At 47.3% G+C, this 72,089-nt stretch overlaps 1 protein-coding gene across 1 annotated transcript; it reads left to right on the plus strand.

Annotated features, from left to right (window-relative positions):
• Positions 1–2,617: 2,617 nt before the first annotated feature.
• On the plus strand, positions 2,618–44,237 carry LOC122386438. Its single transcript, XM_043375617.1, has 3 exons — positions 2,618–2,845; positions 39,033–39,242; positions 43,023–44,237. Exons 1-3 carry the CDS (start codon positions 2,674–2,676, stop codon positions 43,262–43,264), a joined length of 624 nt encoding a protein of 207 aa, XP_043231552.1. The 5' UTR covers positions 2,618–2,673; the 3' UTR covers positions 43,265–44,237.
• The last annotated feature ends 27,852 nt before the right edge of the window (positions 44,238–72,089 follow it).

Raw genomic sequence — 72,089 nt, forward strand, 5'->3', positions numbered from 1 at the left:
GTGGGCGCCCACCATGAGCACTCGGCTGGTGAAGCCAAGCGGCACAGGTATCCGCCGGGGGCGGTGGACCGGGTCAACGGAGAGCGATACGAGCTTGACCTCTGGCCGGCCTCCACCTGCCTCGACCCAATTGTCAGCCGCTGGTGCCTGCGTCATATAGCAGTTTCCTTCTACCGCTGGCGTAGGATCGTGCTAGAGCGTACTTTTCATGATACAGGCCATGACCTCACTGCTGGGGTCCTCAAACTGAATGGAATAGTTCGCCGAGCCGCCGCAGCGCATGACGCGATACTTTCAAGAGAGACTATGCGTCCCCAGCCGTCCCCAGCCGGTACGTCCCCAGCCGGTACGTCCCCAGCCGTCCCCAGCCGGTACGTCCCCAGCCGGTACGTCCCCAGCCGGTACGGCCCCAGCCGGTACGTCCCCAGCCGTCCCCAGCCGGAACGTTCCCCATTGATACATAGGTAGTTTGAACAGCTACTTTTTGTTCGTTTTGAAATACATCGTTTTGATATGCAAGATGACATGATTCGGTGTAAAATGTCACGGTCCCTGCAATACACAGTATCACTTCGCTGTAAGTCCGACATAACGCTGTAGGTGTGTCAGATTCTTCTCAATGCCAGAGCGTTTTTCCTAATGCGAGCGGCCAGGAGGCGGGTGTATGACCCCCTGGCGATTGACTTATATGACATCTAGAAACACGATATTTAAAGGGTAGGTACTAGATGGACCAATAAAAATGTCCCTCCTGTTCAACATTGGTAAACCTTGGTGTTAGCGAGCAAATACGTTGGTATTTTTAGGTATTTTCGCAAAGACGGCCGGCGCTCGGAGCGCGGCGGTCGGTCCGCCGCGCCGCGCCGGGCACATATGTGTCATCTGGCCAGGGCTGCGGAGTCGGAGTCGGAGTCGGAGTCGGAGTCGGTCGGAGTCGACAGTTGTGACCGGAGTCGGAGTCGAAGTCGGAGTCGATTTTAGAAACCCGAGCCGGAGTCGGAGTCGGAGTCACCGAAAATCTGTCGACTCCGCAGCCCTGCTAGGTCTGCGGAGTCGGAGTCGGGAGTTGGAGTCGGTCGGAGTCGACAATTCTGCCCGGAGTCGGAGTCGGAGTCGGAGCTGGTTTTTGAAAGCCGGAGTCGGAGTCGGAGTCGGAGTCGCCGAAAATCCATCGACTCCGCAGCCCTGCATCTGGCCCCTGTCCTGGTTCTCAGGCCCACGTGTTGTGCTACCACGAGGGCTGAGACGGGACGGGGGCCCGACAGTCTTCGACGGGACTCCACCGGTGCGCGACGGCCCGGTGTCATACGACGTGGCCGACGCGGCCTTACGTACGACAAGGCCGACGTGGCCATACGAGAACGATTCAGTGAACCGCATTTGTGACCACATATTTTTTGCATTTTAACCGTTTCCATTTCATTCAAGAATAGACTTTTACTTATTTATGTATAAAAGCTTTTCATTCCCCCCCCCTCCCGCTTAACGCTCGTCACCGTTGCCCCCCCCCCCCGCGCCATTTAGTTCCTGTTGGAGATAGAGCTTAGCGCTAAAGACCAAAAAGATTCTTTGGGAAGAGACGAATCCAATGATACCCAGTTTTACCTTCTCAGGTCAGTCATTGACCTTCCAGGTCAGGTCAAACTAAAAAATGTTGCTGTTTTGGGTCACCGTTGGATATCAAGTGCGCTGCTTATCATATACCGATGACGATGCCGTTTTCTGGTGCCAAGCCAGCTAGAACCTCTTTGTCACACTATCCGACCAGGTTTTTGCTGCTGAGGTCATTTCAGGTCAAGTTAGGTCAAGGTCAATTAAATGTGTTTGTATGTCTGTGTGTGTCTGTGTGTATACTGATGTGTGCACCGATTGTTTATGTGTCCATATTACATGAAATCATGATGTGTGAAGCTTTTACCAAAAATGCAGTAAAAAACTTCACGAAAAGTAAATTCAGCCTGCCTAAAACGCAATTATTTTAGATGGCCTAGGCTGACCTTGACCCTGACCTTGACATCTGTACATCGTCGATTATCATGTTCCATGATAGGTGGGAGGTAAGACTGGCAAAAAAAGCCGACAGCAAGGTGCGAAAAGCTCACAAGGCCCATAGCCAACGCAAGATGTTGAGAATTGGTCATATGGGTCATGACATGACCTGAAAAACAAGGTCATATCTCCGAAACCAAAAACCACAGAAACTTCAAGAAAGGATAGAGGAGCAGCTTTACGAAAAATCAGACTTCTAGCTCTAACAATGTTGAGTGCAGAGCAGAAAGACTACCTGGGGGGGGGGGGGGGGGGAAGGTGGTTACCACCACCCCATGTGCGGGCGAGGGTTAATCAATATCCCCTCCCCAACTCCTGACCGGGCGAGGGATGAGATGTAGGTCCGAACCCTCCAACTTGTCGAGACATCCACTGAGATCATAGACTCGCCTCTTCCATCCCTGCACATGTCTGCTCGTCACTATGTTTTGTTTTGACGAGTTGCATGAGTTGTCCCGGGTACTGGGGAAGGGAAGGGGAGGGGTGGGGGGACTGCACATCGACCGGCGGCCCGTGTTGTCCCTGTAACCCTAGTGACCCCCACTGACGTCATCAGTCTGGAACACCGCGCCGCCGACTCACTGAACACGATCGATTCTGCCGACACACCGACTCGCGGTGTTGATGTTCGACGCACTTCCAGACGGGGACAAAGGCCGACGGAGGAGTGGGAGCCGCACGAGCTGCACTGCGTCCACCGGCCGGTTCAGTCGACAGAGCGGGTGGTCCAACAGTGTGTGGACGGTACTGAGCTCTGTCCACCGGAGCCGACCACGGCGGAGGCGGCGAATATCAGGTGAGCAGGACCGACCTGTGTGTGAGGGGGGGGGGTCTGTGTGTCCCTGTGTCTGTTGTTGAGTGTGTTTTGTGCGTCTGTGTCTATAGTCAGACCATAGGTGTTTGTGTAACGGTGTGTATGTGATTCTGTGAGTCTTTGTGTGTCTTCTCTGTGTGCTAGCCCGCGCCCCGCTGGGGGGGGCAGAATCTGCCCCCCCCCCCCTCCCGTTTTTCGCCAATAACTTCTAAACGCGTTACGCCAGCGACGTCAAACTTTCAGTACCTTATCATACATCAATTTGACACGTTTCCTGAAAATTTGAGCGAAATCCGTCGGAAAATTTTTGAGAAATTGACGTTTTAGTGACGTCATGTTCGCCATTTTCGCCTCAAAAACGGCAAAATTTCAAACGCCGCTAACATCTTCATTTTTAAAGGAATCAAGACGTAACAAAAAAGGTTATACGTGATTCTACTTTGTCTATCAAATGGCTATCTCGGTTTTTTTAAAATTTTGGATTTTGGCCAAAAATTTTCCCAAAAAACTGACTTTTTTGGGAAAATATTTATAAAATCCAAAATTTTGAGTTTATCGAAAAAACCGGAATATATGTCAAAGAAGTGGTCCATGTGCACCTACATACCATTTTTTAGAAGAATCGGTTCAAAAATGTGGGAGTTATTCAAAATTTCATGACGTCACGACACACAAATTTTTGGAAAAATGATTTTTTTTTGAAGTTCTAGACCTCGTACGGAAACAAAAATAGCACCATTCGATTCGCCGTGAAAAACTGCATCGGATAGACACCTTTTTAGGCCTTAACAACCAACTTCAAAATTTGACCTCACTTGACCTGACCTTGACCTGACCTCGACCTGATATTCATTCAGAGGTGGTCCACATCACTTATTGAGTGTGCCTATTGAATTCCATGAGTAAAATGACCCATAAAACATGTGTCGCACATGCCCTTTTCTATATTTTGTTTTTGGTGACCTGACCTGACCTGACCTGACCTTGACCTTGACCTTTGAATGACATTGTGTGCAACGAATATTGTCTTGGTAGTCTAAGAACACGTTTTGGGCAATCAGTCTCAGTCCATTCTTCGGCAACTACGGTGCAAGGCCGATACTGTAGAAACTTGCATTTTGTACCCTTGACCTGACCTTGACCTGACCTCTGACCTACTTAAGCAAAAAAATTTGGGCTCTTAAGATCCGCCTTGTTGAGAGCTTTCGATTGCCGTTTTCCCCGTCTTTCTACGACCATCGGTTCGGAAGTTAGACAGGGGGGGCAGAATCTGCCCCCCCCAGCAGGGCGCGTATGGCTGAATAGCCCAGCGGGGCGCGGGCTAGGTAGTAGGTAGTAGGTACCCGTCTGAGTGTTTGGATGTCTGTGCTTACATGCATTAACTAGGGGGAGGGGAGGGCATAGGCGGCGGAACGCTAATCAACGGGGAACCGTGTCCCCTTGATTTCGGCATTTTAACATAGCCCTATGGGCGTTGCATGAAAAGAATGGAACTAAAAGTCGAAAATGCCCCCCCCCTTAATTGAAGGTGTTCCGCGCTACTGCAAGGCGGAAAATGTCCCGCAGTGGCTGTCAGTTGCCCCTGCAGTGACGAGATTTTGCACACCCTGTAGGAGTAAATATAAGGCACTTCAAATATTCTCCAAGCTGTCAAACCCGATGTGAAAGTCAATCAATTTTCTGTTTCATTTTCATATTTTGTCGCTCGTGTTTACACTGTTCTTAGTCTAATGTCGTAGAGAACATCCAGCGGCGTATCCACAATCTTGAGATTACCTTTACCTTAGGGTACCCAGTGGAAACTTTTTAGCCCGCACCCTGGTGGGGGGTATTTTTGCCCCCCCCCCCCACTTCCAGTCGTTTCGCATTATCTCTCAAACTAATGCGCCGATCGCGCGAAAATTTCAGTACCCTCTTGTAAATCGATTTTACACATTGGCCGTTTTCACGACGGAATAGCAGGCATCTATTTAATCCCCATTTGATCCTTAAGTTCCTCAGGAATTTTAGTAGTTCTTTTTAGTAGGTTCCCCAGCTTTCGAATGAATGGTGCGTTAGTTTGCTATTTTTCTATTAAATATCACATCGATTTACTTTATCTAAGGATTTATCACCAATATCAACATAAAGCGTAAGCACAATTATAAAATTATGATATTATTAAATACTAGTACAATAGTTAAAAAAAGATACTGAGTTGCCAGGCTACAAAGAATACATTCATTTATGGCGCACGACAGACATTTAGAAAGCAGCGCCCTGTTTTATTGCACGCTGCTAGCCGCTTCCATTGGGTTTTGCAGGCCGTCGTCATTGGTCGTTACACGTATGATGTCACGCGACTTGTGGCCTGTCACGGCTCTTTAATGATCTCCACTAAATGAATGCAACAATGGCCTTTTAACCCTCGCCGGACCTATTGGTTTTCTACATACGCGCCGGCCGAGGGGGGGGGGGCGGGTACGACCCCCCCCTCGCCGTTTCGCCCCTGGTGGAGCTAGCGCGTCGCGGAAAAAACGAGCGTGTGCGCCGTTACGAGACGCAGAGATTGGTACCCGATTTTAAGGTCCTAGGTCAACCGGTGACCTCTGAGGTCAGGTCAAGCGCCCCAAGGTACGGTTCAGTTTTTGGTGAATAACTTCGCAAAAAATGGCCGCAGAGCGCCGATTTTGGCAGCATCGTGTTCGCCTCGCTCAGGCGCGTCGAATGGTATACTTTTTGTCCGGGTCAGGTCAACTTGGGGTGTTGACCTCAGGTCAAGGTCAGGTCAGCACCCCCAGGTCACGAAGTTGGTCGAAAGAGGTCATGTCGCATATCATTCGATTCGGCAGACCTTCCTGAGTCCATTGGTGGCTTTCTCGACTCGCTAGCTCAATTTGATCATGAGTTATTGACGAAAAACTAATATGACCTTGATGACGTCATAAATGACGTCACGGAAGGTCAACATTGCAAAAGTGACGCATCTAACCTTGCAAGGATTGCATCAAATCACGATTCTGTGTGCTTGATGTAGTTGGAGATCGTTCCCGGCGCCAGAATAGCAGTTTGAATTTTTCCCCATTGACTTATAATGGTGAGGTCACGAAAATGACCTGACCTCATATGACCTTTAGAAAAAATCCGAGATATACAAGTTGTGGGACTCATAATGGATACTAGATCCTGCAAGTTTCATTTCCCTGTGACATCTCCTCTGGCAGTGAGGGCGTTGCGAAGTTGCGACATCTGAAGACCGTGCAGAGGTTCACTTATGACGTCATAGGTCAGTGACCTGACCTGACCTAAAAATGCGGTTGGTGTCAAAAGATCCGGCTTGGATCAAAGGTCAGGTATGCCAAGTTTCAGCTCTCTATCGCCAGCGTGTTCGGAGCTATCGCGAAAAAACCCTATGGGGGGGGGCGGCACCCGCCCCCCCCCCCCCCCTCGGCCGGCGAGGGTTAAGTTGATCTCTGTGGCCATCTGTCTATGGAGCGACCAATATGAAAGTTGGGTGAATTTACCGGGGTTACATGACTATGAGCAAGCAAATGTGTATCAGGAATGGATTTAGGTGGAGAATTGCGCTGGACCATGAGTGCTCGAACGCTCCCAATTCCACGCCGGTTTGGCTTTGGAGCCGAGACAGACGATGCGGGTCAAGGTCACCGCTGGGGTAACGGTGGATTGGGTGCGCCCGAGCACCCGTAACGCGGCACAATTCTCCATCTATGGATTTTCCTATTCGCTCAGCATTGTGATAGGCGTTCGTAATAGCATTTACTCTGCTCATGTACCTATCCCCGGTTATTTAAAAGAAGTTTTTGTGGGGGAATATCACGGCTTTAGGTACTCGGTGGCCCTATTCACGACTTTCAAAGAATGCTCCGATAACTAAACACCGCACAGACCTACTGCATTAGTGAATCTGACAGAATGTCTGTGGAATTACATCCCCCTCACCACACCCCTAAAAACTCATCCAGTGTCCAAAACCACTTTTATCGACTCGCCAAAAAAAAACACACACACACACACACACACATACACACACAAAGCATGGGGCATGTCAGCTCTCAGTTCATTTATTATTGTCTTTACCATGGTTCAATTGCATTGCGCGATTTAAAGCACGTGAGTGCCTATAGTATATATGTAGAAAATAATATCTACAGCAAAACATCCAAAATTACAAAGGCTACAATGCTTAAAAAGTAGGTTCATCAAGGAAGCCCATTTTTACTTGCGTTGTGTTCCCAACCATGCGATTCCAACGCGGGCTATTCGCAACGTCTGTTAATTCGTTAACAACTGACAAGCCGCCACCGCTACCACTTATTCATAGATGGTTGATATCGCAGCTTGGGCGTCAGCAGCGCGGCCCACAACGCGTCGGCGCCAGCGCACGCAGCTGTTGGCACTCGGCAGCCGGTGTTGCGACTTAACGGCCGGCCGGCCCCATGAAGGAGAAGCTCTTGGTGAAGCTTTGTGATCGCCTCATAGCCGCCTTGGATGTCATCTTTCTTGGCAGATCCATCCGTTCAGATGGTACGGTGCAGTCTGGATAAAGGACGAAGTCCAACGCCGCTAACCCCGCGACCGCCACCCCACAACGTGGCCGCAGACCGAACGGGCGTGAGGGCCGTAAGGGCCACCCCGCCATCCGGTAGGTGGCTGAGCAGCCGGGCGCAGCGGCGCCTGGGCGGCGGCCGCGCTGAGATGAAGTCCCAAACCGCCATGTCGCCATCACCGCCATCACCATTGCTGCAGCTGTTCCCAACCGCCTCAATCGCCGCCGTTTTGCCAGCAGTCGCGCCGCGGAATGGCAGAAGCTCCAGAGTAGCCTCCAGCGCCCCTCTCCGCACGTGTGCAGGTGCACTGCGGCCGCCGGGTCCGACGTCCAGGCAGAACATGATATTTCCATGCTGCTCCGACGGTGGGCTGGTCTTGTTTGGGCGTTCCTCCACTGCGACGTCGGTCACGCCTGCCCCGGCCAGGGCGCAGAGGCCGACGTGTCACCATCCGGTTGCAGTCCTCAGTCGGGTCGCAACGTGTACCTCTTCCGCAGCGTGGAGCGCGCTCCCGCTGGGCAGCGATACAGCCAAAAGTAGCATAGCATGCAGGCGGCCAGCGCTGCGCCGGACAGCGGACCCATGCCGAGGGTATGCCGGTCTCGGCCATTAGCGGGGTCGTCGGGGCCGAGGCTGTACATACAGCTGGTGACCGCGTGAGCCGCCAATCGAAGCTCACGGCTTATAAGCTCGACGCGGGCATCACACCCCGTCCCGATGGGAGCTCCACGACGCCGCCGCGAACTCCAGCGCGGCTCGCAGCGCGAAGACCAGTACGGACGGCCGGGGCAAACGGCGTGCGGGAGTCGCAGGCGACGTTCTGCGGACAGAAAGGGTTGGGCATAAGCTGGTCGGCAGGACACTCTTGAGCCGAGCCTTTGATGTAATTACAGATGATCCAGAAGCATGCACAAAAATTCATGAAACACTATTCTCATTTATGTATTTGCTACATATGATATGATATACCAGCTCATGATCAGTGACGCATTCTGGGCAATATGTTCTAAAGTGAAGTAACTGAAGTTACAGCTTAAAAGCTTAAAAAAACAGCTTAAAAAAACACACACACATTCGATAGCTTATGAGAATAACATGCCTTGTGTGCTTAATGCAGGAAAATATTTTTTCACTTTTTTAGAAACAGCAAAAGAGTTGTCAACAACCCATGTCAACTATCTAAACAATTTTTATGGAAACTGCTCTAGCTAGCTTAAAGTTCCACAACGTTTCCGGAGCACCGTACCCAAACTCAGTTCATGTTACAAGAAAAACAGTAATAATGCCTCCTAATTTTGAATGAAATATAGGTATGAGTAATTTGATTTGGAAAGCAACAAATTTCCGCACATCATTTTAGCAAAATTACTATTTTCTTCAGCCATCAGGTTACACAAAACTATAGTAAACTTTATGATCTAGTTTACAAAAAACCAAAGCCCCGATTTTAACAAATGTAGATAAAATTTAAACAATTTTAAAAAATGTATCGTGGAGAAAATGAAAAGTGTAGATTTATAAAGCCGGGATATTTCAATTTCACGGATTAGGCACTTAAAGAAATATCTTCACCTTTCTTTGAGCAACCAGCCTTCACCCAAGTTTTACACGAATGTAGTGAAGCAGACAATGTGGCAACTAAAAATTGTGATGGTTTGAGATAATTATGACGGTAAAAGAAAAAGCAACACAAGGTTCCTTACCCTCGTTTTTTCACATGGGTTCAGATGAGGCTTCAACTGTTGCCGACCTGAGGAGCTATAGGGACTTGAGCTTTCCAAAGCTCAATTTCTAAGGGCACTGAGCAGTGTTTGGCTTTCACACGAATGCGATAGTAAGTTATATGAAGTTGGCAAAGCAAGCAAAGCAAAGCATGATGCCCCGCGCGTCCGCCCGCGACCACGCCCCGCGTCCGACTCCCGACCGCCGCGTGACCCGAGGCGCCCGGCGGTCACGTGACCTACCGGCCGGGACTGCAAACGGCCTTCACCACCATTCTTGTATGACGTCATATCCTACTGAGGTGCTGATTGGTCGGAATTAGATACCTGAAGGTAATTATCTGCCGTAGTTATTTTTGTTTCATTGTTTTGCGTGTTTTCTTATATGAAATGTAATTAAAAAATTTGTCATATTTTAATCACCATTAAAACATAACTGAATAGGTATAAAAGAGAACTCGATATATACTTTCCTTGTTTTTAAGAATTCCGGAATTAGATACCCGAGGGAGCAAAGAGGGAGCAAGTTGCCACGCTGATTTAATACCTCATAGTCGAAAGGTGGGCTACTAGAACCAAAAATTGCTGTGTTTGTAAATAAATAAGTGATTTGAGGGCAAAAAATGCCCAGATTTAAACTTCTAAAATTATTTTGAACATAAAATATTTCAGTTTGAGGGATGTTAAGGCCTCTAAGGGTAGGTACTTTTTAGGTATCAAATAAGTTCCTCTGCGAAAGTTCCGTCGTGAAAACGGCCATTGTGATCTTTTTTCCACATCCTATGATAGGTTGGCCGTAAATGACGTCAGAGTGACGTCATGTTCAGGCATTTCCGACCCAAAAGAGGTTTGGTGAGAAGAGCTGTCAAACCCAAAGTTTTGAAGAAAGATAAAAATGTTAACCTTCGCCCCAGTGGGGGGGGGGGAGGGGGACGTTTTTTGCGTGTCAATAAAAATCCGCGGCGCGTAGCGCCACGCCGCTTGGGGTAGCTTTTTGCACATCAATTTTGGACAATGTGTAAAATGTTTGACTCCAGGTCATGTCAGGTCAGGTCACCAGGTCAAGTTAACTGACCAAGCCTAAAAAAGTTTGCAATCATGTCCAGCCTGCAGTGTTTGTCAGAGAGATTTTAAACTTGGTGGATTGCATGATGTCATAGGTGCCTACAATTTGTATATCTCGGATTTTTTTATATGCGTGACCTAAGGTCAGGTAAGTGGCGTGACCTTGCCATTATAAGTCAATGGAGAAAAACGAAAATGCCTCTAGATCCGTGTGTACGCATAGGAACAGTCCAAATATTTCAGAATCACAATGATTTGGACCACCCGTGACGACCAACGTGTCTTTTTTGCTGATAGCCTCTAGAAAGGTCATCCGAGGTCATTTGAGGCTACAAACAGATTTTTGTCAATAACTCGCGATTGGAAAGAGATAGAATGCTGGGGTTGGCCTCATTGTGTTTGTCTTGTTGAGACGCATTGACTGATGTGCAACAAGACCTTTTCCGGTCAGGTCATGACCTTGACCTGAGGTCAAATTTTGAAGTTGATCTTTCAAGGTCAAATTATAGTTCTTTCGACGCGTCTCGGGGAGAAGAACGCGATTCTGGCAATAGAAATGTCCTAGCTTTTTTAACCCTCGCACGACCAGGCCATTTCTCATAACACGAACGACCAGGGGGGGGGGGGTTGTTACGACCCCCCTGGCGTTTCGAAACGAAAGGTCGTAGAGCTTAGCGGATAAAAACCAACGGATTGCTCTCAACGAGATCTCGCGATTGGTGGTATATTTTTTGGTCCTAGGTCAACATTTGACCTACTTATGACCGGTCAAAGGTCAAATTTTCCGAAAAAAATCAAACTTTTTCAACTTTGCGCAACGATTGCGGCAAAACGGTGAGAGATATTAACTTCAAACCTTCAGCAACGTATTCCCCACTCAATGCTGCATCATATATGGTGTTTTTGGTGTATTTACCCTATAAAAGTAAGAGGCCTATTGCTGATGAGTGATATGGTGTCACATCACCCTCCGGTGTTTGTCCCGATTCGTCGGCTGTTGACCACTGCTCCGCTATAAATACTGTAGGTAACGACTCAGAAAAGTGTATTTCCAACTTCCAACAATCAATTCACAATGTGGATAGCATCAGAAGAAAACCTCGGGACTCGGTACACACTTCGTGAAAATCCGGCCGGAGGCTGTACCTCTTATGACGTCATAACTCTGTGACCTGACCTGACCCGGTCAATTTTTTTGCACCACACGATAGCCAATGCTTGCCCCAACATGCATGGGAAGTTTCATCATGATCCATCAAACAATGTGGGTGTCACCGGCAGAAAACCTAGGGATTCGGCGCACACGTTTGGTAACTGTCGGCCGGAGGCTGTACCTCTTATGACGTCATAACTCCGTGACCTGACATGACCCGATCAATTTTTTTCGGCAAAAGATGCGCAAAGGCTGCCCCAGAGGGTATTGAAAATTTCAGCCCGCTACGACAAGCCGTTTAGCGTGCACTTCGAAAAACCTCAGGGGGGGTTGATACAACCCCCCCCCCTAGGCGTTCTAGGGTTAAGTCAAAAGTGATTGTCGAAAAACACTTTTCGTAGGAACAGCTATTTGTAGAGTTTTTGCTCTCTGGAGGCTAAACCGTTGACCTGAGGTCATTTTTGATAAGAACCTTATCAAAAGAAGAGCTCAAAAGCTATTGATTGCTTTTCCCAGCGTTTTTCTAGCTATCATAGTTCCTGGGATAATGGCATGTTTTCTGAAAAATATAATGACAATTCGCAAATTTTGACCTTTGATGACCTCTGGTGATCCCAATATTGCTTTAAGATGAAAAATGACCAAAAAATACTTTCAAGCATACGCATCGAGAGCTATCGACTGCTTTTTGCCGCGTCTTTCTAGCCCTCTTAGTTTTTGAGTTAGAGATGGGTGGTAACATATGCCCCCCCCCCCTCCCCACTAGGGCGAAGTTGGCTGAGACCGCCACTGGGGCGCGGGTTAAACATGTATTGCACGACACTTTCATATTGTGATCCTCAGTGACCTGACCTCTGTTACCTGACCTGGTATCAGTGACCTCAAATAGCAAAATATGTGTTTCACGAGCAATTCGTGCGCGCCAACGGGGTATGTATGCCCCCCCCCCCACTAGGGCGAAATTGGCTGGCATCGCCACTGGGCCGCAAGTTAAAAAACAAAAAGATATAAAACAAGCACCGGTAAAACACTGCTATCTTTTCTTTTGTATATATATTTTTTTTAACCCCAAAATAAAAAAGTGATTTTTGATATAGACCCCTGAATTAAAAAAAAAACGGATCCTTTTGTTAGCCCACGCCCCGTTGGCGCGCACGAATTGCTCATGAAACACATATTTTGCTATTTGAGGTCACTGATACCATGTCAGATAACAGAGGTCAGGTCACTGAGGATCACAATATGAAAGTGTCTTAAAGTCATTTTTTTCCCAGGAAATTAGTTATGTATAGTCACTTTTCGGATTATTCTCTGGGATAATAATATCTAACTCACAAGTCCATATATTTCGGATGATGTTGCTCACCCTTGGTCACTGGACAAAAATAAAAACAATTACATATATGAAAAACCACACACCAAAAATTATTCCCTAGACGGGTTACATTTTTCAAAAATATATCACTTGCCAAAAAAACTGACACGGTCTTTTAGCTTGCATGTTCCTCTACATAACAAGTAGTGCAACCAATCTTCTATATGGATACCTACTACCTATACTTGTGTCTACAGAGATACATCGGACACTACAGATCAATTTGCACAACCGGGTGTATGTTTAGTTCCTATGGATGACATCTTAGCTCATGTCGACCTATTTCTAAGGGTGAAATCCCATATTGGACTAAGGCCAAATTTTCCTACATCTCTGTTCATGTATGGATCTTTTTCTTTTATTTCTATTGCTTCGCGCACGATTCTCTTTTTCCAAATACTCTCACATGCCAAAGTTTTGCCTTCCATGGGGTGCATGTTTCTACCGCACTGCCTAGTGTGCCGAGCGGGTGCCGACTTTTGTACCCGCCCGTGCTCGATGTCTTTAGCATGCTCGTTGAGCCTGACATCTTTTGGGCGCCCTGTTTCTCCAATGTAAATTTCGCCACATTCACATTGCATTTCATATATCGTACCCTTTTGCTTGGCCTTGGGAATCCTATCTTTCACGTTAACTAGTGACTTTTTTAAAGTTTTTGACGAATGCCCTACAATTACGTTGTGAGCGCGTAGAAAGCGGGAGATGGGCTCGCTTACTCCTTTCACATAAGGCATGGAGACATAACGAGGGCGGTTCGCTGGTCGCGGACGGCTGATCGGACCGGACGGCTGGTCCGACCCCGGCGGCGCTGGCTGACCGGTCCCGGACGGCTGGTCCGACCCCGGCGGCGCTGGCTGACCGGTCCCGTGCGGCTGGTCCGGCCCCGGCGGCGCTGGCTGACCGGTCCCGGATGGCTGGTCCGACCCCGGCGGCGCTCGCTGACTGGTCCCGGACGGCTGGTCCGACCCCGGCGGCGCTGGCTGACTGGTCCTGGACGGCTGGTCCGACCCCGGCGGCGCTGGCTGACTGGTCCCGGGCGGCTGGTTCGATCCCGGCGGCGCTGGCTGACCGTTCCCGGACGGCTGGTCCGGCCCCGGCGGCGCTGGCTGACCGGTCCCGGACGGCTGGTCCGGCCCCGGCGGCGCTGGCTGACCGGTCCTGGACAGCTGGTCCGACCCCGGCGGCGCTGGCTGACCGGTCCTGGACGGCTGGTTCGATCCCGGCGGCGCTGGCTGACCGGTCCCAGTATCGGCCAACCAGCCTCATCCAACCACGCACAATCCATCAAGCGCGGAATAATAAAAAAACATGTACGATCGAGCCCGAAATGTCTGCAGCAATGCATCAGCTCGCCACAAAGAAGAAAAGACACTGCAGGATATATTCGCCTTGAACGGCTACCGAGGTGACTTCATTCGAAGATGTTCGGCTGATCAGCCAGCACCGCCGGAGTCGGACCAGCCGTCTGGGACCGGTCAGCCAGCGCCGCCGGGATCGGACCAGCCGTCCAGGACCGGTCAGCCAGCGCCGCCGGGGTCGGACCAGCTGTCCAGGACCGGTCAGCCAGCGCCGCCGGGGCCGGACCAGCCGTCCGGGACCGGTCAGCCAGCGCCGCCGGGGCCGGACCAGCCGTCCGGGAACGGTCAGCCAGCGCCGCCGGGATCGAACCAGCCGCCCGGGACCAGTCAGCCAGCGCCGCCGGGGTCGGACCAGCCGTCCAGGACCGGTCAGCCAGCGCCGCCGGGGTCGGACCAGCCGTCCGGGACCGGTCAGCCAGCGCCGCCGGGGTCGAACCAGCCGTCCGGTCCGATCAGCCGTCCGCGACCAGCGAACCGCCCTCGTTATGTCACCATGCCTTATGTGAAAGGAGTAAGCGAGCCCATCTCCCGCTTTCTACGCGCTCACAACGTAATTGTAGGGCATTCGTCAAAAACTTTAAAAAAGTCACTAGTTAACGTGAAAGATAGGATTCCCAAGGCCAAGCAAAAGGGTACGATATATGAAATGCAATGTGAATGTGGCGAAATTTACATTGGAGAAACAGGGCGCCCAAAAGATGTCAGGCTCAACGAGCATGCTAAAGACATCGAGCACGGGCGGGTACAAAAGTCGGCACCCGCTCGGCACACTAGGCAGTGCGGTAGAAACATGCACCCCATGGAAGGCAAAACTTTGGCATGTGAGAGTAACTGGAAAAAGAGAATCGTGCGCGAAGCAATAGAAATAAAAGAAAAAGATCCATACATGAACAGAGATGTAGGAAAATTTGGCCTTAGTCCAATATGGGATTTCACCCTTAGAAATAGGTCGACATGAGCTAAGATGTCATCCATAGGAACTAAACATACACCCGGTTGTGCAAATTGATCTGTAGTGTCCGATGTATCTCTGTAGACACAAGTATAGGTAGTAGGTATCCATATAGAAGATTGGTTGCACTACTTGTTATGTAGAGGAACATGCAAGCTAAAAGACCGTGTCAGTTTTTTGGCAAGTGATATATTTTTGAAAAATGTAACCCGTCTAGGGAATAATTTTTGGTGTGTGGTTTTTCATATATGTAATTGTTTTTATTTTTGTCCAGTGACCAAGGGTGAGCAACATCATCCGAAATATATGGACTTGTGAGTTAGATATTATTATCCCAGAGAATAATCCGAAAAGTGACTACCTACATGAAAGTGTCGTGTAATAAATGTTTAATGGTCCATTTTACCTGACAAATGTGATTATGTGGGTTATGCAACCTTTGAGGCCAGTTTTAGGCTACGTTCTGGTGAAGGTCAGGTCAAGTTCAGGTCAAACTAGGTCAAATTTTAAAGTAAATATTTTATAAAATAAGTATTGATTCGATGCAGCTCGTCACGGAAGTCTAATCGTGGTCTTTGTTTTGCGCTACGCGGTCACAATTGCTAAAAATGTGTTTTGGAAATCATGTTTAAATTATAAATTGTCATTTTAATTTAACACGCGCAGTGGAAGGGTTGCGAGTACTACGCCCAGTGGAAGGGGGGGCGGATGTCGCCCCCCCCTAAGATCTCAGCTCCCACTGGAGCTAGAACGACGAAATTTGGAGGGTAGGTGGGGGCTATAAGGAACTCTGTTGTGTGTGAATTTCATGACCCTAGGTCAATAACTTCAAGGTCAAATGAGGTCAAATGTGGTAAAATCTGCCATATTAGCGACTTTTTTGCGTTTACACGCCGATAACTCAAAAAGTTACCGGCCGATTTTTTTTAATCTTTCACTGTACGAAAGAGCAAACATTTGTGAGTATGTATGGTGAATTTCTAGATAATCCAACAATAAATATGGCAGTTAGAAGCCTGCGAAGGGTAAGATGTCGCCGGCTGAAGCGGCATCGGCCGACGCGGGAAACGCGGCAATCACAATTTTGTGTTTACACACTCATAACTCAAGTTGTTACCGGCCGATTTTCAAAATTCTTTGACCATATCATTGCTTGTACATTTCTCAGTCTTCTCACCGAATTTGACGCGAATCTAATATAATCAGCGGTAAGGAGCGCGATGTAAAGACGGAACCGTCCCGCCCCGGCACAGTCTACAATTCAGGCGGCGCGTAACGGCTAGCGCCGGCCGCCGCGCCGCCGCGCCGCCGCGGCGGGCAGGATGTTTGACTTTACACCGCTATTACTAGAAAAGTTGTGAACCGATTTTCTTACTTCTTGCACGAGAAGATCCGCAATTCAATTCTGGACAGGTAGCCGAAATTTCACATTGATATTATGCTTGCGGCGCGAGTTATTGGCGAAAAACAGGAGGGGTGGGCGAAATCCGCCCCCCCTTCCACTGCGCGTGTTAAGAAGTTTTTTTTTTCTGCTATAACCCGCGCCCCACTGGGGTCTGTGTATAACACGCCCTACTGGGGGGGGGGGGGCTATTCATAGCCGCCCCTCCTAACTCCGAAACTACTAGGCCGATCGTCAAAATTCAAACGGCGTCTGATAGCCCCGGAAAAACTGTCGAGCGAAACCAAATTTCATTGACCTCGAGGTCACCGATGACGTCACAGGTCAGGTCAAAGGAAAAATTATTAGCACTTTGGCTTGTTCACATTTTGGGCTCTGGCCGCCGTCTTACAAGTCAGATCAGGCTCATTTTTGGTTTCCACACTCGTGAACAGATGCTCTAGATACCTGGAGGGTACCAAACTTGTACTTTGTTTTTCAGGTCAGGGTCAGGTCATCACAGGTCACGAAAATATTATATCATGCGTCGGTCACGTGACACATGTTTTATGGTCCATTTAGGCCATAGATTTCGAATTTGATGTCGTCTATGTCATTCGAGGTCATTTTGAGTCGAATTTAGCTTAGGTCAGGTCACTTTCAGGTCAAAAAAGGTCAAATTTTGAAGTTGAAATTTTTCAACAAAAAAGGTGTCTATTGGATGCAGTTTGAGCTCAGGAACACGATGGTGCCATTCATATTGGTGTGCGATGCCAAATACGTACTGAAAAATTGATTTGAAAAATTAATAATTGTGAATTTTTTGCAATAATGCGTATATCTTGGCCATTTTTGAAGATATTTAGCTAAAACTTGCTAGAGTTAGTCATAATCATGCTTTCTGTCACATATATTCCGGTTTTTTCGAAAAGTCAAAAACTTTTTGAAAAAATATAAAAAATATAAATTTTGAATATTATTATATAAAATTTTCGAAATTTTCAAAATTTTGAAAATCCGAGATAGCAGTTTGATAGCGCGGTCAATTTTGAGTTCTTTCATGCAAAGAAATTGGATCTAGCTTAAAACTGAGCTCTTGGGAGCGATTGCCGTGGTTCAATGTTTTGCGTCGAAATCGGACGAACATGACGTCACTCTGACGTCATTTCCAGCCGACCTATGGTAGCTACGAAGTTCAAATTTTGACACAAGGTGTCAAATTGATGCAGCCAAAGGTACTGAAAGTTTGGCGTCGATCCGTCAAGCGGTTTGGAAGTTATTGCAGAAAAAACGGGAGGGGGGGGGGCTATAAATAGCACCCCCCAGTGGGGCGCGGGATAACTTAGCTAAAAAGAGAGGTATAAAATTATATCTCAAATTTGGTACGTGGATAGAACTTAGAAGACGACAGGGACTATAATATTTATTTCGTTTTTTATTCGAACTTTGAAAACCTTGTGGAATATTTTTTTGCTATTTTATCCATCCTTTATTCTAAGGGGTCAAAATCCAAATTTTGCAAAAGTATGAGATAACAGGTTTATAGTTCTATTAATTTTGCACCTTTTATTTACAAAAAGAAACTTTCTTTGTGTCTTCAAAACTGTAGGCCTGAAAATTGACATCTCTTACCGCGAAACCTTTTTTTGTCGAAAATTTCAGGACATGACGTCTTTCTTACGTCATTTGTGGCCAGCCTATCATAGCTTTTAGGAACTGTTTGGTCACAATGTGTAAAATTAAGCCCGGAAGTGTCCTGAAAAATTGGTGACGATATCTGACAAAACTGGTGTCTGGGCTCAAGTGGGCTGTATCAACTGGCGTCCGCGCTGTCTGCACTGCGGCCAGTGGCAACCCGCCCTACTGTGATCACGTGATGTTGTGACCGCCGACTGGGTCAGTTCCCTGGCTGGCTGGGTCAGTTGGTGCTTGGCAGGCAGCCAATACAGGTCTCTGGTGGACACGAACTCTACACCCACGATGGCCTAGGAGGCCTATGTTAACCTCACAGGGTTCACGATGGCCCATGCACAGTGATGCAAATGGGGTTCACGAGTGGCCATAAATACCAAAAAGTCAAGTTTACGAAACCCAAAGCGTAGTGCTTGGAGGGGATTTCAAGTTCCTAATGAATACCGAAAACGACTGTTATGGCGATGTGCGTGAAAACAATGTAAATGCTAAAAACAAATTTGTATCAGTTTGCAACAAACACAGCTTAGTGGACATATGAAGGCTTCAAAATTCCACACTGAGAGAATTCACGTGGTTCACACCTACACGAAGTAAAGGTTCCAGATAAGACATGTTCTTTGTAAGCAACCACTTAAGTGCGTGCAGCAATCTTCAGATAAAACCTGGTTATCGAACAGACCATAATATTATATCGATGTGTTTGGAAATCGGAAAATCGTAAAGAGGACCAGGATTATGGAAATTCTTTGACTCACTTCTGAACGACGATGACTATATTGAGACAGTTAATGCTTGTATAGGTAGGTAGAACGTTAGAAGAATATGCATTGCCGATTTACACACGAGAATACCTATCGAATGAGAATAACTATGAAGACATACAAATGCAAATCAACATAGACCTTTTCTATGAAACATTACTTATGATGATCAGGGGAGAAACTATCAAGTACTCAAAAATAAAAGCGAGACAACGGCGTGCAAAGGAAACAGAATTGCTGGAACAAATTGCAGCTTCTCACGCACAATATACATACAAACACATACAAACACGAAGATGCTGAAAAATTGGAAAATTATAAATAAAAACTAGAGGAGTTGCGAAAACCTCTAATAGAAGGGCTTATCGTTAGGTCAAGGACGAAATGGCATGAGGATGGAGAGAAATCCACAAATTTTTTTCTTGGCTTAGAGAAGCGAAATTTTATGATAAAAACATCACCGTGCTCAAAGAGGGAGATGAGGTGTATACCCGAACTAAAATAATACTTTAAAAATTTACAGAGGATATATCGAGGAAATACAGCAATGTTCAAGGCATGCCACAAAATGCCAACAAACTGATAGCAGACAATGTATGATCGTCATTAACCCTCGCCCTGGCAGGGCATTTTTCATAACACGGCCTGGCAGGGGGGGGGGGGTCGATGCGACCCCCCCCTCGCGATTGGCTCCTATGGCACCTAGAAACACCAAATTTGGTAGGTAGGTGGGCCCCCTGGAGTTCTCGCCCCTGTGCAAATTTGGTTGCTCTAGATCAATATTTAGGGGGGTTTTGGGGGGTATAAATGTGAAAATTTCGCTAAAAACAGGCCAAAAGTTTTTCGCTTATAACTTTTGATCTAATTAAGATAGAGCAAAACGAAAAGCACCAGTGAACTCAGCACGTCAATGCGCGTCGAATGATATACTTTTTACCTTGCTTAAGTGTACTTAAAGTTTTTCTTAAATTTTAAGTAAACTTAAATTAATAAATTAAGTTAAAGTTAACCAAATTGCATCATATCGCTTATCATTCGATTCGGCTGATCACCAGGAACACAATGATTTCATTTTTTAAGCTCTAGCGTCATTATGTGCCAAGTTATTGGCAAAAACGTCATTTGACCTCAGTTGACCTCATTTGACCTGACCCATGGATAAGTACTCCAAACAAAGAAGCACCAAGTGACCTGCTGTTAAGTACTGTGGTTTCAAAGCACAAAAGTGATAGAACGAAGCGGATATCTCCAGTATTTTCCGAATTTAGTATTTTCCCATAGGCTTAACATTACGACGTAATGACCTCTAACTGACCTCAGGTCAGTGACCTCAAAAAACCCGAACTACATGTTATACAACTCGGTGACCTTAGCACATCCTGAAAGTTTGAAGGAAATCAGTGCAAAACTGTGAGTTGGACAGGTGCAAAAAGAAAATTGAAATTTGACCATGACCTTGTACCGGTTTTTCTGACCTGGTGACCTGACCCAAGGTCACGCGGACCTGAAATTTTCAGGTCATATGTAAAAAGGTTGCCCCATAGGCTGTGCCAAATTTGGCGGCGGTGCGCGCCGCCGTTTTTACGCTATCTTCGAAAAACCTTAGGGGGGGTCGCATCGACCCCCCCTTCTGCCAGGGCGAGGGTTAAACTCTGACGAACATACCATTCTCGAACAGCCACTATCGTTCAAAGGATTGTCTGAAGCCCTGCAAAATATTAAGAAAGGAAGCTCACCGGGATCAAATGGATAAACTGCGTGTTTTTTTTCAAGCGCTTTTGGAAGAAATTGGGACCTTTATGTTCAGGGCAATCGTTTTTTGTACTCAGCGAAAAAAGTTGTTATCGTCACATAGCGAAGGGATCATAACAATGATACCTTAAGCTGGGAAACCCCATGACAATGTAAAGGGATGGCGACCAATAACACTGCTGAACGTTGATTTTAAAATAATGTCTGCCGCAATAGCGAAAAGGCTACAAAGCGTAGCTCACAAACTAGTTGATCCATGTCAAACAGCCTATATGAAGGGAAGGTTCATCGGAGAAAACACACGTTTAATATATGACTTTATAAACCATTTGTTAGACGAAGGTGACTCCGGGCTTATCATGTCGGCAGATTTTGAGGCGGCATTTTATTCGCTATCATGGGAGTTTGATCTTACGTTAAGTCAATATGGTTTTGGAACGAATTTCAGACAAAGGTAAACACATTATACATGAACACAAATAACTTTTCACGCATACTCCTCAACGGATACTTAGGAGAGAAAATACATTTGAAATGTGGGATTAGGCAGGGTGATCCCGCATCAGGATATTTATTTAACCTTCGCCCCAGTGGGGGGGGGGGGGCATATGTTACCACCCTGTCGCGTTTTTTGCGTGTGAATAAAAAAACGCGGCGCTACGCGCCGCGCCGCTTGGGGTACCTTTTGGTACATCAATTTTGGACAATGTGTGAAATTTTTTGACCCCAGGTCATGTCAGGTCAGGTCACCAGGTCAAGTTACCTGACCAAGCCTAAAAAAGTTTGCAATCCTGTCCAGCCTGCAGTGTTTGTCAGAAAGGTTTTAAACTTGGTGGATTGCATGCTGTTATCGGCGCCTACAATTTATATATCTCGGATTTTTTATATCCGTGACCTAAGGTCAGGTCAGTGGCGTGACCTTTCCATTACAAGTCAATGGAGAAAAATGAAAATGCCTCTAGATCCGTGTGTACGCATAGGAACAGTCCAAATATTTCAGAATCACAATGCTTTAGACCACTCGTGATGACCAAGGTGTCATTTTTGCTGATAGCTTCTGGAAAGGTCATCCGAGGTCATTAGAAGCTACAAACAGTTTTTTGCCAATAACTCGCGATTGGAAAGAGATAGAACGCTGGGAATGGTCTCATTGTGTTTGTCTTGTTGAGACGGATCGACTGATATGCAACATGACCTTTTCCGGTCAGGTCATGACCTTGACCTGAGGTCAAATTTTCAAGTTGACCTTTCAAGGTCAAATTATAGTTCATTCGACGCGTCTTGGCAAGGGGAACACGATTCTGGCAATAGAAATGTCGTGGCTTTTTGGAGTCGAAAGTTATTGTCGAAAAACACTTTTCATAAAAACAGCTATTTTTGGAGTTTTTGCCCTCTGGAGGCTAAACCGTTGACCTGAGGTCAATTTTGATAATGACCTTATCAAAAGAAGAGCTCAAAAGCTATCGATTGCTTTTCAATGCGCTTTTCTAGCTACCATAGTTCCTGAGATAGCGGCATGTTTTCTGAAAAATATAATGACAATTGGCAAATTTTGACCTTTGATGACCTCTGGTGACCCCAATATTGCTCTAAGGTGAAAAATGACCGAAATACTTTCAAACTTACGCATTGAGAGCTATCGACTGCTTTGTACCGCGTCTTTCTAGCCCTCTTAGTTTTTGAGTTAGAGATGGGTGGTAACATATGCCCCCCCCCCCCCCACCAGGGCGAAGTTGGCTGAGACCGCCACTGGGGCGCGGGTTAACCTAGCCGTAAACCTACTATAGTTCGTTTTTCTTAAGTTTGCCCTCACTGTAAACGTCTTTTTGAACATAGCACGAGAATCGCTAGCTGAATTACTGAGAAAACTGAATTACTGAGGTTGGCGCACATTGATTTCACCAGATTTCACAGACGATCAATTGAATCAAATTTGTTTACTATTTCACAGACTCATAGCTCGTATTTGCCCATACCTACAGCTCCACAGTGATAGACGACTTCTCAGGAATTATGTCTGAACTAATTAATAAATTGCACGGCGTTTAACATTAACGTTACATCGTCGGTGTTCAAAACTTATTTTGAAAATATTATTCAAATATCTAATACAATGTGCGCCAACCAGTTTTCTCAGTAATTCAGCTAGCGATGCTCGTGCTGTGTTCAAAAAGACGTTTACAGTGAGGGGCAAACTTAGAAAAACGAGCTATAGCACAACAAATTAACCCGCGCCCAGATAAGGTCTGCCGAGCAACGCGGTCTGATGGGGGGGGGCATTTTGGCCCCCCCCCCCCGCTCAGATCTCGAGAACCACGCAACATAGCGACAAGCGGTAAACGTTGTTGGATAGCCCCACGGGGAACTACCTTGTGACCCAATGTCATTGACCTCGGTCAAACCGATGACGTCACAGGTCAGGTCAAAGGTCGAATTTTCACCGTTTACAGGCATTTTAAGAAATGCGTTGTAAAATCGTGTAAAATGCATTTCATTGAAAATCATCGATGGGGAAATGTTCTTCAAACACATATTTTGCTATTTGAGGTCACTGATACCAGGTCAGGTCACAGAGGTCAGGTCACTGGGGGGTCACAATTTGAAAGTGTCGTGTGATACATGTTTTATGGTCCATTTTACATGACAAATGCGATTATGTGGGTCAGACAGACTTTAGGGCCAGCTTAGGTCACGTTTTGGTCAAGGTCAGGTCAAGTTCAGGTCAAGGTCAGGTCAAATTAGGTCAAATTTCAAAGTTGATATTTTTGCATAAAATGGGTATTGATTCGATGCAGCTCGTCACGGGGAGTTCAATGGTGGTCTCCGTTTTGCGCTACGAGGTCTAGAATCGCTAAAAATTGAGTTCAAAAATTTGACGTTATCAATTTTTAATAGTTTTTTCGCTATAACTTGGCCAAAAAAGAGGTATCGATCTAAAATTTGGTATGTATATCGAAGAGCGCAGGGACTATCACATATATTCCGGTTTTTTTCGAAATTCGAAAAAAATGGGAAATTTTTTGAGTTTTTCTAAAAAAAATCATTTTTTTTTTATTTTTGGGGTTCAAAATCCAAAATTTTCGAAAATCAGAGATAGCAGTTTTGTAGCGCCGTATTTTCTCTACACAACCACATAAAGAACTTTAAAATTGCTTGTTAACTGTAGAATTGGTGAGCGTTTCAAGATGTCATGTTTTTTGCTCATTTTTACTCGAACATGACCTCAGTTTGACCTCAATAACTCCTGACCTGAGGTGACCTGTGACTTGAAATTTTGTGTGAAGGTGTCAAATTGATGTCCGGTAAGGTACCCAAAATTTGGCGGCGCTACGCGCCGCCGTTTTCTCGCTATTTAAGAAAAACCACAGGGGGGCCAAAATGGCCCCCCCATCAGGGCGCGGGTTAAGCGATCTGAACTGATGGAAGGGATTAAAATAAATGCCAACCAAGAGATAGGAATATCCCAGTATGCAGACGACACCATACTTTTTATTCATAATTCTCCAGCGTGCTTAAAAGGAGCTTTGAAGGAATTGAACAATTTTTCGGAACTGTCTGGCTTGCGTTTGAACGTATTTAAGTTATCATACATGCAGATTGGTACTCCAATACCACAATCCAATGCGCATCACCATGGAATTCGAGAAGTGGATTCCATGAGAATTCTAGGAATAACATTTACAAACAACAATAAAAATATAACGAAAATGAATTTGGAGCCGAAAATGCACAGCTTGAAAAAGAAATAGCACAGTGGCGAAGAAGAAATATTTCGCCCATAGATCGTATAACGGTGATCAAGTCACTGCTAATCTGCAAATTGGTCCATATTTTTACATCGCTTCCGAATCCTTCTAAAGAAGAATTAAAACATCTTGAAAACATACTATACAAATTTATGTGGGCCAGTAAACGAGATCCTGTCAAACAGTCAAAAATAATTCAAAATTATTCACAGGGTAGGCTTCGAATGCTAGACTTGCTATCGTTTGCAAAGAGTACGAAAATTTCATGGCTTAAAAGGGTATGCACGACAGACTCCATGTGGGGACAGATTATTACAAATAAAATACCAAACGTTTATAATATCTTGAAGTATGGCAGTAAGAACATAACTAAGATTCGTAAAAATATGAAAAATGAATTTTGGAGAGATGTTTTGGAAGCATTTGCAGCCTTTAGCACGGCATGGAGACAGCGGTCACAAATACTGTATGAAAGTATATGGTTTAGTAATTACACAAAATTTAACCCGACAGTTGCTGGGGTATTTCGCCACCCACCGTTTGCTGGGGGGGGGGGGGGCGTTAAACGCCCCCAGCCGATAAGTCGAGAACCAATAGGCGCAGCGAAACGCACGCGGCGGCAAACGAAAGAACGCGACGAGACGCTTCAGATGAGTACTTTAAAGTTGAATTTTGAGGTCACAGGTTGGGTCAAGGTCAGGTCAAACACCTGTAATCGGGCTTTTAGTAGCATGGACTTCAGGACTTCGCAATGGGCGCCTCTCGTCATTAACTCTGTCAAAACGGTGCACAGTCCATCATATAAGGCCTACAAGAGTGTCAGCTCCATGTAGGGGTCAGTCAAGCATAGGTCAGGGTCAAGGTCAGGTCAACCGGATAGGCAAATATCCCTGAAAATCAAAACTGATATTTGCAGCCTGTGACACATGTTTTATGGGTAATTTGGGTCGTAGAACACGATGGTGACATTCATTTTATCATATGTGTACGTGTTTGGCTCAAAAAGTTCAATTTAAGAAATGCATGTATCATGGTCGTTAAGTAGTCACGAGAAATTGCCAAGATTCAGCTCAAGATTTTGGAAAATGCAGAACGATAATCAATAATCGAAGATAGCCATTTGATTGTTCATGGTGTTGGCAGTCTAATGGCGTTTACGGCATGTCTGTATGTCTATTCTGTGATTTTATATGATTTTTTGAACATATGCCGTTTTTGATCGAAAACTCAGAAATCATGACGTCACTAAAACCTCGATATCTCAAAAATTTTCCGACCGATTTTTTTTGAAACTTTGTCACAATACCTACACTTCAATCGATTTCCTACAGGTACCCAAAATTTGGCGCGCCTGCGGCGCGCCGTTTCTTTCTATGGCCCGGCGAAAAAAGTGGGGGCGTTTAACGCCCCCCCGCAACTCGCGGGTTAACCCTCGCCCATGTAGGGGGGGGGGTTGGTGCAACCCCCCCCCCTGAGGCTTTTCGGAAATAGTGCAAAAACGGCGGCGCGCAGCGACGCCAAATTTTGGGTACCTTATGGGGCAAACCTTGCGCATCTTTTGATAAAAAAAATTGACCGGGTCATGTCAGGTCACGGAGTTATGACGTCACAAAGGGAACAGCCTCCGGCCGGATTTTCACAAACTGAGTGCCAGCGCCCGAGGTTTCCTGCCGGTGGTACGGACATCGGTTGATGGATCGTGATGAAACTTCCCATGCATGTTGGGGCAAGTATTGGCTATCATATGGTATAAGAAACTTGACCGGGTCAGGTCAGGTCACGGAGCTATGACGTCACAAGAGGAACAGCGTCCGGTACTATTTTTGAAAAGCGCCCGAACCACTATTTCGCTAATTCTTGTCACCTCAATGGGAATATGCAGCAATATTAGCTTCTATAGGGAGCAAATGGACCTCCCAAATCCAAAAATACAATCAGATTTCAAAAATTTAAATTTTGATTTTTCGAATTTCTGCCGCCGACTGTGACCTTGCCGACTTCTGGCGCTCCCAACGCGCCATTTTTAGAGCTAGGGAAACGAAATACATACCAAACGATAGAGAATTGATCAAGGAACACGATAGTGAAGATTTCAAGTCGATATCTCCCACCGTTTTGCCGCAATCGCCGCGGAAATTTGAAAAAGTCTATTTTTTCCGAAAATTTGACCTTTGACCGGTCAAAAGTAGGTCAAATGTTGACCTAGGACCAAAAAATATACCACCAATCGCGAGATCTCGGCGAGAGCAATCCGTTGGTTTTTTCCGCTAAGCTCTACGACGCTCCGTTTTCAAACGCCAAGGGGGGGGTCGCACCAACCCCCCCCCTGCATGGGCGAAGGTGGCAGATCGCCGTTTACGGGCGAGGGTTAAACTGTCGGTTGTCAATGCTTGGGAGAGAAAGGGAATACGATTTCTAGCAGATCTGATCGATGAAAACACAGACAAGTTACACACCAAAGAAAGCTTAGAAAACACATATTGTATAAAAATGACATTACTGTGCTACATGGCGTGTCATTTCGCGAACTAGCTACCGGAGTTTAGTGTACCTCCTCACCGACAGATGGCAGGACAACTGCGTGAGAATATACCTGAGAAAAACGTAAAAAAGCAAAACAAATATCACGATCATCATTGCAAGCGTACAATAAACCGTCAAGAAGACCACTTAAACGATTTATAGGTTTAAAATGGCGAGTTCGCTAAAATAAGATCCAGCCAACATGCCACGGGCTCGCCCGGCATTCATTGCATGAACAAGGTGAGAACGGACATCGAACATTTCATCGAACATTGCGGGCACATTTTTGAACGGAATGAATCGAAACTCGGTGACAGTAGTCTTCAATGTATCCACCAAGCGGAGCCAGGGAACATTTTTGATAAACCCAATAGTTTCAGAGATATTCAATGATAACCCAGATTTCGTCGCTCCGTCGGCGGCGTTCCCGATGATTTAACATGGGAAAATGAGAATAACTTGCAAAATGTACACGACGATTGCGGGCACAGTTTTAGAGTCTCGCACATAAAAATGGCATCAATATGTTCCAAATTGATCATAGTTTCCTGTACTCGGGATTATCTTTGATAAACCGTCCCGTTCTGCCGCAATCGCCGGTAATGTGACGAATCCGCCCGAAATCCCTATGGCAGCCGGTGCGCCGGAGCGGCCGGCCGCCGGTCGCTAGTTCGCGAAATGACACGCCATGTGTCAGCCTGATAAGAAGTTTGCCGGATGAAATTAAAAATGCTGTTATAATCAAGGAATATGGGCCTATCATGCCGGCAAGAATGAATATAATACTAAATCACAACAATTTATCACGCTTTACATATGACACCTTGATAGAAAACAAACGTAATGACGCATTGCAAGCAAACCGAAAGCAGCAAGCTAAATGGATGAGAGATGTAGGTTGTTTTGAAACAGGCAGCACCGTCGAGCTAATGAAAGCAACCAAATCAACCTACATAAGAATGTTTCATTACAAATTAATTAATCGAATTATTGCAAGGAACAAGTATTTGCAAATGATAAAAATAAAAGAAAGTGACCTGTGTACGTTTTGCAAAGAGGAAAGTGAAACACTGTCCCATATGTTTTGGTACTGTCCTGTAGTTAAAGTTTTTATCGAAAGTGTACGATGTTTCATGAGTGAATACCGCATCAGGCTAAATACTAATAGCCAATCATGGTTTTTCTTAGCAGATTTAAAGACTTGGGAAGTAATGGTTATCACATTATCAAAAATCGTAATATATAAAGGAGTAATCTATATTACTATTTGAGGAGGGTGCGTCTGTCCGTTACCGAGGCCCCGACTTGGTGGTGCTTTGCGTGGACTACAGGCCAGACCGTTGCACCTAGCCCGGTGAAATTTGCACAACTTATAGATCAAGGATGCGTGACGTGTCTTTGAGGGGTCTCAGCTCGATCGGATTGATAGGGAGCGCGTGGCGCGTGCCCAAAAAGTGCAAAATCGCGTCATAGATTTTACATGTATAAATCGGCGTGCGAATTCGGGCGAAAACGGCCAAATTTGCCCGACACGGGTCCGGTCTCGGTGCCATATCTTGGTGACCAGGGGTCCGACCGGCACCGGGAAAACAGCATCGTGTAGATAATTGAATGGGCAGTTGAATGGTGTGCGATACAGAGGATAGCACGCGCCACGTGCACCAGGGAGGGCACTTTTATTTGGAAAATTGACGTTTTGGACGGATTTTGGAATCTATATTATTTTCAGGTTACCGTCAGATGGAGCGAGTTGAAACAACGCCTATTGGCAAGAGAAATGTACCACCTCTCATGGAAAAATTGTGAAAAGCTGATTGATCCAAATCAAGGTGGTACAAATCACGGGAGAAAATGGTGTTTGTCAATTTTGTGCCACTTTATTAATCACACGGGTTTTGCTCCATGATCTGATATCTCTGGCAATTGAAAATGGCACCGTTGGAAAGAGCATTCCATTCTGTCCAATATTCACTCTTCATTTTTGCATGACGGGCAACATAATATATTAATATACTAAGAAGTACCTATACTAGTGCGAAGCCCGTCTGAAGGAAACACGACCTAGCATTAATCATCTGAAGCACAAGCTTCACCGAGAAATCGCAGTAGAGTTTCAGGCCGCTTTAGCCACGAACAAATGTGAGCAGTTCGCAAAGAAATGGGAGCCGATGAAACATATAGTCTCGGAGCGTCTAGAAAACAGTTAACGTCACATAAACAAGCATCCCCATCACAAGTCACCACAAGTCACAGATACCAATCACAACCAAAGAAAGACACACAGTCCAATGGAACTATTATACAAGAAAATGTACAATATCGCACCTATTCTCCAATCCTTTCCCATGCCCTGTGATGCAGCGGGTGCGTCGGCCGCGGGGGGTGCCGAGCGTCCCGCTGCCACGCTTGAGGTGACACGGTCTGAGCTGCTGCGCGCTGATCCGGAGATCAGGCTGGCCGCCGCCGCCGTCGCGGCCTCCGCCGGGGGCTCCACAGACGACCAACACAGAACTGCCGAGACCATGGAGGACAACGGACGCACCCTCGTGACGGACCGCGAGAAAGCCACAGCCTTCAACCGCACATACGCCACCGTGTCCAAACAGGTGCGGAACCCGAAGGTAGAGCGTGACGCCAAGAGAAGGCTGAAGGCGTCCAACGTCAGGACCTGCCACAAGTGCCGCGGGCAGAGGACGGGCTTCTGCTCACCGTTAACTGAGGAGGAGCTGACGCGCCAGATCTCCCAGGCGCAACTACAGAAGTCCCCGGGCCCAGACGACCTGTGCAATGAACACGTCAAGCACCTGGGTCCGAGAGCGCGTCGGCGCCACGCCCTCCTCAGCCTCATCAACGCATCGTGGCAGACCGGCGTTGTCCCGCGTGAGTGGCTGCGCGCCGTCATCGTGCCCATCCCCAAGTCGGGCAAGGACCCGATGAAAATCGGCAGCTATCGGCCCATCGCGCTCACCTCACACATCGCGAAGCTGGCCGAGCGGGTTATCGCGACCCGACTCACCCACCTCGTCGCGGAACGACAGCTCGTCCCGCCCGAACAAGTCGGGTTCAGAGAGAAGCGCGGGGTTGAGGACGTCATCGCCCGACTCACACAACAAGTTCAGGACGGGTGGCAGAAGAAGCCGTGCCCAACCTCCAAGAAGCAGGTTCCGGATGGCGAGGCGGCCCAGAAGTATGTGCTGGTAGCCTTTGACTTCGCTCGCGCGTACGACAAGGTGGACCACCGTCTCCTGAGAGCCCGCCTCGCAGAACTGGGGATCCCGGCCTGCGCCAACACCTGGGTGTGGCACTTTCTGCGAGATCGGAGAGCCTGTGTGGAGCTGAACGGCACGAGGAGCGAGGAACGGGTGTACCGAGCGGGACTGCCCCAGGGCAGTGTCCTCTCTCCGACCTTGTTTTTGTTGTGGTCGGCCCCACTCGCGTCAGCCCTCAGGCGTCTCCCAGGAGCAACACCGTTCATGTTCGCGGACGACACCTCGGCCCTGTGCTCGGGCAACACCATCGCCGTGGCTCGGGAGCGGGCGCAGCTGGCGGCCACCTCGCTCGTCAGGTGGGCCCGCCGCAGCAAGATGGAGGTCGCGGGCGAGAAGACCCAGCTCCTCGTCCTCTCCCAGAACCCCCGAGACGCCGCCGACTGCCACATCCGCGTGGCGGGCCAGCTGGTGGAAGGGGGAGCCGAGCTGAAGTTACTGGGAGTGACTCTCGACAGGACGCTGGGCTTCGGCGCACACTGTAGGAGCCTCCGCCGGCGCGTCCGACCCAGCACTGCCCAACTACGACGCCTCACCGGCCGCAGCTGGGGACTCCAGGAGCAGCAGTTGCGCGCCGTGGCCAATGGCTACGTGCGCGGCGCGCTAGAACATGCGGCTGCTGCCTGGCTGCCGGCAACGTCAAAAACCAACGTGGAGCTACTGGACCGGGAGATGCGCGCCGCGGCCCGAGTGGTCACGGGCTGTATCCGCTCGGCGCCCCATCACGGCGTCATGGCTGGAGCCGGGATCCTCCCCGTATCGGTCAGGCGCCCAGCGCTGGCGGCGCGCATGATGGCGAAGGCCGCCGCCCTGCCGCCGGAGGACCCCCTGCACCAGCTCGCCATGGATGACCCACCGCGGCGGCTCAAGCTGGTCACCGGCTGGCGGGAGGTGGGCCGAGAAGTCCTGCGGGAGCTGCGGGTAGAACTGCCGGTCGAGCCTCTGCTACCGAAGAGGCCACCGCCGTGGACACCGAGCGGACCCATCACATTCAACGTGGGGATCGGTGCTCTTCCCGCAGGGGCCGCCAACTCGACCAAGAGGGAGGCGGCGCTGCAGCATCTCGCGTCCCTGACACAGTGCGCCATCTGGGCATGGACCGATGGCTCAGCGAGCGGTGGAGTGCTCCGAGGAGGGGCTGGCGTCCTGGTCATCGGAGCGGACGACAGCCGCAGTGAGCTTCGGATCCCGGCGGGCACCCTCTGCTCCAGTTTTAGAGCAGAGATGGTAGCCCTGCAGAAGACCCTGGAGCACATCATCGAGAACGAGAGTGGTACGGATCCGGTCATCATCTGCACGGACTCCATGTCGGCCGTGGCCGCCCTGAGGGAGGGCCCGTCGGCCCAGCGGTCTACCCGAGGAGCGACGGTGTGGCAGCTGTTGCGGGAGGCAACAGCTGGGGACCGACCGGTCACCCTACAGTGGGTATTATTGCTTCCAAATTAAGCTTGATCCTCACTTCGCTCCAGTACTGTAGTGAATACCCTACCGGAGACCGAGTTTTACCGAGATACCCGGCTCGGCGAGCCGTGCGATAGACCAGAGGTTTGACATCCGGGGCCGTGTGTCATCCGGGAGTTTCAAACGCGCGGGTAGGGATGCGGACGTGACCTGTGGTCGGTCAGCGTTCGGCGATTTCGGCCTCGGGCGCCTCTGACGTCAGAGGCATGACCCGGCACTCGGGCGCAGCGCCCGGCGAGAGACGGGCCGCAACCGTGGTGAAGCTGGACGCGCGATCGGAACGGAATTCAGCCAGGACCCGCATCGTAGGTCAAAGGTCAAGGGCACATATGGCCGGCGGGCGAGACCAGCGGCCGAAACAGAAGTCGCTGTGAGGCGAGGGCAGTGATCTGACGCCGGCCCGGGCCTGCACGATGTCTGATAATGTTTTCTGCTCTACTGCGGGGTGCTTTGACTGCGCTAGTTTCAATATTGCGTGTAATAATCATAAGCACGGTATGATTTAAAACAATAATGTCAATATAATCTGAACATATATCATAAATACTTTCAGATAATTATTAACCCGCGCCAAGCAGGTGCTCGGCGCCAACCCCCCCCCCCCCACTAACTCGGCTCCTGCAGGCCACGCCCACGTATGCGACACGTGGTAAGCGGCATTCGAAAAAGCTCAAAAATCTTTCTAAAAAAACGATTGTTTGCTTGCTTCGTGCAATTGAAAAAAATAATGCCTGAGAAGGCACTCTCCTCGGCCAGCGACGCCTAGGACATAAATTGATTCCCTGCTTCAGAAAATGTGAAGAGGTTTAGCGTATAAGTCCGTGTAGCACTCAAGTTGCCAAGCGTGCCAAATATTTTCTCACCCGTAACACGCCCATCCAGCGCTCCCCCACCCGATCATCGGCCTGACCACTGCACTGTGGCGCTCTCATCATCCCTGATTGGATAGAATGTGACCCAGCTATGCGTCACGCTTACGTGCCCGCCATTATCACAGGTCATTCCCGTGTCCCTGCCCCAGGCGCGGACGGACAGTCACAAGGTCCACGGACTGCTTCAGTGTGACACGCACCTCACCGGGACAGCTACCCTGGCGATACGGGAGGAGTTCGGGAGGGTATTCAATGCAGTACTAGAGCCAGGCGCGAATCAAGCTTAATTTGGAAGCAATAGTACCATCCCACTGCGGGATCCCGGGCAACGAGGCCGCCGACACACTGGCGAACGAGGCTGCGGCTCTGGCGCAGGAGGACGTTCCGCTCGACGTGGAGACCATCTACCGAGCAGCGGTCCGTACCGCAAGAGACCGCGCCGCCAGGGAGAGGCCGTCCTACCCGGACCCGGAACACAAGGCCGCGACCGGCTGGTACCGCGAGCTGATGGGCACAGGGTACCCACCGCCAATCTCCAACATGGACAGGACGAGTGCAATCGACGTCCACCAGATCCGAACTGGGCGATGGAGCGGCTCCGCCCAGTTTCTCCACGAGATAGGGAGGAACCCGTCCGTGGACTGCCCACAGTGCCGCAGTCTCGGCTGTATCGCGGCCAGCTGCAGGCTCTGTGGAGAGGAAGCCGACACACCGAGACACATTCTCCTGACATGCCCGGGGATGATGGGAGTCCGCCTCCGGACCCAGGCCATCGGCAACATACTGCCGATCCCAAAGGAGGTTCGGCGCAGCGATGCGGTGGCGGCCCTGGTGGCCGCCTTCAGGGCCCTCCAGAGCCGCTAAGGCTACACCGCGGCTTCGCCGCGGCTGCGGGGACCGACAACAACAACAACAACAGCCGCGGCACCCGACCGCAACGGACGAAAACTTTAGTAGCGCCGGTCAGCCCTGTGCTAGCGCCTTCATTCTTTCACAGTGCGGCTCAGAAATGATTAGGGAATGCTATGGTATGGTGCACTAACGGGCACACACTGTGTAAACTGCTCTAGGTGAAACGAAAGCAAATATCTTTAAATAAAAACTGCGATAGCAACATGATGACAAATAGTTAGAACAACGCCAAACCAAAAGTGATACAGCTTTTTGTGACCCTGCATTAGAAGCAGCAGACCTTGGGAATCATTGCCATGTATAATTTTTGTTATTTGCATGAAATGGACGCACGCTAGCGGCGTTTGAAGTTGCGAGTATCTGACAGTCATTTCACGACATAGAAAATGTCACGACTTCTGACAATCATACACGAGTCCTGTTTTGACAAAAACATGAAAATCATGTTTTTCAGACACCCCAAACATTTGCCTGACTGGCCATATTACCATTTATTAAATTAGGTGAACTTGAAATTTGGGCCTTTTCGGTATTTATGGCCACTCGTGAGCCCCATTTGCATCACTGTGCCGTGAGAGCCCTTGAGTAAGCCTCTGAAGGCCCCCTCCGCTCTCAGGGAACCCACGCCGGTCTTAACCCGCGACCTGGTGGGGGGGCTATTTTTGCCCCCCCCCCCCTCCAGACTTTTCCATATATCTCCAGAACCGCTGCGCCGATCGTCACCAAACTTTCAGTACCCTCCCGGACATCAATTTTACACATTGTGACCAAAAATTTTTTCCAAAGGGTATGATGGGTTGGCCGGAAATGACGTCAGAGTGACGTCATGTTCTGCCGTTTTCGACCAAAAAAAGGGTTTCGTGGGAAGAGCTGTCAGGCCTATAGCTTTGCAAATACAGAAAAACGATAAAGACTTAAAAGGTTTAGAAGCATCAGGGCTACAAAACTGCAATCACGAAATTTTGAAATTTTTTCGATTTTGACCCTAAAAAATCAAAAAATAATTTTTTGGATAAAATAATCAAAAGATCCAAAAAGTTTTTTGAATTTTGCAAAAACCGGAATATATGTTATAGTCCTTACCGCCTTCCCTCCACATACCAAATTTGAGATTAATACCTCTTTTTTTGCCGAAGTTATAGCGAAAAAAACTGTTCAAAATTGATGACGTCAAATTTTCAAACTCAATTTTTAGCAATTCTAGACCCCGTAGCGCAAAACAAAGACCACCATTAGACTCCCCGTGACAAGTTGCATCGAATCAATACCCATTTTATGCAAAACTATCAACTTTAAAATTTGACCATTTTTGGCCTGACCTTGACCTGACCTTGACCTGAACTTCACCAGAAGGTGACCTAAGCCGTCCCTGATAGTCTTATAACCAACACCATAGAGTTGGAAATGAAAAATTGGCCATAAAACATGCACCACACAACCTTAGTAAAATTGGGCTTATGTGACCTCACCTGTGTCCCTTGGTGACCTGACCTGTGACCTGACCTGGTATAGTCAGTGACCTCTAATAGCAACATATCTACTAGGCAACTGACGCTTTTTCGCTGATTCTCGACAAAATGCGTTTTCCTCGGTGTTATAGCGCATTCCCTAGAAGACCCGTGAACGGTGGAACATTTCATCTTTGACCTGACCTGTGACGTCATCGGTGACCCCGAGGTCAATGAAATTTTGTTTTCTTCGACAAATTTGACAGGCCTTTCGAACGCTGTTTGAATTTTGCGGATCCGTCCAGTAGTTTCGGAGATTTCGGGTCGTGTTATAAACAGACCCCACCAGGGCGCGGGTGGGGTCTGACCCCACCCTCGCCGGACCTATTGGTTTTCTACATACGCGCCGGCCGAGGGGGGGGGGCGGGTACGACCCCCCTCGGCCGTTTCGCCCCTGGTGGAGCTAGCGCGTCGCGGAAAAAAAGACCGTGTGCGCCGTTACGAGACGCAGAGATTGGTACCCGATTTTAAGGTCCTAGGTCAACCGGTGACCTCTGAGGTCAGGTCAAGTGCCCCAAGGCACGGTTCCGTTTTTGGTGAATAACTTCGCAAAAAAAACGGCCGCAGCGCCGCGATTTTGGCAGCATCGTGTTCGCCTCGCTCAGGCGCGTCGAATGCTATACTTTTTGTCCGGGTCAGGTCAACTTGGGGTGTTGACCTCAGGTCAAGGTCAGGTCAGCACCCCCAGGTCACGAAGTTGGTCGAAAGAGGTTATGTCGCATATCATTCGATTCGGCAGGTCTTCCTGAGTCCATTGGTGGCTTTCCCCGACTCGCTAGCTCAATTTGATCAAGAGTTATTGACGAAAAACGAATATGACCTTGATGACGTCATAAATGACGTCACACAAGGTCAACATTGCAAAATTGACGCATCTAACCTTGCAAGGAGTGCATCAAATCACGATTCTGTGTGCTTGAGATAGTTGGAGATCGTTCCCGGTGCCAGAATAGCAGTTTTAATTTTCCCCATTAACTTCTAATGGTGAGGTCACGAAAATGACCTGACCTCATATGACCTTTAGGAAAAATCCGAGAAATACAAGTTGTGAGACTCATAATGAATACTAGATCCTGCAAGTTTCATTTCCCTGTGACATCTCCTCTGGCAGTGAGGGCGTTGCGAAGTTGCGACATCTGAAGACCATGCAGAGGTTCACTTATGACGTCATAGGTCAGTGACCTGACCTGACCCGAAAATGCGGTTGGCGTCAAAAGATCCGGCTTGAATCAAAGGTCAGGTATGCCAAGTTTCAGCTTTCTATCGCCAGCGTGTTCGGAGCTATCGCGAAAAAACCCTATGGGGGGGGCGGCACCTGCCCCCCCCCCCCCCCCCCTCGGCCGGCGAGGGTTAACCCGCGCCCCGTAGGGCTACCGGCGGACCCTACCACCAGTAGGAGGGGGCGTAAGATCTCGGAAATTTACAGTCCGATTTTCAAAATTCAAACGGCGTTCGATTGCCCCACCCGAGAACTACCTCGTGATCAAATTTCATTGACCTAGGTCAAACCGATGACGTCACAGGTCAGGTAAAAAATCGGATTTTCACCGTTCACAGGCATTTCAAGAAATGTGTTGTGAAATCGAGTAAATTGGTAATTTATTGAAAACAATCGATGGTACATTGTTCGTCAAACACATACTTCGCTACCTGAGGTCACTGATACCAGGTCAGGTCAAAGAGGTCAGGTCACTGGAGGGGTCACAATATGAAAATGTCGTGTGATACATGTTTTATGGTCCAGTTTACATGACAAATGCGATTATGTGGGTCAGGCAGCCTTTGGGGCCAGCTAAGGTCACGTTTTGGTGAAGGTCAGGTCAAGGTCAGGTCATTAAAGTCAAATTTCAAAATTGATATTTTCCATAAAATGGGTATCGATTCGATGCAGCTCGTCACGGGAAGTCCAATGGTGGTCTTTGTTTAGCCCTACGTGGCCTAGAATTGCCAAAAAATGAGTTTGAAAATTTGACGTCATCATTTATGAACAGTTTTTTCGCTATAACTTGGCCAAAAAACGAGATATCGATCTGAAATTTGGTATGTGGATAGAAGACGGTAATTGCTATCACATATATTCCGTTTGTGTTGAAACTCAATTTTTTTTGGATTTTTAGGCTATTATATCAAAAAATTTCATTTTTGATTTTTTGGAGACAAAACTCAAAAATTTAAAAATCTCAGATTGCAGTTTTGTAGCCCTTTCAATTTTTCACCTTTTATGTCTTGATCATTTTTCTGTATCTTCAAAGCTGTAGTCCTGACAGCTCTTCTCGCGAAGATCTTTTTTCGGTCGAAAATGGCAGAACATGATGTCATTCTGACGTCATTTGTGGCCAACCTATCATAGCCTCTGGAACATTTTTAGTCACAATGTGTAAAATTGATGCCCGGAGGAGTCCTGAAAGTTTGGTGGCGATATCTCCAGGAGTTTAGGAGATATGGACGGAAAAGGACAGGGGGGCGTTTCGGCCCCCCTACCGGGCCCTTGTTAACCCGCGCCCCGTTGGGCTCTGCCGAGCAACGCGCCCTGTTGGGGGGACAATTTGCATCCTCTATGATCTCGAGAACCACGCAACCTAGCGACAAGCGGCAAACGGTGTTGGATAGCCCTATCAGGGAACTACCTTGTGACCCAATTTTATTGACCTAGCTCAAACTGATGACGTCATAGGTCAGGTCAAAGGTCGAATTTTCACCATTTACAGGCATTTCAAGAAATGCGTTGTAAAATCGAGTAAAATGCATTTCATTGAAAATCATCGATAAGGAAATGTTCTTCAAACACATATTTTGCTATTTGAGGTCACTGATACCAGATCAGGTCACAGAGGTCAGGTCACAGGGGGATCACAATATGAAAGTGTCGTGTGATACATGTTTTTTGGTCCATTTTACATGAAAAATGCGATTATGTGGGTCAGGCAGCCTTAAGGGCCAGCTTAGGTCACGTTCTGGTCAAGGTCAGGCCAAGGTCAGGTCTAGTGATGTCAATTACGGAAAATCGGAATACCGATACCAAACCAAATATCAACCAAAACCACGGGAAAATACCGAAACCAAACCAACTTGGGAAAATGAGGGAAATACCAACTTTTTACCGATTTCTTAGCCTGTTATACATAAGTGAGGGTTTATGATACCAACAAAATACCAAACACATTACGATTGAAATACCAAATACAAAGTTGGTATCCGATTGACATCTCTAGTCAGGTCAAATTAGGTCAAATTCAAAGTTGATATTTTTGCATAAAATGGGTATCAAATCGATGCAGCTCGTCACGAAGAGTTCAATGGTGGTCTTTGTTTTTCCCTACGTGATCTAGAATCGCTAAAAATTAAGTTCAAACATTTGACGTCATCAATTTTGAACTGTTTTTTTTTTCGCTATAACTTGGCCAAAAAACGAGATATCGATCTGAAATTTGGTATGTATATAGGAGAGCGCATAAAATATCACATATATTCCGTTTTTCGAAATCCGGATTTTTTTGGATTTTTTTTAATCAATTTTTTGGAATTTGTGTGGGTCAAAAACCCAAAATTCTGAAAATCCGAGAGAGCAGTTTTGTAGCGCCGCTTTTTGTGTACTAGACCATATATAGAACTTTGAAATTGCTTGATAACTGTAGATTTGGTGAGCGTTTCAAGATTGCATGTTTTTTGCTCATTTTTGCTCGAACATGACCTCAGTTTGACCTCAATAACTCCTGACCTTATGTGACCTAAGACTTGAAATTTGGTGTGAAGGTGTCAAATTGATGCCTGGGAAGGTACTGATAATTTGGCGGCCGTTTTTTTTTTGCTATTCAGGAAAAACCACAAGGGGGGCCAAATTGGCCCTCCCCCAACGGGGCGAGGGTAAATTGTGATTTTTTTCCCTATATGTAGAAGACCCATTATCATTTTATTCGTTGACTATTCTGTTACGGAAAGTCACAATAATTTATGAAATTCACATCGTTTTGATTAAATACATATTCACTAAGACACGGAATTATCACAGCATTGTAGCCACAAACAGTTTGCACTTTGTGCTTCCTACACTTGTAAGTGTACCTACACTTATGTTTGAGCTAGGCAAATGCCTGACATTGGTTCAATCACCTTTCCAGCACAAATTACTACTATTCCAAGTCAACTTCGTGGTGCCATGATCAGGGTGGACTCAAAAACCATGATCGTTCCGGCCGGAGGCGGTATCAGCGAGCTGACTGGGCTGCGGATCTCAGGGGAGACTGTGGAGCGGATATCAATCACCGCTGCCGACCTCCCGCGACGGATAGGGTTTCTGCCGGAGGGCCTCAAGTGCCTCAATGTCAGAGGTGAGATACCACGGATCGATACATGTAATGCCGGTATAATGGACAATGCATATGGATATACAAATGGACAGGGAGACGGCAAATGGACGAACCGTTCGAATTCAGCCAACATCTTACAGCCTTGTTTGTGTTATATGGTATTATTAGAGTGATGCAATGTATGCATTTGCATATAGTGTGAGCATCAATTGCATGCATGAAATATTATTGTAGCAATTATTGTAATTTGAAATAGTTGGATTGCAACCACTATGAACCATATATTTATGTAGTTTACCAACCTGATCCGTTACTATACAGGGTGTCCCGAAATTGATGCGAGGTTGTTTTATCCTCAATAACTTATCAAGTGCTCGAATTTATTTCACGGCTTATGTGTTATCGTAATCCCCATTCAGTTGCATACACGGCCTATTGCACTCTAGCGTGTCACGTTTCAGGTTGTCAAGAGTCTCTCCTTTGAAACAACGCCATGCCGTTTATATCTTCTGAAACAGCCTCTTCTCTGAACTAGCCCTGGAAGCTTGCTGAGCTCTTTTCTGACGATTGTCCAGATAATTTGAATCGGGGACAGGTCCAGACTGTTGGCAGACCATGTCCCCATCTCCCAGAGGCCTGGGAGCCTCGCTCGGCACCAGTCCTGGGTCTTCCTGGCGTGATAAGCTGGAGTCCTTTCTTGCTGGAAAATGGCCCTGGACACGTCCGACAAAAGTTTGACTCTGGTTTTTGAACCATTTACCTTTTCCCTCAGCATCTTTGTGGCATCAGTCTTCTTCAGCACCTCGCTGACATAGTAATAAGCAGTCACGATCTGTTCCCGAGGCACCTCGTGAAGCTCAGAGCGCCTCTGTAGCTCACCATGCTCCAAAAGAGATTCTTCAGCAGACGTTTCACCGTCTCGACAGCGGACTCCTCGGAGCTGCCGTTGGCCCACATTTCGATCGTTCTGGCAGTTAGGGGCTTAGAGACCACAAAGGACACCTTGTCACTGAAAAGGACGCATCTCCAGTCCTGAATGGTCCAGTTTTTGTGGGTTTTGGCGAAATCCAGCTGCCTGCACTTCTGGACCACGGTAGGCCAAGTCTGCATCCTGAAGCTGAGCAGCTTCAGCTTCAAGATAGTCTTCAAATACTGATGGAGGGTCGATTTGGATGCTGGGATATACATCTCATTCAGTTTTCTTGTCAGCTGTGTTGAATGGTGCTTTTTAACCCTATTCCTGGCGGGCTCCGCCGGGACAAGAAACTGGCGGGGGGGGGGGGCCGATTCGGCCCCCCCTGAGATCTCGAGAACGAAGCAAGATAGCGACAAACGGTAAACGGCATCGGATACGCACGGTCAAGATCTACAATTTTTACAAAGGTCATTTTCAGGTCAGGTCAAAGATGACGTCACAGGGGTCGAAAAGTCAAAATGGCGGCGCTAGATATGGAGAGTTTTTCTCGAATAACATTCGAATTAGTCAAGATAGGAACAAACTAAGGGCATCATCGTGATCCTCTCGTCAATCCGCATCGAATGATATATATGTTGACCTCGCAAGGTCAAGGTCAAAGGTTGACCTCAGGTCACGTGACCTCGAGGTCATCATGTATATCATTCGATGCGTCTTGACAAGCTGAACACAATGAGACCATCCACGCGTCTGTATCTTGTTCCTGTACGGAGTTATTGGCCAAAAACCTTTGGTGACCTTTGATGACGTCACATGACCTCACAGCTGCTCAACAGCAAAACAGACCTCAAGGTAGTGAAGGTTGATCGTATATGAAATCATGTATGGTATATGGGGCCATTCCGACCCGTTTTAGTGGTAAAAACAGGGAGTTGATTTTTCCCCCATTGACTTATAATGGGGAGGTCGCGAAACTGACCTGACCTTAGGTCACCGATATCAAAATTCCGAGATATACAAATTGCACATACTGGTACCCTAACTAAAGCCTGAAGAGAAGAAATTGATCGGTCAAAAACTCTAGCTCTGGCGTGATTGCAAACTTTTCTGAGGTAGGGTCACCAAACCGCCTCTGGTGACCTTAACTGAGGTCAGATCCACCCAAAATTTTCAGACATGTTGCGTAGAAGCCTTATAGGAAAAGTCAGAAAAATTGAGCTTCCTAGCTCAACGCGTTTGGGAGAAATAACCAAAAAACCTCAGGGGGGGGCTCCTGTGGCCCCCCCGCCAGGAATAGGGTTAAACCTCGCCGGCACATGCCATTTTGCGTCCTTCGACGGCACAAGGGGGGGGGGGTTGGTACGAACCCCCCCCCCTCGCGTTTGGCCCCTGATCGAGCTAGAGCTTCGCAGAAAAACGAGCGTGTTGCCCGTCACGAGACGAAGCCGGTGATACCCAATTTTAAGGTCCTAGGTCATCGGGTGACCTTCCAGGTCAGGTCAATGACCCGAAAACCGGGAATATCGGGACCTGTTAGAAAGTCGTAAAGAGTGGCTGTTATGTGGTTTTCCGGGCCGCTGTTCACGAATATCGTGTCAGTTTTGATCAGAGATGATGTCTTTAAGCATTTAGGCCAGGTCGGGTCAGGTCAGGTCATGTCAGCCGGTAGGGGTTGTGACGGGTATTCGTAATACGTGTCAAGCGCCTCTGACAGCTTCGTAACATGCTACTAAGGCACCAAAACTACTTCGTAAATGTTCAAATGGTTGCTAAATTCGAATTCAGCTATAAAAACTAGCCTAGAAACATGTAAAACTCGAAAAAGTGAACCGAGGTCACCCGAGGTCACCAAAGGTCAATGACCTGACCTGACCTTCAGGTGACCTTGAAACCCACCCTAATGTATGGGAGCAACATCAAATCACATGTTTGAACGTTTGAAACCACGAAAAGCTTGCAAACGCGCGGATAATGCGAGCCGACATACGCCGAATCGCGATTCCGGCCAAACATGGTCTCGGAAAAGAGGTCACAGGTCAAAGGTCATTTGGGTCAGGGTCATGAAATTTTCAGGGTAGGTGTAAAATTGATTAATGCGAGGGTACTGAAAGTTTCGTCGCGATCGGGCGCTTTTTACGCGAGTTATTCGCGAAAAAACTTAGGGGGGGGGTTGCATCACCCCCCCCCCGTGCCGGCGAGGGTTAAAGGTCGACTTTGCAATCACGATTTTCGCCACTCGGCTGAAGGCAGTCTTCCGCCCTCGACCTGTGCTGTTCTTGAGTGTCGCTCCTGATCGTTTGCGGTCCATCCAAAGTTTAATTGTCGCAGAGTTGTCGCCCAATTCTCTGGCATCCGGAACCTGGGTCACACCGCCCTAGATCATCCCCACCGCGCGGTAGCGGATCGGTAGTTTGTGCCTTTTCACTTTTGGTGATATGCAGTTTCTCCACGTTGCCTGTCTGGACAAGAGTGTCCTCCCGCGCCCACTACCGGCCGCGGTCGGGTTAGTCGCTTGGTTCACGTGATCGTGTGACCAGCAAGATGTCAGTGGTGCCAGTGCCGGTAAAATTGCAGTTGTTCAGCACTCGGGGGGGACAACATAACATGCGGCACCAACCGCGCATCAATTTCGGGACACGCTGTACCTTGACTGGCTGCCTAGTGCCTAAACCAAACCAATGTGCCTTGCAAAAATCGTAATACTTATGTTGCTCATAGTTGAATATTTACGTATGTATGCTGTTGCTAAAAATATCGTTGTGCAGCCGCTCGGCTGTGCTAGTGCTGGCTGTGTCAGTGTCTGACACTCTGGTGTCAGTGGTGCAGCGGGGAGCTGGCGGCAGCTCTGTCCGACTGCAGTCAGCTGACACAGCTCTGTCCGACAGGGCCGGAGGTGACGGAGCCGAGGTGGCCGGAATGGGACGAGTATGGTCTGTCAGTGTCGCTCCAGGGGGTGGCTGCCGACACCATCAGTTACCTGACTGACCTGGGACGGAGGGTCACACGACTGGAGATATACGGTGAGCAGCGGCAGCACGGACAGGCCGCTGATATACGGGCTCAGGGAATGGCGGACACCGAGTTGAGGTGTGCCGTTGTCGCACCTGGAGAGGGGTGCGATACATAGCCAATGTGCTTTGCGATATAATGAAGCTAAATGTGCTCCAAAATGGAGGACTGTTCACTCAGTGACATATTCGTTCAGTTACTATGCTTTTCAGACCCCATGAGACCCTAATTTTCGGCGATAATTTATTTACTATTTGTTCAATTTGCTTCAAATTTTCACAATGCACATTTCAGCTCAAGCGCCAATTTTCGTCAATATGGTCTCTTAATAAAATATCAAATTTTAAGGTACTTGTCGTTGCCTCGTAATGTTAAAATCGGCTCCGTAAATCCGTCAGTGGAGTAGAGGCTATCCGTGCGTAGGTGTGACGTCACAACCACGTGACCATTAAGCTCCGCCCTCCCGGCGGACGGGATAGTGACCTTGGCCGGTCAGTCGGCTGCGTGGAGCGGGCGGGGCAGTAGCTGTCGCACCGGGGCGGCTCGCATGGACCGTAGCTGCCGTGCAGTGCAGTTGTCGTTGCAGCCGTAACTTCATCGAATGAGCTAAATAGCGCGCATAAGTAACGCACCAGCTGAAGCCCTCGACTAATTGTATCTATCACAAATGTTTTCTCTGTTCAGTCACAAAAAATATATATTTCCACACAAGATTCGGGGCTTGTGAAAAAACGCGTATAAAAGACGCTGTTGATTTCAAATGATTGCGTAAGATTATATATCGCGTCAGACTACGTCAAAATTGCAAAACAGAATCACCATTAACATGATGCAATTTATGTGTTTGATATATGAAATTTGTTTAGGAATGTATGCCGGCGTGATCGATTTATATCATCCCGGTGCAACTAAGCATTGAACACCTTCAGGACTAATCCATTTGATCATCGACTTAGGTTGAGGAGGTCGCCAGACTAACTTTGCCCCCAGAGCTTGTGTGTTGAAATGCAAACATGAAAAGTAAAAGCCTAGAGATAGTTTCCTCACCATTGAGGACATACCTACAGTTACTGAAGTTTTACAAAAAAAAAGATACGAGTTTATTGATTATCGTTCTCGTGTAGTGCCCAACGTCCGCCTGCCACATTGCTATTTCTTTTTGTGCACGTCTTAACAATATATGTAACACACACATGACACCGCGATAAAGGCCATTTCTACCATACGACACATTACGCTTCTGCCCCACCCGGCGCCCCGCACCGCTTCACGAATCACGAATACGGTCGTTTCGCTGGAGCGATGCCCCTGGCAATCGGCCGTGCCCGAGACTGTTCATCCTGCTTTGTTGCTTTCTGCGCCTTCCTCAGAAACATTTATTGGCACTGCCAAATATATCAATATTTTTGGGTCAAGCAGAGGCTTACACATGATCTTATAGGTAATCGGGTAGTGACCTGACCCAACCTGACGATGACATATAGGTGCAACTTCGGCTTAAATAAATGTTCAGAGTCCAAGAGTCTATCCATCTTTCCTTCTACGGCCGGTTCCGTTCCAATAGATCCTACCTTGATTCTGATCATTCTGAATATTCTGAGCTGGTTCGACGTTTAAATACCAAAATAAGGTGAAGAGGATACCAAATGCCCTCAAAGTTCAAACGGATAATTTTTTTTTTTTTTGGCTTTTGTCCCGAAACAACTTTGCCAGCTTCACTTGTCCCCAGTATGTGGTCCCGCTCCGACCTCTCCGCGGTGCTGACACCGACTGAAGCGGCATAGACCCATCGCGGTCACGGCCAGTGGGCGGAGTTTAGTTGGGCCCGGCGCAACGTGATTGGCCAGCGCTCCTATCCAATCCGGTGCGGTAGCGAGCGAGCCTCTATCCGGGTGCAAAAACTGATTAACATTACGAGCCAACGACAAGTGCTCTAAATTTTGATATTTTGTTAAGAGACCATATTGACAAAAATTGGCGCTTGAGCTGAAATATCGTCTGCCAAAATTTCAAGCTAATTGGACAAATATTGAAGAAATTATCGCCGAAAAGCAGGGTCTCATGGGGTCTGAAATGCATAGTAGTTGATCATACTAACAATTGTGTTGCACTGTTTAATGAAGTTCAATGCATTTCCTTAACTGATTGCATATATCATATAGTAGCACTGTTTTACCATTGTCTACTGTGTCCATAAAACCATGTGAGTTATTAGGTGTTGTTTCGTTTTGTCATATTGTAGCACGCTACATCTTGACCATCTAACGTAGTATCTTTTCGGCATGGCCGGCCGGGTGACGCGCAGCTGAGCAGAGCGCTGCCGCACGCTTCCCTCCCTTGTCATTATTCCCTCCCTCCTCCCACCAGTCCCCAGGACCGCCCTCCCCAATCATTTCTCACTGTCCGCACAGAATGGGCCGCCATTAAACTCCAATTAAGACAAGCACCTCTGAAGACAGTCACATTAGGATGAGTCATTGGTAGTCATTACAAAGCAGCTGAAGCTACAAGCAGACGTCGGCACTAGAGATGCCCCAAATTTGCAATTTCATTACCCGCCCCGCCCCGCAGCTACCCCTTGCCCAACCACAACTACCCGCAAGCTGATTTTGGCTGAGCCGAACCCGCAAAAAAAACCGCAATTTTAAAAACCTGTTTTTGCAAGAAAAAAAAACAGCTGGATCAATGCTAGAGCTATATAAACCTTACTTGCTTCATTGCTGTTCAGAAAAAAAGACAGCCAAACAAATAATAAGGACTTGAAATTGCTATGCTGTCCTCAGGAGGTGCACACTGGATAGTGCAAAATGAATAATGCAGCAATACATTTGAAATTCCTTTCTGAAAAGAGTTCAATAAAATTTTTTCTCTCACCTTACCCTTCAGCATTGGCTGAGGATCAAAATTTCACTCTGGCTCCCTCTCAATGTTAGGCTTCAGGAATGATATTAGTTATCAAAATGAATGTTGATATAAAAGATATGCGATTTCCATTTTCCAGTTAACCCTCGCACGACCAGGGTGCGCGAACAGTTAACTTTACAAGCTCACGGCCGGTAAAGTACCTACCCGAATGACTCGAATTACTCAATCAAATAACTTCGCACAAAGTTTCAATGATCAGCCGTCGAGCAAGAAAATTCACATCAGGGCTTACTGAGACGATTAACAATCAATTGAGCGCAGATAATACGCACAAATAGGTGCAAAATTTCACTCAAACGATCGCCTCTCGAATAGTCAACCCAACAGCGAAACCTATTACTCGAGCTTGTGATCCATTTACTGCTGCTCTTGCTGAAATTGTTTACCACTATTGTTGCGTGTCCCGTTGCTATGCGACAAATCAAGGTCGTGGCGGGTGAGACTAAATGCTTACTTCAAAATCTAAGCTGCGTTGCGGCATTGGCGGTTATGTGCGGCGTGTATGCCGCATGATTAGTAAGCGGCGACCACTAAATTAAAGACTCAAACGCTCCGACCGGTTTTCAATGAATAGCACTGCATACCAAAAATGCCAATCGCTCTCGTCATAAGATATTTAGATTTTAATAACTAAGTTATCTACATCATCATTTTGAACCAAATTCAACTTAATACCTTCATACCTTAAATACCTTCAACTTAACTCACTCATTCCTTCCTTCGTTGCCTCCAAACAGTCTTTCGATTGTCTGGAAATCGTATGCTAAATCCCGTACCTGTATGCGACTGGTGCATATAAAGGCCGATGTAAGAATTTGAATAGGCTCTCGCATGCGATTTCCTGGCTACCCAAAAAAGTATGTTTCAGTCATGCTACCAAAACATGGTATGTCAGCCCGGTCACCGGCTTATGGTGCTCTGCTTGTAGTGCCCCTGACCGTCACCGACTCTCTTCCCTCCTGAACCCTCGCCCGTATTGGTGTTTTTCCAGCCGCAAACGTATAAGGGGGGGGGGGGGGGTCCGTTGGACCCCTCCTTGCCATTTGGCCCCTGATCGAGCTAAAGCTTCGCAAAAAAACGAGCGTGTTGCCCGTGACGAAAGGAAGCCGATGATACCCAATTTTAACCCTCGCCGGCACAGGCCATTTTGCGTCCTTCGACGGCACGGGGGGGGGGGGATACGACCCCGGACCCCCTCGCGTTTGGCCCCTGATCGAGCTAGAGCTTCGCGGAAAAAAACGAGCGTGTTGCCCGTCACGAGAGGAAGCCGATGATATCCAATTTTAAGGTCCTAGGTCATCGGGTGACCTTCCAGGTCAGGTCAATGACCCGAGAATCGGGAAAATCGGGACCTGTTAGAAAGTCGTAAAGTGTGGCTGCCATGGGGTTTTCCGGGGTGCTGATCACGAACATCGTGTTAGTTTTGATCAGAGGTGATGTCTTTAAGCATTTAGACCAGGTCGGGTCAGATCAGGTCAGGTCAGGTCAACCGGTAGGGGTCGTGACGGGTATTCGTAATACGTGTCAACCGCTTCTGCAGCTTCGTAACATGTTACGAAGGCACCAAAACTACTTCGTAAATGTTCAAATGGTTGCTTAATTCGAAATCAGCTCTAAAAACTAGCCCAGAAACATGTAAAACTCGAAAAAGTGAACCGAGGTCACCAAAGGTCAATGACCTGACCTGACCTTCAGGTGACCTTGACATCCACCCTAATGCATGGGAGCAACATCAAATCACATGTTTGAACGTTTGAAACCACGAAAAGCTTGCAAACGCGCGGCTAATGCGAAACGACATACGCCGAATCGCGATTCCGGCCAAAAATGGTCTCGGAAAGTGGGTCACAGGTCAAAGGTCATTTGGGTCAGGGTCATGAAATTTTTAGGGTGGGTGTAAAATTGATCAATGCGAGGGTACTGAAAGTTTCGTCACGATCGGCCGCTTTTTACGCGAGTTATTCGCGAAAAACCTTAGGGGGGTTGCATCAACATCAAATCGACCCTGTGCCAGCAAGGGTTAAGTTGAATGTATTAATTTGGTTCAAAATAATGGTGTAGATAACCTAGTTATTCAAAGCTAAATATCTTATGACGAAAGCGGTTGGCATTTTTGGTATGCAGTGTTATTCATTGAAAACCGATCGGAGCGTTTGAGTCTTTTTTTTTAATATATACACAAAACAAACACACGGGAAAGAACGAAAGGTCTTTTTTTTCGGTTGAACGGTTTATTTTCGTGCCACACTGCAACATACATTGTTCCTCTCCAATGCGCAACAACACAACAAAGACGCCAAACACAGAACAATGACCCGTATCCTTCCATATTGGCGCTCTGACGGAGCGTTTGAGTCTTAAATTTAGTGGTCGCCGCTTACTAATCATGCGGCATACACGCCGCACATAATCGCCAATGCCGCAACGCAGCTTAGACATGGGTGTAACTTTGTATACTTTCGAGGTCCCATGTGGGACCCCAGTGCGAACATTTGGGACCCCAATTGTCATTTTGGGACCCCAATAGTGGAGGCCCCCGAGACGCACCAGCTACTTTACAAACGGAGGTCCGATGTTCATATAGAAGGTTCTCTGTATAAATAGGAGGGCCCTTGGACAATTCGGAGGCCCTGTTGGACAACTGGGAGGCTCCCTGGACAAATAGGAGGCCCCCTGAGCAAGTAGGAGGCCCCCTAAACAAGTAGGAGGCCCCATGGACAAGTATTGGACATAGGAGGCCCCCTCTGTACGAATAGGAGGCCCCCTGGGCCTGGACAAATAGGAGGCCCTAGACCTAGACAAACAGGAGGCCCCTTTCACAAAAGGAGGCCCCCTGGCCAATTAGGAGCCCCCTGGACAAACAGGAGGCCCCTTTCACAAAAGGAGGCCCCTGGACAATTAGGAGGCCCCCTGGACAAATAGGAGGCCCCCTGGACGAATAGAAGGCCCCTGGATAAATAGGAGGCCCTCTGAACAAGAAGGAGGCCCCCTGGATAAAGAGGAGGCCCCCTAAAAATAGGAGCCCTCTGGATAAATAGGAGGCTACTTTAACCAATAGGAGGCCCCCTGGACAAATAGGAGGCCCCCCTGAACAAGTAGGAGGCCCGCTGGACAAATAGGAGGGCTCTTGGGTAAATAGGAGGCCCCCTAGGAAAATAACAGCCGCTTGGACAAATAGGAGGCCCCCTGGACAAATAGGAGGCCCCCTGTGCAAATAAGGGGCCTCTTGAACAAATAGGAGCCCCCATGGACAAGTAGGAGCTAGAGGCCCTCTGTACGAATAGGAGGCCCCTGAACAATTAGAAGGCTCTCTTAACAAAAAGGAGGCCCTTCAAAAAAGGAGGCCCAAGTAGGAGACCTCTGGACAAATAAGAGGCCCCTGCACAATTATGAGACCCCTGGTCGAATAGAAGACCCCTGGATAAAAAGGAGGGCCCCTGGACAAATAGGAGACCCCTGAACACGTAGGAGGCCCCCTGGATAAAGAGGAGGCCCCCTGGAAAATAGAAGCCCCCTGGATAAATAGGGGATCTTCTGGACAAACAGGAGGCCTCCTGGACAAATATGAGGCCCCCTAGACGAATAGGAGGCCACTTGGACAAATAGGAGGCGCCATTAACCTATAGGAGGCCCCCTAGACAAATAGGAGGCCCTCTGTAACAGTAGGAGGCTCTCTGTACGTACAAATAGGGGGCCGGCGCTCGACCTGTAGAAGCTTAGCTGTATGTACAAAAAGGAGGCTCTTTGTGCAAGTAGTCGAAGTAGGAGGCTCTCTGTACTGTATGTACCTACAAATAAGAGGCCCCCTGGGCAACTTAGAGGCTAGGTACACAAATCGGAGGTCACCTATAAAAAAGCGGACTCTGTTGGAATACCTGTTTGAATAAATTGTTTTCCTGATATTCAAATTATTTAATCCTCGCCCGCACATGGAGGGCAGTGGTTGCCACCACCCCCCCCCCCCCCCCAGGTTTTTTCTGCTCTGCACTCAACATTTTGATTGCTAGAAGCCGGATGTTTCGTATAGCTATAGCTGCTTCTCTATCCTTTCTTAGCGTCCATTGTAAATTCCAAGTTTCTGTGGTTTTGGTTTCGGAGATATGACCTTATTCTTCAGGTGATGTCATAACCCAAGTGACAAATACCCAATATCTTGCGTTGGCTATGGGTTTTATGAGCTTTTGACACCTTGATTTCGGCCTGTTTTGCCAGTCTTACCTCCCACCTATCATGGAACATGTTGTTCGATGATGTAGAGACGCTAGGGTCAGGGCCAAGGTCAGCCTCGGTCATCTAAAAATTTTGCGTTTTAGGCGAGCTGAATTTACTTTCGTGAAGTTTCTTTGACTGTATATTTGGTAAAAGCTTCTCAGTTCATGATCTCATGCTATAGGGACACATTCATAATCGGTGCACACATCAGTATACACACAGACACACACAGACATACAAACACATCATTGACCTTGACCTTACTTGACCTGAAATGACCACAGCCAGCAAAAACCTAGTCGGATAGTGTGACAAAGAGGTTCTAGCTGGCTTGGCACCACAATACGGCAGCTTCATCGGTATATGATGAGCAGCGCACGTGATATTCCAACGGGCAACGGTGACCCCAAACAGCAACGTTCTTTAGTTTGACCTGACCTGGAAGGTCAATGACTGCCTGATGAGGTAAAATTTGGTATCATTGGATTCGTCTCTTCCCAAAAAATATGTTGCTCTTGACTGCGAAGCTTAAAATTTTGTTTGAATAAATTGTGGTGATGTCGAATAAAATACCTACACAAGCAGCGGGCCAACCCATCATATACCGATGACGCTGCCGTATTGGTGCCAAGCCAGCTAGAACAGCTCTTTGTCACACTATCCGACTAATTTGCTGGCTGTGGTCATTTCACGTCAAGTTAGGTCAAGGTCAATGATATGTGTTTGTATGTCTGTGTATGTCTGTGTATGTACTGATGTACCCTGACCCTGACATCTGTACATCGCAGACGGCAGAACAACATGTTCAATGATAGGTGGGAGGTAAGATTGGCAAAAAAACGACATCAAGGTGTCAAAAGCTCACAAGGCCCATAGCAAACGCAGGATATTGGGTATCCGTCATTTAGGTCATGACATGACCTGAAGAACAAGATCATATCTCCAAACCTAAAAGCCACAGAAACTTGAAATTTTCAATGGACGCTGAGAAAAGATAGGGGAAGTTGGGGGAACGCCGAAGACTTTTTTTCTGACGCCCGTAGCACGCAAGGTAGACAACATAAGCTATTCTTGTTGGCGTCATTCGAGAGGCCAGTCTTTTGCCTTTCAAACATACCAGGCGCATTTGATGAATTCGCATACCGTTAAGCGCACAAACTAAAAATATCAAAGAAGTGACTTTTTCGGCGTTGCCCCGGACTGCGGGGAAAGCCGAAAATGGGAGAAATGATCTACGGGGAATGCCGACATTGATGTTTTGCCATTTTATCTCAAACTTTATCCAGAATTCATCAAAGCTGACACGCGTTTTAAGAGCTTGAGGACGCGGTGCACACTGGAAGTTATAATTGTGTGATATAATAAGAAAATGTCAGGTAAATCATTCCTTTTAGGTAACAGGACGTTGTGTCGGTTGAAAGTGTAATTTGTGTGACTAGAAATACGCGTTGCTATTCTACAGCAGTAAAGTCCACGTAGCGTGCTTTTAACACGTGCGTAATCGCACGTTTTCGGCATTACCCCAGCCAGCCATACTTTCATTTGCAGGCCCATAACTTTTCAACGTGCTGTATAAATTTCAAATAGGCAGCACACTTATGCAAAGACATGCTAAAGATTACTTGACCGAATTGGCCAGACAAACGGTAGCATAATGAGTAAGAAATGCAGCTTCAAAGGCGCATGTAGTACAAGGGAAACGTACCTTGAAAACGCTCTTGGCGCCCTCACAGTCGAAGTATTCCGAATGACGACTCGTAACAAACATGCGATAATTGTAGTCACTTAAGCTTCAGAACATCACTGACAGGTGGCATCCATGTCTTACGGTTTTCGAAATATCTCGAATTTCGGCTTTGCCCCAACTCCGGCATTGCCCCAACTTCCCCTAGAAAAGCAGCTATCCAAAAATCAGATTTCTAGCTTAAAAAATGTTCAGTGTAGAGCAAAAAAACTAACTTGGGGTGGCAACCCTCCCCCCAGGTGCGGGCGAGGGTTAGCCCTCACACTTTCTGGGGTCGGTTAGATTCCTTGCGCAATGCTGTGCCGTTAAATTCTTTTTTTATAATAAAGGCTTTTTGTTTTATTGTCGAAAGTGAAAAAGCCAGAAATTTTCGTCGATTTCGGTCGACGCGGGGGATATTTACATACGTCATCCTGCTGGCCTGGATCCATGAGTAAGGTCAGGTGACCTATCCTTTCTTTATTAATATTAAAAAAAAAATCATGGCATCCGGGCTGTGACGAAAAATAAGTGGCCTAAATCCAATGAGAAAACTGGATTTGGGGGTACCCTAGGTTTGGTTTCTGAGCCTCTGGTCCCCCAGTGAAAATTTCTTAGAGGAGGCCCTGGCGTGGTTCGTAAATTACCGCTTCCGCAATTGGAGGCCCCTAATTGCTTGGAGGCCCCCACTAAATGGAGGCCCCCTTGGACGTTTGGGACCCCAATGGTGATGTCAAAGTTTCACCCATGAGCTTAGATTTCGAAGTAAGCATTTAGTCTCACCCGGTCGTGGCTAAAAAGGGAACGTAAATTTTGATCAAGTTTTGATAAATACATCTCTCAGGCTATGCAAATAAAATATTAGCTTGAAGTGTACTTAAATATCTAAAATGCTATATAAGAAATCAAATGAATTATATACGTAGAAACACTTTTGCTCTCTCTCCATATTAAAATTTCAGTCATATCCTAACCAAGATCTGAGTTACAAAGGTATTGGAGCGCCGAACACATAGTTCCGCTCTGGCGCAATCGGTAGCGCAGCTGGCTTCCAGCATGTAGGTCCCGGGTTCGATTCCCGGACGGGCGGCGGTGCTTTTTCTATTTCGACGCAATCAATTAAAATTCGGTCGGATACAGCGTGACGCTGGCGAAACACGGTCGTATGCTTGAGTTATTTTCACGAACGTTTATGGACTTTTCGATAATATTTTGGTTGGATATTGGTCAGAAAAGAATGCTCTTTCCGAATATGTAGGTTTCATAGCGATTGATCAGCGTTTTCAATACGTTTTGATGTTGTAAAGGACACCGCGCTCCGCGCGAATTAAATTTTCAAATAAATCTTTCATTATTAAAGAAATGGTAAGGATCATCACTTTTTATTTGCTTTCCTATCATAGCACGTACATTTGTTTGTAAAATGATACAACACCGATTTCATTCCGTCAAACCGTTTTTCAGCGGCATCGATTTTCTTCCCACAATGCACGAAATCGGTCATTTTTCACAACCGGGGGTTTTACCTTGCACGTGTCGCGTGCTATGCTATAAATCCATATCAATACGCTAGTTCCATCTCTCCTCTATCCATTGGTGGCAACCGCTTCTCGCTGCAAGCACCCGTTGCCAAGATATCAAGCCGGAAAGCGAGCCGTGTCGGCCCGATTTTCAGCCGACCGCCGCTCTCGCCGACACCATGCTATCCCTATGAGAGCGCCCTTTTGCACGTGCCGACGGCGCACCCCTGGTCCGATCACGCCCAAATTTTAATACAAAGGCCGCCCACGCCCACAGATTCGGCATGCCAAATTTCACGCCGATACGCGGCGCCTTTCAGGCGCAATAAGACACATAAGGCATGACAGTCGGATGGAGAACGTACGGACGACTTATAATTCATAATTTCCCACTAGATGGCATGTTTTGCGCTATAACTTGATGTTTTGATTAAATTGGTTTTACGGATGCATTATGCTGGGTTTAAAATCGTTTTAATTGTATTATTTGGGTCCTTACTCATACCCTACCCTGCCCATACCCTACCTGCCCATACCCTATCCTGCCCATACCCAACTTCTATCCTATCCTACCCATCACCTAACCATACTCTGCCCTGCCCATACCCTGCCCTGCCCATACTCTAACACTGCCATTATCCTACCCTGCCCATACCCTACCCGGCCCATACCCAACTTCTACCCTATCCTACCAGTCACCTGTCCATACCCTACCCTGCCCATACCTACTCTGCCCATACACTACTTAGTACTCATACCCTAGATGGCCAGCTTTCGGTAAATTGATCTGAGAGTAAGAATGCTTTGTTGCTGAGTCGATGCCTAACGGTACGCCAGCTCGTTAAAATGTAACATTCGCAGCCCTCTCGGCGGTTGCCGGCTGGCCGAATGCTACCTAGGGACGAATTCGGGCGAAAAACTTCGTCGCTGACCGGCCGCGAACCACCCGCCTTCGCATTAGGAGACTGACATCTTATCCATTCGGCCGCGCCGACAGCGGATGAAGGGCGAGTATTAGACAATTAAAAAGCACACCGTAATATTACTGCGCCGGTGCCGCGTTCAAGGCCGGCCGCCGCCGCTCAACCGGTAAAAAATGCGTCGAAAACGATATAATCATTGCTCTGTTTCTTAGAGCCCTTGATGACTTTTTGAAAATATTTTGGGTGGATATTGATCAGAAAAGAGTGTTCTCCCACTCTATGGTAAATTTATAGCCATAAGTCTTCGTTATCAAGGCATTATGACGGTGCAAAGACGACCATGCCTTTTACGCGTAAAACTTGCAATTTGTAAGCGTTTAACTATAAAGATTTGCAAGTGAATGGTCAAAAACATATGTATTCTGAAAAGGTCAGATCCTCTTTTAGTCTGTGAAATGCATCTCGTGTCATTCGAGTGCATCGTTTTCAAATGCCAACGTTTTTCCTGAAATGTGTAAAAAATGCCCGTTTTCTCGAGATTAGAGGCTATTTCTTGCACGTGGTACATAACTAAGAAAAAAAAAACTTGTTGCATACGATAGGCCCATCTCTTCTGTATCCATCAGTGAAAACCGCATGTCGCTGCGACTTACGGTTACCGAGATATAAGCTCGGGAAAGGAGCGCTGCAGGCCCGATTTTCGCCCGTTGGCGGTTTTCGCGGGCCACGTGTTAAGCCTATGGGAGCACCCTTTTGCACGTGCCGACGGCGCACCCCTGGTCCGATCATGCCCAAATTTTAATACAAAGGCCGCCCACGCCCACAGATTCGGCATGCCAAATTTCACGTCGCTACGCGGCGCCGTTCCGGCGCAATAAGACACATAAATCATGACACACGGATGGATGGAGAACGCACGCACGGACGACTTATAATTCATAATATAGACTAGATGGCATGTTTTGCGCTATAACTGTGCGTTTTGATAGATTCGTTTGAGGGGGCATTAGTTTGGGTGTGGGAACTTATAATTTTTATTTGTCTTCTTTTGTCGGAGTTGGACATTTGTTTGAACGGCATGGTATGCTGGTGCTGGTTGCGGGTTGTTAGAGCCTTTCTCATGGTTTGCCTTTATCGAACTCAAACCCACCTACCCTACCCTAACCTACCCATACCCTACCTTACTAATAACACATAGTTACCCTTCTCATACTCGATTAAAGTAACGTACCAAGTTTGAGCGCAATTGGCCCAGCCGTTCTTGTGATATAAAACTGGCCCACTGCACGTGCGCACGCGCTAGCTGAGACTCCAGATGACTTGTGTCAGCCACCTTTCTAAATTGTCCCCAACAGTGAACAAAATTTGAGCGAAATCGGCCCAGCCGTTCTTGAGATGTATAAGTGGACCCCTCACGTGCGCACGTGCAATCGATCCACCCTACCTGTCAGAAATGACCATGCATCGCCAGGTTATTGTCCCCTCCACCCACAGTCCAAGTTTCAGCGCAATCGGCCCAGTAGTAGCTGAGTTATTTCTAGTACAATAATGTGCTGTTTACTGGTAGGCGCTTATTTTCAGTGTTTGGAATTCCCCTTTGCGGGTGGTGCATTGCAGCCCATGCTTTGATAGCTATTGTGAAAAGTTGTATGACCTGCCGGCCATAAGCCATCGATCAGATTTTGTCGAAAATACCTGTAACGTTAACAAAACACGGTCGTATGTTTGAGTCATTTTCACAAAAGTTTATTGACTTTTCGATAATATTTTGGGTGGATATTGGTCAGAAAAGAATGCTCTTTCCTAATATGTAGGTTTTATAGCAATTTATCAGCGTTTTTAATACGTTTTGATGTTGTAAAGGACAACGCGCTCCGCGCGAATCAAATTTTCAAATTAATTTTTCATTATTAAAGAAATGGTACGGATCATCACTTTTTATCTGCTATCCTCTGATTACACGTACATTTGCCTGCAAAATGATACAACACCGATTTCATTCCGTCAAGCCGTTTTCCAGCGGCATCGATTTTCCCGTCACAATGCACGAAATCGGTCATTTTTTCACAACCGGGGGTGCTGTCTTGCACGTGGCGCGTGCTGTACTATGAAACCATATCAATACGCTAGTTCCATCTCTCCTCTATCCAGTGGTGGCAACCCCACTTCGCTACGGCAATCTGTCGCCGAGTTTTGGGCCCGGGAAAAGGGCATGTTTTGCGCTATAACTTTATGTTTTGATTAACCTTCGCCCTGGTGGGGGGGGGCCATTTTGGCCCCCCCCCCCCTGTGGTTTTTCAGCGATAACTCAGAAACCACTTGAGTTAGCGCCCTGAAACTTTGTATAGCTGTTTATTCAACATTTTTACATCATGTCCTTTTTTTGGGGGTTCGGGTCAGGTCAGGTCAGGTCACAAGGTCACCAAAACTGACACCACCTCTAAAAAAGTTCAAAGCTCTCTCAAAGGCACAGCTTTTATCCGATCGATGTAAAATTTACAGTACTTGAAGATGTCACCCAGCTCTACAAAATGGCTATCTCGGATTTTTTATAAATGTGACCTAAGGTCAGGTCAGGTCATCGCTGCTCCCCATTATAAGTCAATGGGAGAATCGAAAAGTAGTTGTTTTTCAGCTAAATCGGGCGTGATTGTTCCTATATTTCGTTATTGAAGTGTCTTGGGTCAGCAAATCACAGCCCATGTGAAACCATTTGCTTGTGACCTCGCTGAGGTCACGCTAGGTCATCTCCCTGGTCACCAGAGGTCACCAGCGGTTTTTCTGCACTTACTTGTTATTGAATAGAGATAGAGACTCCGTTCGACGTTTATCGTGTTTGTCTCGTCAATGCGGATCGAATGATATGCAGCATGACCTATTTCGGTAAGGTCATGACCTTGACCTGAGGTCAAATTTTCAAAATGACCTTTCGAGGTCAAACTATATATCATTCGACGCGTCTCGACGAGCCAAGCACGATGGTGCATGAATCGTTTCTCTATTTTCTCGTGAATGCATGCTATAGTTAAAACATTTTCAACGAAATTTGCCAAGTTGACCTTGCATGACCTCTGTAGGCCAAACCGTTGAGCTGAGGTCAAATCTGACGAACCTTGGCGAAAGAGCTTGAAAAGAGCTATCGATTGCTTTTTTCCGCGGCTCTCTAGCTCTTCTAGTTTCCGAGCTACAGCGGAATATGTCCGGCAACACCGAAAACACTGAAATTTGACCTATGATGACCTCTAGCGACCTCAATATTGACCTTAGCGAAAAAATGACCGAAATACTTTCGAACGTACTTGTTATGGGCTTTCGTTTGCTTTTTTCCGCGTCTTCCTAGCCCTCTTCGTTTTCGAGTTAGACGGGGGGGGGTCATTTTGGCCCCCCCCCCCCACCAGGGCGAAGGTGGCTCAGACCCACACCAGGGCGCGGGTTAAATTGGTTTTACGGATGCATTATGCTGGGGTAAAAATCGTTTTACTTGTATTATTTGGGTCCTTACCCATACCCTACCCTGCCCATACCCTACCTGCCCATACCCTACCTGCCCATACCCTACCTGCCCATACCCAACTTCTATCCTATCCTACCCATCACCTAACCATACTCTGCACCGCCCATACCCTGCCCTGCCCATACTCTAACCCATACCCATACTCTATCCTACCCTGCCCATACCCTACCCGGCCCATACCCAACTTCTACCCTATCCTACCAGTCACCTAACCATACCCTACCCTGCCCATACCTACTCTGCCCATACACTACTTAGTACTCATACCCTAGATGGCCAGATTTCGGTATATTGATCTGAGAGTAAGAATGCTTTTTTGCTGAGTCGATCCCTAACGGTACGCCAGCTCGTTAAAATGTAACATTCGCGGCCCTCTCGGCGGTTGCCGGCTGGCCGAATGCTACCTAGGGACGATTCGGGTGAAAAACTTTGTCGCTGACCGGCCGCGAACTATCCGCCTTCGGATTAGGAGACTGGCATCTTATCCACTCAGCCGCGCCGTCAGCGGCTGAACATCGAGTATTTGACAAATATAAAGCACACGGTAACATTACCGCGTCGGTGCCGCGTTCAAGCCCGGCCGCCGCCGCTCAACCGGTAAAAATGCGTCGAAAACGGTATAATCATTGCTCTGTTTCTTAGAGCCCTTGATGACTTTTTGAAAATATTTTGGGTGGATATTGATCAGAAAAGAGTGCTCTTTCAATACATTAAGGACTTATAGCCAGTAGTCTACGTTATCAATATATTATGATGTTGTAAAGGTGAGCGTGCCTGTTTCACGTAAAACTCGCAATTTGTAAGCGTTTAATTATAAAAATGTGCGAGTGAATCAGCAAAAATATATGTTTTCTGAACAGTTCAGATCCTCTTGTAGTCCGTGAAATGCATCCCGTGTCATTCCAATGCATCGTTTTCAAATGCCAACGTTTTTCCTGAAGTGTGTAAAAAATGCCCGTTTTCTCGAGATTAGAGGCTATTTCTTTGCACGTGGTATATACCTAAGAAAAAACTTATTGCATACGATAGGCCCATCTCTTCTGTATCCATCAGTGAAAACCGCATGTCGCTGCGACTTACGGTTACCGAGATATAAGCTCGGGAAAGGAGCGCTGCAGGCCCGATTTTCGCCCGTTGGCGGTTTTCGCCGGCCACGTGTTAAGCCTATGGGAGCACCCTTTTGCACGTGCCGACGACGCACCCCTGGCCCGATCACGCCCAAATTTTAATACAAAGGCCGCCCACGCCCACAGATTCGACATGCCAAATTTCACGTCGATACGCGGCGCCTTTCAGGCGCAATAAGACACATAAGGCATGACACACGCACGGACAACTTATAAATCATAATATAGACTAGATGGCATGTTTTGCGCTATAACTGTGCGTTTTGATAGATGCGTTTGAGGGGGCATTAGTTTGGGTGTGGGAACTTATAATTTTTATTTGTCTTCTTTTGTCGGAGTTGGACATTTGTTTGAACGGCATGGTATGCTGGTGCTGGTTGCGGGTTGTTAGAGCCTTTCTCATGGTTTGCCTTTATCGAACTCAAACCCACCTACCCTACCCTAACCTACCCATACCCTACCTTACTAATAACACATAGTTACCCTTCTCATACTCGATTAAAGTAACGTACCAAGTTTGAGCGCAATTGGCCCAGCCGTTCTTGTGATATAAAACTGGCCCACTGCACGTGCGCACGCGCTAGCTGAGACTCCAGATGACTTGTGTCAGCCACCTTTCTAAATTGTCCCCAACAGTGAACAAAATTTGAGCGAAATCGGCCCAGCCGTTCTTGAGATGTATAAGTGGACCCCTCACGTGCGCACGTGCAATCGATCCACCCTACCTGTCAGAAATGACCATGCATCGCCAGGTTATTGTCCCCTCCACCCACAGTCCAAGTTTCAGCGCAATCGGCCCAGTAGTAGCTGAGTTATTTCTAGTACAATAATGTGCTGTTTACTGGTAGGCGCTTATTTTCAGTGTTTGGAATTCCCCTTTGCGGGTGGTGCATTGCAGCCCATGCTTTGATAGCTATTGTGAAAAGTTGTATGACCTGCCGGCCATAAGCCATCGATCAGATTTTGTCGAAAATACCTGTAACGTTAACAAAACACGGTCGTATGTTTGAGTCATTTTCACAAAAGTTTATTGACTTTTCGATAATATTTTGGGTGGATATTGGTCAGAAAAGAATGCTCTTTCCTAATATGTAGGTTTTATAGCAATTTATCAGCGTTTTTAATACGTTTTGATGTTGTAAAGGACAACGCGCTCCGCGCGAATCAAATTTTCAAATTAATTTTTCATTATTAAAGAAATGGTACGGATCATCACTTTTTATCTGCTATCCTCTGATTACACGTACATTTGCCTGCAAAATGATACAACACCGATTTCATTCCGTCAAGCCGTTTTCCAGCGGCATCGATTTTCCCGTCACAATGCACGAAATCGGTCATTTTTTCACAACCGGGGGTGCTGTCTTGCACGTGGCGCGTGCTGTACTATGAAACCATATCAATACGCTAGTTCCATCTCTCCTCTATCCAGTGGTGGCAACCCCACTTCGCTACGGCAATCTGTCGCCGAGTTTTGGGCCCGGGAAAAGGGCATGTTTTGCGCTATAACTTTATGTTTTGATTAACCTTCGCCCTGGTGGGGGGGGGGCCATTTTGGCCCCCCCCCCCTGTGGTTTTTCAGCGATAACTCAGAAACCACTTGAGTTAGCGCCCTGAAACTTTGTATAGCTGTTTATTCAACATTTTTACATCATGTCCTTTTTTTGGGGGTTCGGGTCAGGTCAGGTCAGGTCACAAGGTCACCAAAACTGACACCACCTCTAAAAAAGTTCAAAGCTCTCTCAAAGGCACAGCTTTTATCCGATCGATGTAAAATTTACAGTACTTGAAGATGTCACCCAGCTCTACAAAATGGCTATCTCGGATTTTTTATAAATGTGACCTAAGGTCAGGTCAGGTCATCGCTGCTCCCCATTATAAGTCAATGGGAGAATCGAAAAGTAGTTGTTTTTCAGCTAAATCGGGCGTGATTGTTCCTATATTTCGTTATTGAAGTGTCTTGGGTCAGCAAATCACAGCCCATGTGAAACCATTTGCTTGTGACCTCGCTGAGGTCACGCTAGGTCATCTCCCTGGTCACCAGAGGTCACCAGCGGTTTTTCTGCACTTACTTGTTATTGAATAGAGATAGAGACTCCGTTCGACGTTTATCGTGTTTGTCTCGTCAATGCGGATCGAATGATATGCAGCATGACCTATTTCGGTAAGGTCATGACCTTGACCTGAGGTCAAATTTTCAAAATGACCTTTCGAGGTCAAACTATATATCATTCGACGCGTCTCGACGAGCCAAGCACGATGGTGCATGAATCGTTTCTCTATTTTCTCGTGAATGCATGCTATAGTTAAAACATTTTCAACGAAATTTGCCAAGTTGACCTTGCATGACCTCTGTAGGCCAAACCGTTGAGCTGAGGTCAAATCTGACGAACCTTGGCGAAAGAGCTTGAAAAGAGCTATCGATTGCTTTTTTCCGCGGCTCTCTAGCTCTTCTAGTTTCCGAGCTACAGCGGAATATGTCCGGCAACACCGAAAACACTGAAATTTGACCTATGATGACCTCTAGCGACCTCAATATTGACCTTAGCGAAAAAATGACCGAAATACTTTCGAACGTACTTGTTATGGGCTTTCGTTTGCTTTTTTCCGCGTCTTCCTAGCCCTCTTCGTTTTCGAGTTAGACGGGGGGGGGTCATTTTGGCCCCCCCCCACCAGGGCGAAGGTGGCTCAGACCCACACCAGGGCGCGGGTTAAATTGGTTTTACGGATGCATTATGCTGGGGTAAAAATCGTTTTACTTGTATTATTTGGGTCCTTACCCATACCCTACCCTGCCCATACCCTACCTGCCCATACCCTACCTGCCCATACCCTACCTGCCCATACCCAACTTCTATCCTATCCTACCCATCACCTAACCATACTCTGCACCGCCCATACCCTGCCCTGCCCATACTCTAACCCATACCCATACTCTATCCTACCCTGCCCATACCCTACCCGGCCCATACCCAACTTCTACCCTATCCTACCAGTCACCTAACCATACCCTACCCTGCCCATACCTACTCTGCCCATACACTACTTAGTACTCATACCCTAGATGGCCAGATTTCGGTATATTGATCTGAGAGTAAGAATGCTTTTTTGCTGAGTCGATCCCTAACGGTACGCCAGCTCGTTAAAATGTAACATTCGCGGCCCTCTCGGCGGTTGCCGGCTGGCCGAATGCTACCTAGGGACGATTCGGGTGAAAAACTTTGTCGCTGACCGGCCGCGAACTATCCGCCTTCGGATTAGGAGACTGGCATCTTATCCACTCAGCCGCGCCGTCAGCGGCTGAACATCGAGTATTTGACAAATATAAAGCACACGGTAACATTACCGCGTCGGTGCCGCGTTCAAGCCCGGCCGCCGCCGCTCAACCGGTAAAAATGCGTCGAAAACGGTATAATCATTGCTCTGTTTCTTAGAGCCCTTGATGACTTTTTGAAAATATTTTGGGTGGATATTGATCAGAAAAGAGTGCTCTTTCAATACATTAAGGACTTATAGCCAGTAGTCTACGTTATCAATATATTATGATGTTGTAAAGGTGAGCGTGCCTGTTTCACGTAAAACTCGCAATTTGTAAGCGTTTAATTATAAAAATGTGCGAGTGAATCAGCAAAAATATATGTTTTCTGAACAGTTCAGATCCTCTTGTAGTCCGTGAAATGCATCCCGTGTCATTCCAATGCATCGTTTTCAAATGCCAACGTTTTTCCTGAAGTGTGTAAAAAATGCCCGTTTTCTCGAGATTAGAGGCTATTTCTTTGCACGTGGTATATACCTAAGAAAAAACTTATTGCATACGATAGGCCCATCTCTTCTGTATCCATCAGTGAAAACCGCATGTCGCTGCGACTTACGGTTACCGAGATATAAGCTCGGGAAAGGAGCGCTGCAGGCCCGATTTTCGCCCGTTGGCGGTTTTCGCCGGCCACGTGTTAAGCCTATGGGAGCACCCTTTTGCACGTGCCGACGACGCACCCCTGGCCCGATCACGCCCAAATTTTAATACAAAGGCCGCCCACGCCCACAGATTCGACATGCCAAATTTCACGTCGATACGCGGCGCCTTTCAGGCGCAATAAGACACATAAGGCATGACACACGCACGGACAACTTATAAATCATAATATAGACTACCCTGCCCATACCCTACCTGCCCATACCCTACCCTGCCCATACCCAACTTCTATCCTATCCTACCCATCACCTAACCATACTCTGCCCTGCCCATACTCTAACCATGCCCATACCCTACCCGGCCCATACCCAACTTCTACCCTATCCACCCGTCACCTAACCATACCCTACCCTGCCCATACCTACTCTGCCCATACACTACTTAGTACTTATACCCTAGATGGCCAGCTTTGCGCGATAACGTATTGCGATGTTCCGAGTTACGCAATGCGTATATGTCCGTGAGGATACAAATTTCGGTATATTGAACTGAGACTAAGAATGATCTGTTGCTGGGTCGATCCCTGACGGTAAGCCAACTCGTTTGTGTAGCATACCGAGCCCTCCCGGCAGTTGCCGGCTAGCCGAATGCTCCCTAGGAATGAATGCGGGCGAAAAACTTTGGAACCGAACGGCCGCGAACCCCCTGCCTCCGGATTTCCAGTCCGGTACTCTAACCACTCGGCCGCGCGGTCAGCGGATACGAGGTGAGCTATTGCCTAGTTTAAAGCATACGGTGGTATTTCCGTGTCGCCCAGCTGAATTCAATCCACGGCGCTGCCCCGCCGGTAAAAATGCGTCGAAAACGGTACAATGGTTGCTCTGTTTCTAAGAGCCCTTGATGACTTTTTGAAAATATTTTGGGTGGATATTGATCAGAAAAGAGTGCTCTTTCAATATATTGAGGACTTATAGCCATAAGTCTACGTTATCAATACATTATGATGTTGTAAAGGTGAGCGTGCCTGTTTCACGTAAAACTCGCAATTTGTAAGCGTTTAATTATAAAGATGTGCAAGTGAATGGCCAAAAATATATGTATTCTGAAAAGGTCAGATCCCCTTTTAGTCCGTGAAATGCATCCCGTGTCATTCGAGTGCATCGTTTTCAAATGCCAATGTTTTTCCTGGAATGTGTAAAAAATGCCCGTTTTCTCAAGATTAGAGGCTATTTCTTTGCACGTGGCACTTGCCAAGGAAAAATACTTGTTGCATACGATAGGCCCATCTCTTCTGTATCCATCAGTGAAAACCGCATGTCGCTGCGCCTTACGGTTGCCGAGATATAAGCTCGGGAAAGGAGCGCTGCAGGCCCGATTTTCGCCCGATCTTCGATTTGACCGTTTCCCGTGTTAACCCTATGGCGCACGCGAGCGCGTGCTGACGGCGCACCCCTGGGCCGATCACGCCCAAATTTTAATACAAAGGCCGCCCACGCCCACAGATTCGGCATGCCAAATTTCACGTCGCTACGCGGCGCCTTTCAGGCGCAATAAGACACATAAGGCATGACGGATTACGCACGCACAGACAACTTATAATTCATAATATAGACTAGATGGCATGTTTTGCGCTATAACTGTGCGTTTTGATAGATGCGTTTGAGGGGGCATTAGTTTGGGTGTGGGAACTTATAATTTTTATTTGTCTTCTTTTGTCGGAGTTGGACATTTGTTTGAACGGCATGGTATGCTGGTGCTGGTTGCGGGTTGTTAGAGCCTTTCTCATGGTTTGCCTTTATCGAACTCAAACCCACCTACCCTACCCTAACCTACCCATACCCTACCTTACTAATAACACATAGTTACCCTTCTCATACTCGATTAAAGTAACGTACCAAGTTTGAGCGCAATTGGCCCAGCCGTTCTTGTGATATAAAACTGGCCCACTGCACGTGCGCACGCGCTAGCTGAGACTCCAGATGACTTGTGTCAGCCACCTTTCTAAATTGTCCCCAACAGTGAACAAAATTTGAGCGAAATCGGCCCAGCCGTTCTTGAGATGTATAAGTGGACCCCTCACGTGCGCACGTGCAATCGATCCACCCTACCTGTCAGAAATGACCATGCATCGCCAGGTTATTGTCCCCTCCACCCACAGTCCAAGTTTCAGCGCAATCGGCCCAGTAGTAGCTGAGTTATTTCTAGTACAATAATGTGCTGTTTACTGGTAGGCGCTTATTTTCAGTGTTTGGAATTCCCCTTTGCGGGTGGTGCATTGCAGCCCATGCTTTGATAGCTATTGTGAAAAGTTGTATGACCTGCCGGCCATAAGCCATCGATCAGATTTTGTCGAAAATACCTGTAACGTTAACAAAACACGGTCGTATGTTTGAGTCATTTTCACAAAAGTTTATTGACTTTTCGATAATATTTTGGGTGGATATTGGTCAGAAAAGAATGCTCTTTCCTAATATGTAGGTTTTATAGCAATTTATCAGCGTTTTTAATACGTTTTGATGTTGTAAAGGACAACGCGCTCCGCGCGAATCAAATTTTCAAATTAATTTTTCATTATTAAAGAAATGGTACGGATCATCACTTTTTATCTGCTATCCTCTGATTACACGTACATTTGCCTGCAAAATGATACAACACCGATTTCATTCCGTCAAGCCGTTTTCCAGCGGCATCGATTTTCCCGTCACAATGCACGAAATCGGTCATTTTTTCACAACCGGGGGTGCTGTCTTGCACGTGGCGCGTGCTGTACTATGAAACCATATCAATACGCTAGTTCCATCTCTCCTCTATCCAGTGGTGGCAACCCCACTTCGCTACGGCAATCTGTCGCCGAGTTTTGGGCCCGGGAAAAGGGCATGTTTTGCGCTATAACTTTATGTTTTGATTAACCTTCGCCCTGGTGGGGGGGGGGCCATTTTGGCCCCCCCCCCCCCCTGTGGTTTTTCAGCGATAACTCAGAAACCACTTGAGTTAGCGCCCTGAAACTTTGTATAGCTGTTTATTCAACATTTTTACATCATGTCCTTTTTTTGGGGGTTCGGGTCAGGTCAGGTCAGGTCACAAGGTCACCAAAACTGACACCACCTCTAAAAAAGTTCAAAGCTCTCTCAAAGGCACAGCTTTTATCCGATCGATGTAAAATTTACAGTACTTGAAGATGTCACCCAGCTCTACAAAATGGCTATCTCGGATTTTTTATAAATGTGACCTAAGGTCAGGTCAGGTCATCGCTGCTCCCCATTATAAGTCAATGGGAGAATCGAAAAGTAGTTGTTTTTCAGCTAAATCGGGCGTGATTGTTCCTATATTTCGTTATTGAAGTGTCTTGGGTCAGCAAATCACAGCCCATGTGAAACCATTTGCTTGTGACCTCGCTGAGGTCACGCTAGGTCATCTCCCTGGTCACCAGAGGTCACCAGCGGTTTTTCTGCACTTACTTGTTATTGAATAGAGATAGAGACTCCGTTCGACGTTTATCGTGTTTGTCTCGTCAATGCGGATCGAATGATATGCAGCATGACCTATTTCGGTAAGGTCATGACCTTGACCTGAGGTCAAATTTTCAAAATGACCTTTCGAGGTCAAACTATATATCATTCGACGCGTCTCGACGAGCCAAGCACGATGGTGCATGAATCGTTTCTCTATTTTCTCGTGAATGCATGCTATAGTTAAAACATTTTCAACGAAATTTGCCAAGTTGACCTTGCATGACCTCTGTAGGCCAAACCGTTGAGCTGAGGTCAAATCTGACGAACCTTGGCGAAAGAGCTTGAAAAGAGCTATCGATTGCTTTTTTCCGCGGCTCTCTAGCTCTTCTAGTTTCCGAGCTACAGCGGAATATGTCCGGCAACACCGAAAACACTGAAATTTGACCTATGATGACCTCTAGCGACCTCAATATTGACCTTAGCGAAAAAATGACCGAAATACTTTCGAACGTACTTGTTATGGGCTTTCGTTTGCTTTTTTCCGCGTCTTCCTAGCCCTCTTCGTTTTCGAGTTAGACGGGGGGGGGTCATTTTGGCCCCCCCCCACCAGGGCGAAGGTGGCTCAGACCCACACCAGGGCGCGGGTTAAATTGGTTTTACGGATGCATTATGCTGGGGTAAAAATCGTTTTACTTGTATTATTTGGGTCCTTACCCATACCCTACCCTGCCCATACCCTACCTGCCCATACCCTACCTGCCCATACCCTACCTGCCCATACCCAACTTCTATCCTATCCTACCCATCACCTAACCATACTCTGCACCGCCCATACCCTGCCCTGCCCATACTCTAACCCATACCCATACTCTATCCTACCCTGCCCATACCCTACCCGGCCCATACCCAACTTCTACCCTATCCTACCAGTCACCTAACCATACCCTACCCTGCCCATACCTACTCTGCCCATACACTACTTAGTACTCATACCCTAGATGGCCAGATTTCGGTATATTGATCTGAGAGTAAGAATGCTTTTTTGCTGAGTCGATCCCTAACGGTACGCCAGCTCGTTAAAATGTAACATTCGCGGCCCTCTCGGCGGTTGCCGGCTGGCCGAATGCTACCTAGGGACGATTCGGGTGAAAAACTTTGTCGCTGACCGGCCGCGAACTATCCGCCTTCGGATTAGGAGACTGGCATCTTATCCACTCAGCCGCGCCGTCAGCGGCTGAACATCGAGTATTTGACAAATATAAAGCACACGGTAACATTACCGCGTCGGTGCCGCGTTCAAGCCCGGCCGCCGCCGCTCAACCGGTAAAAATGCGTCGAAAACGGTATAATCATTGCTCTGTTTCTTAGAGCCCTTGATGACTTTTTGAAAATATTTTGGGTGGATATTGATCAGAAAAGAGTGCTCTTTCAATACATTAAGGACTTATAGCCAGTAGTCTACGTTATCAATATATTATGATGTTGTAAAGGTGAGCGTGCCTGTTTCACGTAAAACTCGCAATTTGTAAGCGTTTAATTATAAAAATGTGCGAGTGAATCAGCAAAAATATATGTTTTCTGAACAGTTCAGATCCTCTTGTAGTCCGTGAAATGCATCCCGTGTCATTCCAATGCATCGTTTTCAAATGCCAACGTTTTTCCTGAAGTGTGTAAAAAATGCCCGTTTTCTCGAGATTAGAGGCTATTTCTTTGCACGTGGTATATACCTAAGAAAAAACTTATTGCATACGATAGGCCCATCTCTTCTGTATCCATCAGTGAAAACCGCATGTCGCTGCGACTTACGGTTACCGAGATATAAGCTCGGGAAAGGAGCGCTGCAGGCCCGATTTTCGCCCGTTGGCGGTTTTCGCCGGCCACGTGTTAAGCCTATGGGAGCACCCTTTTGCACGTGCCGACGACGCACCCCTGGCCCGATCACGCCCAAATTTTAATACAAAGGCCGCCCACGCCCACAGATTCGACATGCCAAATTTCACGTCGATACGCGGCGCCTTTCAGGCGCAATAAGACACATAAGGCATGACACACGCACGGACAACTTATAAATCATAATATAGACTACCCTGCCCATACCCTACCTGCCCATACCCTACCCTGCCCATACCCAACTTCTATCCTATCCTACCCATCACCTAACCATACTCTGCCCTGCCCATACTCTAACCATGCCCATACCCTACCCGGCCCATACCCAACTTCTACCCTATCCACCCGTCACCTAACCATACCCTACCCTGCCCATACCTACTCTGCCCATACACTACTTAGTACTTATACCCTAGATGGCCAGCTTTGCGCGATAACGTATTGCGATGTTCCGAGTTACGCAATGCGTATATGTCCGTGAGGATACAAATTTCGGTATATTGAACTGAGACTAAGAATGATCTGTTGCTGGGTCGATCCCTGACGGTAAGCCAACTCGTTTGTGTAGCATACCGAGCCCTCCCGGCAGTTGCCGGCTAGCCGAATGCTCCCTAGGAATGAATGCGGGCGAAAAACTTTGGAACCGAACGGCCGCGAACCCCCTGCCTCCGGATTTCCAGTCCGGTACTCTAACCACTCGGCCGCGCGGTCAGCGGATACGAGGTGAGCTATTGCCTAGTTTAAAGCATACGGTGGTATTTCCGTGTCGCCCAGCTGAATTCAATCCACGGCGCTGCCCCGCCGGTAAAAATGCGTCGAAAACGGTACAATGGTTGCTCTGTTTCTAAGAGCCCTTGATGACTTTTTGAAAATATTTTGGGTGGATATTGATCAGAAAAGAGTGCTCTTTCAATATATTGAGGACTTATAGCCATAAGTCTACGTTATCAATACATTATGATGTTGTAAAGGTGAGCGTGCCTGTTTCACGTAAAACTCGCAATTTGTAAGCGTTTAATTATAAAGATGTGCAAGTGAATGGCCAAAAATATATGTATTCTGAAAAGGTCAGATCCCCTTTTAGTCCGTGAAATGCATCCCGTGTCATTCGAGTGCATCGTTTTCAAATGCCAATGTTTTTCCTGGAATGTGTAAAAAATGCCCGTTTTCTCAAGATTAGAGGCTATTTCTTTGCACGTGGCACTTGCCAAGGAAAAATACTTGTTGCATACGATAGGCCCATCTCTTCTGTATCCATCAGTGAAAACCGCATGTCGCTGCGCCTTACGGTTGCCGAGATATAAGCTCGGGAAAGGAGCGCTGCAGGCCCGATTTTCGCCCGATCTTCGATTTGACCGTTTCCCGTGTTAACCCTATGGCGCACGCGAGCGCGTGCTGACGGCGCACCCCTGGGCCGATCACGCCCAAATTTTAATACAAAGGCCGCCCACGCCCACAGATTCGGCATGCCAAATTTCACGTCGATACGCGGCGCCTTTCAGGCGCAATAAGACACATAAGGCATGACGGATTACGCACGCACAGACATCTTATAAATCATAATATAGACTAGAGGTGCCCTTTTTCGACCCACCAGCCCGCAATGAGTGGTTAGTCAAAACCCGCATGGGTTTAAGCGGGTTGCATCACCAGGAAATACCCTGGTGCGGGTTTTATGCGAGTAAAAAAAAAATAGCAGAAACTTCTTAACTAAAACAAAATAGATGGCATGTTTTGCGCTATAACTTTATGTTTTGATTAAATTGGTTTTACGGATGCATTATGCTGGGTTAAAAATCGTTTTATTTATATTATTTGGGTCCCTACCCATACCCTACCCTGCCCATACCCTACCTGCCCATACCCTACCCTGCCCATACCCAACTTCTATCCTATCCTACCCATCACCTAACCATACTCTGCCCTGCCCATACTCTAACCATGCCCATACCCTACCCGGCCCATACCCAACTTCTACCCTATCCACCCGTCACCTAACCATACCCTACCCTGCCCATACCTACTCTGCCCATACACTACTTAGTACTTATACCCTAGATGGCCAGCTTTGCGCGATAACGTATTGCGATGTTCCGAGTTACGCAATGCGTATATGTCCGTGAGGATACAAATTTCGGTATATTGAACTGAGACTAAGAATGATCTGTTGCTGGGTCGATCCCTGACGGTAAGCCAACTCGTTTGTGTAGCATACCGAGCCCTCCCGGCAGTTGCCGGCTAGCCGAATGCTCCCTAGGAATGAATGCGGGCGAAAAACTTTGGAACCGAAGGGCCGCGAACCCCCTGCCTCCGGATTTCCAGTCCGGTACTCTAACCACTCGGCCGCGCGGTCAGCGGATACGAGGTGAGCTATTGCCTACTTTAAAGCATACGGTGGTATTTCCGTGTCGCCCAGCTGAATTCAATCCACGGCGCTGCCCCGCCGGTAAAAATGCGTCGAAAACGGTACAATGGTTGCTCTGTTTCTAAGAGCCCTTGATGACTTTTTGAAAATATTTTGGGTGGATATTGATCAGAAAAGAGTGCTCTTTCAATATATTGAGGACTTATAGCCATAAGTCTACGTTATCAATACATTATGATGTTGTAAAGGTGAGCGTGCCTGTTTCACGTAAAACTCGCAATTTGTAAGCGTTTAATTATAAAGATGTGCAAGTGAATGGCCAAAAATATATGTATTCTGAAAAGGTCAGATCCCCTTTTAGTCCGTGAAATGCATCCCGTGTCATTCGAGTGCATCGTTTTCAAATGCCAATGTTTTTCCTGGAATGTGTAAAAAATGCCCGTTTTCTCAAGATTAGAGGCTATTTCTTTGCACGTGGCACTTGCCAAGGAAAAATACTTGTTGCATACGATAGGCCCATCTCTTCTGTATCCATCAGTGAAAACCGCATGTCGCTGCGCCTTACGGTTGCCGAGATATAAGCTCGGGAAAGGAGCGCTGCAGGCCCGATTTTCGCCCGATCTTCGATTTGACCGTTTCCCGTGTTAACCCTATGGCGCACGCGAGCGCGTGCTGACGGCGCACCCCTGGGCCGATCACGCCCAAATTTTAATACAAAGGCCGCCCACGCCCACAGATTCGGCATGCCAAATTTCACGTCGATACGCGGCGCCTTTCAGGCGCAATAAGACACATAAGGCATGACGGATTACGCACGCACAGACATCTTATAAATCATAATATAGACTAGAGGTGCCCTTTTTCGACCCACCAGCCCGCAATGAGTGGTTAGTCAAAACCCGCATGGGTTTAAGCGGGTTGCATCACCAGGAAATACCCTGGTGCGGGTTTTATGCGAGTAAAAAAAAAATAGCAGAAACTTCTTAACTAAAACAAAATAGATGGCATGTTTTGCGCTATAACTTTATGTTTTGATTAAATTGGTTTTACGGATGCATTATGCTGGGTTAAAAATCGTTTTATTTATATTATTTGGGTCCCTACCCATACCCTACCCTGCCCATACCCTACCTGCCCATACCCTACCCTGCCCATACCCAACTTCTATCCTATCCTACCCATCACCTAACCATACTCTGCCCTGCCCATACTCTAACCATGCCCATACCCTACCCGGCCCATACCCAACTTCTACCCTATCCACCCGTCACCTAACCATACCCTACCCTGCCCATACCTACTCTGCCCATACACTACTTAGTACTTATACCCTAGATGGCCAGCTTTGCGCGATAACGTATTGCGATGTTCCGAGTTAC

Source organism: Amphibalanus amphitrite, unplaced genomic scaffold, assembly GCF_019059575.1.
Source record: "Amphibalanus amphitrite isolate SeventyFive unplaced genomic scaffold, NRLGWU_Aamphi_draft 000251F_arrow, whole genome shotgun sequence".
Lineage (NCBI taxonomy): Eukaryota > Metazoa > Arthropoda > Thecostraca > Balanomorpha > Balanidae > Amphibalanus > Amphibalanus amphitrite.

Coding starts and splice junctions, on each gene's coding strand:
- LOC122386438 (XM_043375617.1), top strand. CDS start 2,674: ATGTTCGACGCACTTCCAGACGGGGACAAAGGCCGACGGAGGAGTGGG. Junction 2,846..39,032: donor GCGGAGGCGGCGAATATCAG/GTGAGCAGGACC, acceptor TCACCTTTCCAG/CACAAATTACTACTATTCCA. Junction 39,243..43,022: donor CAAGTGCCTCAATGTCAGAG/GTGAGATACCAC, acceptor TCTGTCCGACAG/GGCCGGAGGTGACGGAGCCG.